The sequence below is a fragment of the Rhopalosiphum maidis genome, chromosome 3, assembly GCF_003676215.2.
Source record: "Rhopalosiphum maidis isolate BTI-1 chromosome 3, ASM367621v3, whole genome shotgun sequence".
Taxonomy (NCBI): Eukaryota; Metazoa; Arthropoda; class Insecta; order Hemiptera; family Aphididae; genus Rhopalosiphum; species Rhopalosiphum maidis.
The window spans coordinates 50,640,249-50,712,337 of record NC_040879.1 but is presented as its reverse complement, the minus strand read 5'-3'; the positions used below and the strand labels follow the sequence as shown (position 1 = coordinate 50,712,337).

The window sequence follows — 72,089 nt, the reverse complement described above, 5'->3', positions numbered from 1 at the left end:
TTGCATCTGCAATATTTATACACAGTGATTGGAGTTACTGGTGTGTATATAAATAAATCTAATTCATATCAGTGTTGCCATAATCTATTTTAAGATAATGAGGGAATTGCAAAATGTTTGTATATTTTGAATATTTTATTAAAATAATTAGAGACATATTTTTTCAAACAAGATACTCATCCATAGAATGTGGTCATTTTATTTACTAGTAGTACTGCCATTGATTATATTATGTATAATATACTTTAAAAATGTACTCAATTTAAGATAATACAAAATATGCAATCAATGAAACATTAAATTCATTTATACGTTATAAATATTATCAACTAATTATCATCTTTAAATAATTTATAAATTGTACAAGTTATGTTTTTTTGTTAGAAAGAGGTCTAAGGTCATTTAATATCTGTATTTTGTATACAATAAAAGTAAGATAAGATGTGTTTGTTTAGACATTTAACTAGTTATCAACTAATTATTATAAAATAGTAATAATAATTAATTTTGGAAGCCTTAGTTAGTATGTTTCTTTACTAATAAGATAAGACTTGTCAGTCGTGTTCTACACTCTTTATTTAAAACACTTATTTGATGGTTTTTAAAAAAAATATATTGTATCAATATGGGAATATTTTGCAGTTCTTCTAGTAAACATCAAGTACACGACAATAATTTAGTATGTAATAGCAACAGTGGTTTTAAATATTCTGCTTAAATTTAATGAATAATGTGATTTATAACTAATAATTATTATTCTTATTTTTAATCAGCGAGCATTTTGTACATTGTGTCTGGGACTAGGACGACAAAGATTTAGATGTGCTCAATGCAAATTGCTTACTCGCAGAAATTTTCAAAGACTTAGTAAAAATGCTTGCACTAATGATTCTTTAGTTAGTGATGATACCGATGATGGAGATCCTCTGACATCTCAAAGTAATTAATATAAACATATATTTTATTAAAATTATTATGTATATTTAATGATTGTGGGGTTAATATTTAGGTACACTTTGCTCTGATATTGATTCACCGGATTTAAAAGATTGCTTTGATCAAAACTATGTTATTGATCAACCAACTGATTCTGCACCTATTGAAAGTCCACAAGTTATAAGTATTATTTTAAAATAATATTATTATTATGTCATTTAATGTTTCATTATATTTATAGCAGATGATAAAGAAGTTAAAGTTCCATGCCAATATTCTATTGCTGACTTTGAATTAATTAGGATTATTGGTCGTGGTAGTTATGCCAAAGTGGTTATGGTTGAGCTTAAAAAAAACCAACAAATTTATGCTATGAAAATTATAAAAAAAGAACTACTTACAAGTGATGAAGTAATTAATATATTTTCATCAATAATAGTTATATGATTTATAGTATAGTATGTTGCAAATTTATGTTAAATATATAATCACACACTTTATTTGTTTTCAATTAAATATTGATTCATATTATAATTCTTAATGATAATAGTACTTTTTTTTTGGGTATTTATATAAAAACAGCAATAATCTTTTAAATTGAATCAATCTATATGTTATCATATAGGTTTGATTGTTAAATAACTGCGATTGATTCAAAATGGTTTGGTGAATAATCTAATAAATTTATGTACAACCTTATTTTTTCGTTTTTCTATTTACTATTATAAATTTATAACTCATAAGTCATAATACATTTTTCTTTACTTAATTTTGTTTATAAATTTTAAATAACAATAACATTTCAATTTCAAATTCATTTTATTTTTGTGTTAACCAATCTTTCTATTCATAAAATCAGAGAAAACATACATTTATCTGTGTATCTTAAAAATAAAAAACTATATTGTATAGTCAATTTTTTCCTTTGAATAGTGTGAAAATTGGATTGTTATCAAAACTATTCCAAAATAACATTTTTTTGTTTGTTATTAGTTTAGTATATAATATATATATATATATATATATACAAAATGCAAGATTGTTATATCATGTATAAATAACTTGATAGTTAAATAATACATTTAAAATATTTAATATATATATTTTAAATTTTAGGATATTGTTTGGATACAAACAGAAAAACATGTTTTTAAAACTGTCTCTAACTATCCATTTTTGGTTGGTCTCCATTCTTGCTTCCAAACAGCCAGCCGATTATTCTTTGTGATGGAATTTGTTCGTGGAGGTGACTTAATGTATCTTATGCAAAGACTAAAACGACTGTCTGAAGAACATGCTAAATTTTATGGAGCAGAAATTAGTTTAGCTTTGAACTTTTTGCATGCTAAAGGTATAATCAATTGTTTCCTGATTAATATTTTAATTCATTTCAATTTTATAAATAAATAATTTTTTAACAAATCTATAGAATTATAATATGTTGGTTCACATAACATAATCTTTAACAAAAACAATTTTGTTTTTATACTGGTATATTTCAGGTATAATATATCGAGATTTAAAATTGGAAAATATATTACTTGATCATGAGGGTCATATAAAATTGACAGATTATGGAATGTGTAAACAGGGAATAATGCCTGGAGATACAACTTCTACATTTTGTGGTACTCCAAATTACATGGCTCCAGAAATTTTAAAACAAGAAGATTATGGATTTAGGTATACATTTTTTTTTAACAAAATTTAAAATAAATGTGGTTATAAATATTTATTGATTTATTATTATTAAATGAAAACCATATTGTACACTTGTGAATTGTTCTTTATATTTATTAAATTAAGTTTTTAATGTTAGCTCAATTTGATTTGTTTTTAGTGTGGATTGGTGGGCCTTGGGAGTTGTTTTGTATGAAATGTTGGTTGGTAAAAGTCCATTTGGTGAAGTATCAGAAATTACTGAGGAACATTTATTTGATGGTAATATAATACAAATAATGGTTATTTTTAAACAGTTTTATCATAAATTAAATTTTTTTTTTTTAGCCATTTTAGAAAATCCTCTTTGTATTCCAAGATCACTTTCTGTTCAAGCAGCTTCGGTTTTGAGAGGATTTTTAAATAAAAATCCTGGTGATCGTTTGGGTTGCAATGAATACACTGGCTTCTATGATGTTAAGACTCACCCATTCTTCAAATCTATTGATTGGGATATGGTAAATAATTATAATACATAACTTCATTTTTGTTGCTATTTTAAATCATAAATATTACTATAGCACTTAATAAATTTAAATAATTTATATGATTTTAGTTAGAACAAAAGAAAGTTAGTTCTCTTTATAAACCACAACTAGATTCTGATCACGATCTTGCCAATTTTCCATCAGAATTTACAGATGAACCTACATATTTAACACCTGATGATCTGTAAGTAGATTTAAGATTTATATTTATTGAAAAATGCAATCATTAAGGGTAAATTTGTTTTATTTGATGAGTCTCTAACAAAAAAATAATATTATATTAAAACTAATAATAATAATAATAATAATATGGTTAGGTACTTGAAAATTTAAATGTAACACATTTATACAACTCCAAATATCTATATAGGCCGTATAGGCTATAGGCCACAACTAACACTAGACATTACCAAATTATAAATTAAAATTAAGTTAAGTACCTTGTTACTATTTTGAAACAAACTCTAAAATTTAATATGTTACTTTTATAACATGTATTATGTGTTAACTTAAAATAAAAAATTAATATTTTATGCAGCATATTATAATTGTATTAAATTATTAGATTTTGTTGAAAAATATATTTTTGTTTATTTACTTTTTTTTGTTTGTGGAACTGTTAGATACGAGAGGTGCTGCTTTCACATTTCTGACTTCCTAGAATCATTTGATATAATCATAGAAATATCCAAGACTACACAGGAAATTCCTAAAACAGCTATATGTATAATCATTACCTGTTTGAGTTTGGCATAAATATGTCGGTAATTTTCAGTCTCTTTATAGATAGTTAATACTAAATTAAATATAATACTTGATGTGTAACAGTAGCTTAAAATACATGTTATTTTGAAAACTTGTCTTTAAGACCACAATATACCAATGCTTTTATTAATGTATTTAGTAGGTATCTCTAAATTACAACAAAATAAGTATCTCTTTGCTTATTTTTATTTTATTTAATCGATGATATCGACGATCAAGAAATTTCCCACAAAGTATTGCTGCATAATAAAATAATAAATAAAATAGGTACATTTTTTTTGTAGTTTATAAAAAAAGAATTTGAATGATAGGAAATTATTATCATTAATGGATTTGATTAAATTTTGTATGACTAAAGAAACTTGTTCTTTAACAAATTCTGTCAATAAATGTATTTAATATTATGTACACTCAAACATGTATGTCATAATATATTATATTTATTTAATATCCATATGTCTATGATTCTATGAATAAATAGATAAAAAGTATCTCGAGTATCAATTATATTTTTACATAACTTATATACTTAAAAAATTACTTAATTTTTCAATTTTAAATGTCACTTCTTTAATGTGAGAAATAAAATTAAAGTTCTATACAATGTTAACATTATAAACCAATCTATAGTCAAAACTATATACTTATACATACATTTTTTTCCTAAAGTATACTTACCTATTTATTATTAACACATACTTAATTCGAGGTTAAAATTATATTTTTTGTTATTTTTATTTATTGTATTTCCGATTATTTCATTTGTTTTTAATAAATCACCAAATTTAGTTTAAAACAAAACAAGGCGAAAGAATTTTATCAACATCTAAAACGCTGATAGTTTTAAATAGTAATATTGATGTTCTTTAATAAAAGTATTCCCATATATTTTGCGAATGTATTGTGATAAGAGAATGGATTATCGTAGTAATATTGAAATTGTATAGTCCCCTTCTATTGTATTACGTATAGATTGTACTTATGGCCCATTATATATTTTATTATAATAGTTATACTTATATTCTAAATCACACATTTTACATTCACATTATACTTTTTTTAATGTATATTTTTGAAATTTGTACTTAAAAGATGGGACAAAGTCCCCTGTGTCTGTACGTACAATAAATACCCACTTAAGTTGCCACTGATAGTTTAAAAGTAAATATTAACACATACCATAATATAATGTACCTACCTTTGTACTGTACGTTATTAAAATAATATAGGTATATCATGATATATTAGTGTTTCTCAATCACAGGATGCTAACATAATATAGTTTAAATGAAAAAAAAATAATTAATCTTAATAACTAAATATATATAAATATCTAAATTCAACAACTACGAGTAATACGATAATTAGTTTAAAAATTATATTAAGCTAAGGATAGACAAAATAATTTCGAGTTATCAACAAAAAACATTAAAAACGATTATATTAATGTTTGAAGATTTGTTGTACTTACGCATTTATTTCTGGTAAGACAAATAAACGATTTTTAAAATATGAAAACTGCAATGGATACATTAATGGTACATACTACATGTTAATAGTATTTGTTATTAATGATAATTTATACTTGTAGATTGTAGGTAGGTATATAAAATATATATTATATGTTTAGAGGTCGGTAAAAAATTGAATATTTATTTGGGGGCTTACCACATAAGCAAGGTTGAGAAACTGTGGTATGCATTGTATATATATATATAATATTATGGTTTTATCTGCTAGTGCAAATTTTTCATTGTGTACAACATAATTACATTTTACTTTGAATTGTTTCAGGCAGATCATCGATCAGCTCAAATTCGAAGGATTTGAATATGTGAACCCGTTTTTGATGTCGTAAATGAGTAACATGAGAATTCCCGTAATATGGAGAATTTCCATGTTCGACAGTCATAACTCGCCACTGTCTATAGGGGATGGTCTGCTTACCTCCCCAGCCCCGCTATAACAAATTTTATTATTATAATATTACGAATTTGCCTAATTTTTTATGAATTTTTTATTATTTTAGATATATAAGATATATATTATTATACACATACTTATACACTTTTTATTATACTTATTGTTTATATAATAATCAACAATTTGAACAAGTTACAAATTTATCGAATTTAACTATTATAATAACATTTGGAATATAATATCAAAATGTTTTCTGATAAACCAAAAAAATTACTTTTTTTAGAAAAAAAATATTTTTTACAAGTTAGTGCAACAATTGAAAAATTATGGTAGTCTTTATATATGTATTATAACTTCTAATTAAAATAAATATATAGTAAATGGACTTATTTTGTTTTTATTTTTATTTTTCGTTTTTCAAAAATGATCTCTAACAATGACCATTTAAATATTAAATATAATGTATTATTAAAAATCTTAATTAGATTTTAATAACATAGCCATTTTGCAGAATTGATTTTTCTGAAATATTTGACCTTTCGACATTTTATTTTCATTAACATCGTGATTTTTAATATTTTTTTCTAGTTTCAAGAAAAATTGTGAATTATTTAATACCATATAAGTGCCTGCGAGTGTTTAGAAAAAAAACATAATTATAATATCTCCATTATTTCAGGAGATATTGCAATGGATAAATCTTTACGTGATACCCTGTATGACTGTATAATACAACTGGTATTATCTATAACGAACGGTCATGAGACCGATAATAAATACGTCGTTTTGTCCAATTTTATTATTTTTTTTTTTTTTTGAACAAAATCGATTAATTAATTTGAATATACATATTGTATTATAATTAAATATTACCCAAAAAATCTTTATTATTAATACAAATTATTTTAACTATAACTGTAACAATAAGGTACACATCATCTATAAAAGCTCAGTGATATTTTCATGGTACTAATTACACATTAAAGTCCTAATGATTAGACGATAACATTATGAAGTTGAAGTAATAGGTTTAAATATGTATATTGTATGACTACAAGTATAATGACAGAATGTTTAAGTCTTATTAATACGTTGATATTATCGCTGTCTGGCGTCATTATAATCAGTCATTTTAAACATCAAAATAATGAAAATTTCACCAGAGACTTAAATTAATATCGTTTTACCTATTATGTCGACGATACCGGCAGTTTAGTATGATAATAAAATAAAACTGATGATGATTGATTGCGTCTAATTTAATCTGATTGAATCTCATCAATGTCACTGTTGTAAATTATATACACAACATAATTTTGAACAGAGACCGTCCATTAATTATAAATAAAAACATAAATCATATCACAACATCCTATTAACATTAATCGCTCTGCCCAGAATCTAAAATAAATATATTTGTAAAATTGATTGTAATTAGGCATTTAATCTCAAATTACACAAATTGTTATCTCTATGTTGGGTTTAAATAATTTAATTTAATACAAGATATCTTTTACAAGTCGGTAGTTTTTAATATTTTTTTTTTTTTTTTATTCATTTGATAATATGTTAAATATGTCAACGTGTTACATACACAAGTCAAAAATATAAATAACAATAAATATAAAAATAAATTTTAATATTCGATTAGGTATCAAATATTTTATCATAAGTTGTCATGCGAGACGCGAGTTATGTTATCATTATCACAGTCCGTTATGCAGTAAGTCAGTTAATTCCCGAGACCTACTTTATGTATTAGTTGATTCCCGGGTCATTAAAAAGTATGTGTGATTTGATTCCCTAGTATTGTACATCAATAGACTGATCTGTTAGAAGTGCAGTCGGAAACACATATTAAATGCAGGGGCAACGGGATTATAAAATCCATGAAAAACCGAGAAAAACAAATTTTTTTGAATGAAGTGATGTCACGGTAATCTCATTACCAGATACCAGTTTTTAAAAACAATGTGTCTTACATTTTTACCTAACTACCTACTAATTTTCTTACTAATAATCTTTTTAATATAATAGAATAGAATACAATAAAAATTAATAAATAAAAATAAATGATTTTCAAAGTTCGAAAAAACTAAAAAGGACAACATTTTTGAGAAACTTGTCAGCCAGCTTCCTTATGGCGTCTCTTGGATGACGCTAATAGGCTAAATATTTGACTAGATGATATTGAAAAAAATATACAATTAGCCGGAAATCAACTCAACGGTATCGCGGTGTCAGTAAACAGGCAACCCGGGAATCGACCTGTACGCAGCCCCAGCGTATACCACTCGAATGATCTTATTGCGATTAAATTTTTTGTCACTTTCTGTTCCGTGCGACGCACTACCTACTCCGGAGTACCAGGGGCGCACGGGCGCAGTCGCTACTCGTCCGTCGGTTCCTGGATCGTCGGCGGCGGCAGCGGCGAGAGCGTCAGTGCTCATTACTCGTTCGCCGGGCATCACGGTCACGGCATGAGTCCCTGGTTGCATATGATCCCATTATTCGAAAATAATATTTTCAAACCTAACCCGACGAACACGTCTTAATTTTATTTTATTTATTTATTTATTTTATTTATATTTTGAATTTTTGAAGAACGGAGTAGAGAAGATAACTGATAAAAGACGATATAAATATAAAATAATATGTATATAACGTTCGCCTTGCTCGAAAATAAGCGCTTAATTTGACGGCCGTCTTTTGGTATAAACACTTTCCACCAAGAGCGCCACAGTGTCCGAAGCCCATGTTGTGGTATTGTAATATTGGATAACATTATATTATATAAGAAGTAAAGAAATTCGATATATTATACCTTATCGTGTGTACATATCTTTTTTAAATTTCTAATCGTTGAATTTTAAATTTATACAATTTTATATTATACCGCGTGGACGAGTTACAAAATATTCTGTATTCTATAGAATCTGACCTGTGATATTTATCCAGGTGTTTTCGTTTTTCAATGATCATTACCTGTGATATTTATCCAGGTGTTTTCGATTTCAATGATCATTACCTGTGATATTTATCCAGGTGTTTTCGATTTCAATGATTATAATACGATTAAAGTATAAATGGCAATATTCACGTATTTTTTCATGTTCGTAATTGCGTATAACGTATTGTGCGTTAAGCTTACGGCTTGCACGGCTTTAGGTATACCTAAGTATCAATTAAGTTTAATCAGTATTATTTTTTAAAATTTAAATTTTTATGAAAAATAGGCATTTTACATTATTGATGTTGTATCTGCAGAAAGTCAGTGACCCTAAGATTTTTTTGCGGTGGTATGAAACCAAGACATTAACGTAAAGAAGGAGCTAAGAAGGATACTAAAGTCTACCAAACTACTCTAAAAATATATCTAAATTTATTATAATAACTTTTCTTTCTTTTTAATATACTTATCACAACTCTGGCGTACACCTTTCTACTTTCTATCTAATTTATTAGTGCTAACTTTTTTTCGAACATCAGTATTTATTAAATAACTAACTGTAATTTTCTTAATGTTTTTTATTGAATTCTTCAATAACTTTCTCTAGAGTAATTTTAATATCCCTATGAATATTAAGGAACATAATCCCATTTAATCTACCTTATCCTATTGTTGATCTTAAATATGTTTTTGTTCGTTAAAGCGAGGAAAATGTTTTTTTTTTTTGTGGTGCAAGTGCAGTATACCATAGTCCATGGTATACTGCATATCATTTTTAGCAAATCATTTATATTCGGATAAAATTCAGAATGCACGGGTTAACGCTTCTATAGCAGTTTTCAGTTTATCTTATAATTGGGATTTACGATATTGTTTTCACAAAGTAACTTCGAATCTAACCGCTTCAATTGAAGCAATTAGATCATCGATATAACATTCGGCCGATTCAATAATTTTGTCGATATCTGCACCTTCGCGTAAAAAGAAAACGGTATAAAATATAGTAAATACATAATCATTTTATGACCGTGACCTACGAATCTATTTTTAAGGGGATCGGTGGTGGTATATATTTAAGGAGTTAGGTATAGGCAATATTTAAAGTGCGTGCTTGACTTGTGACTGTATGCGTAGTAAATGATTATTAGTATGTGTACGTGTCCCGCACTACACGTCTACACAATTATATACTACCCGCTTTACTTCTTATCTGCGAAGTGCTAATTGTCAATGTTGACAAATAACTACATCAATGTAATATAGTAATACACAATAATAATCATTACCTACGTATAAAATAACAATACGCGCATAATGTTCTTCCACTTTTTATATTATCATTGTTCACCGTCTATTCTACACAATTCTTTACTCATCAACATTTTGTTATTTTTTAATTTCACTGTTTTAATCTTTAATAATTTGAAAATTTATTTATTGTTAAAGTTTTCTAAGGTATACCGGATTAAATATTATAATAATACACACTGTAGGTATTCATTTTATTAAAAAAAATATATTTATTTATATTATTGTTCCGGTAAGTTTATTCACTTACTTATTGTATTTTTTATGCGATATGTCTGCCACGTTACAATTACACTTTATATAAACACAATCTAAGTACGGAAATTTGTCTTACTATTTTACATTGGGGAAACAACTTATGTAGTGGAGTGTTGGTGAGAGGCGAAGCCCAAATGAACAAATTTAGAACAATATTTTATTTTATATTTCTTTATTTTGAATTCATACCAAATTATTAATATATTAATATGTAATATATAGGATATTTATAATTGTATCGTACCTAGAATTAATAGTATATTAATATTTCTAACTTTCTAAGTAATCCGTCGCAAACAGTGACATGCGATATTTGTGTTGGAACGGCAGTGGTTGAGGAACGCTTCCGCACGCGGCACCTACGACGTACCCATACATGTCACCGCCGTCATCGTGTGTTTTATTTGACTAAAACTATGTACTTTTTGATCATCCTACCGATCAACCCAATTATGCGAAAATATATCTGATAACTGATTTGATTTTCTTATTATGTCTACTTGAGATCGGTCAGTCTACATTTTAAAAATTCTGATTTAAGTTTCGAATAATTAACGTTTTCAAAATTTAGTAACTTATCAAATTATAGTTGTTGGGTGGGGGGGGGGGTGAAATTGGGAACGAATTCAAATTAGTCTATAGGTAGAATGGTGAAAAGATGGGTATGTTTTAACTAAAATAACGGTCCGTCATCAATCCCCTTAATATCCGACATTAAATTATCCAAAAACTTAAATCGATTCAATCGATTCAGAGTCAATTTTGGAACCCGACATTGTAAAATAAATTTTATAATTGTATTTCACTTTGTATATTTTTAGAAATTAAACACGTAGAAAAACCGAGAGTAATAAAAAAAAGGAACCTTGTTATACTATCTATCATACATTAATATAACATAATATTTGTCCGGAAATCACAACTAATATAATAGGTAGTAGGTACCCTATTCCATTTATCACCTTCTAACCTTTTTCATTAATTTTGAATTAAATATAGAACCAACCATAATTCACATAGGTATACAAAGATAATTACGTCTAGGTGATATCGTTGATATCAGTTTATACTAGTGATCACCAACTTTTTATAATAAGTGAGCTATATTTGAAATATTAAGTCCCTGGTAATCGAGCCCGGATAATTTATGGAAAAAAAGGTCCAAAATTCAAAGAATAATTATTTGAGAATAATCCTCATTATTCGATTTTTTATTACGCGATCGAATGTAAAAATTAATTTTTTTAATCATCGACCTATATTTCTAGAAAGATTGATCAGTCGATTTATCACACACATTTTTACTAATATAAAAAAATTTAGTTTTCTCATCACATGTATATTCATTTTATTATACACGAGTAATATTTATATAATTTATATTATATTGTAACAATTACCATAAGTACATTATCACAAAAAAAAAAAAAAAGAAAAAATGTTAAGCTTGTAAAAATGGGAAGGAAGATGTTTTTTTAAGTTTGACGGGACGCGGTCAGTATGTACCTTAAACAACCCGGATTAGGTTCGGTACTCAGTTCATCCTAAAAGGTTGTAACCCAATTCGTATGCAGCCACTAGAAGTACACCTTTTATTTCTACCAAACGTGTACCTTGTTATTTTCAACCAATAAATGTTTTCGCCAAAATAATTTTTACGTTGCTCCATTCACTGTACCATTACGCACCACTGACTATCTATTATGATTACCTGAATAATGATCCTCTCACTCGATGTATGAGACAGGCCAATCAAGACATCTCCTTCGCTTACTCAATTTGAATATGTTGTTTCATCAAATTTGTTTTTTTATTCTTATCCCGTATTCATGTATATTATGTATATTCTTGTATATTATTGCTAATTGTAAATACTAATATAACTGTACTATAAATGGGCTTCCGCCTGTCAATAGCGTCAATATTAAAAAAAATAAAAAATAAAAATACTAATTTAAAAAAAAATGTATTTATTAACGTGTGTAAATTATTAATACTGTTAGGGACCACGACTAGTATGGTAAGCTTCAAAACGGACCTAAGTCCTAATAGTCTAGGCCCTAGACCATATACCGCTCCCATGGTTCTGAAATTTGATACAATCCTATACCCGGGGATGTGTCCCTTGTAGGTAATTTTTAAAATGTTGCATTTTAAGAGAACTTTATACAAAGATTTGTTGGCTTACAAAAAACGAATATTTTTATTTGTTTGCATAATGTTACCATTGGTTAAAAAACATATACCAAAATGATTATTAAAACCACCCAAGGTGTGCCCCAGTGGCGTATTTAAAAATGTCTGACAGGGGGCACGGGCCCCACGGGCCAGTCCCTTAAATACGCCCTTGGTGTGCCCTCCCACTTGGTATTTATATAATATTTGTAACTTTGTAAGGCCTAACATCCAATCCTAAATATCGTAATAATATTATTGTTTACAAAATAAAATAAAATGCATTATGTATTTATTGTTATTATTAATTAATATTTCTTATACAATAAGTGAATAATAAACATTATTTAAATTTATATTATCTGTTAGTTTGTATACATTTTTTAACTTACATTTCAGTTAAATATTTATTTAGAGTATAACTATATGTTATTAAATGTAACCCTATAAAAAAAATACATGCGTTATTTGCGAGTTTTGCTCTTTAAAATTCAAAAAATTAGCTTCGATGTGCACACTCTTGTTTGTATAATTGTATCAAATTTTAGAACTATGATTATAATACTAGACTTGGCTGTGGATTGCTTATACAGTTACACACAAACATTGTAATTTAGATTATATTTATATGAAAAATAATATTGGTCTTTTTCTTGTAATAGCATAGAAGTGGTATTTTATGGGCATAGTTAATGTAATAATTAAGTATCTCAATCTGAAGAAAAACATGTAGTAATTTATAATTATAACTATTGTAGGTATTTTATTTTTACTATTACTGTAGTGATTATATATAAAATAAGTTTAATTAATTCATTTCAATATAACGAGTCATAGTTTTGGCTTCCGTTGTTCTATTCCAGTTGGACTTGAACAAATTTTATATTTTAAACGGCATAAGCGTAACTACGGGCGGGGGGGTTCGGTGGGCTTCAGCTCCTCCAGAATTTTTGGGTAAATGTATGTGCCCATATTAGTATTAACTTTTTTTTTGCTTACAATATAAAAAAGTATAGTGTTTATAAATAATCATTCAAGTCAGTTGTAAACACCATTAAAAATAATAAATAATAGTCTAATTAAAAAATATTTCCTATAAAACATTTTAATCTAGCCTCCCTCTAACGCAAAGGACTAGTTACGCCTATGTAAAACAATCAATAAATATTAAAATGAAAAACCTATGTATGTGTAGAACGTGTGGGTATATACCATGCTGCAATATTTTAAAAGACGGAGTGGGGCTTTTTTTTTACAACAATTTAATCTTAATTCATAGCGAGTTAGTTAATCATTTCTACAAATTTAATGCGAATTAGACATTGAAACAATTGTATTTCATTCGGTGTACGCTGGCACACTCCTATAAATAAATAAATTATTATATAATTGTAATATAATAATAATATATAGTTTGAATAGTTGAAGAACGAATACACGCTTTTATATAATGAATTTCCTATTTATATAATATCATAACATATATTTTACTAGCTGTGTCCTGTGTGTAATTTTTGCTTTCTCATAATGAAAATCTTAAATCAACACACATTATTGTGTTTTAAAGAAGAAAAAAAGTTATTTTACAATTTATATAATTGAGTAAATTCAGTGTTTTTTGCCTGGGAACCTAATTCATATCTATACGCCGATAGAATACATCACAAAAAAAGGTCAGATTACATGTAGCTGGAAACGCTCGGGCCGCCGTGCCGTACCGTATTCCCGTTATCGACCGACTGCTAGTGTTAATTTGTTATTATTATATGAATATAGATATACAAATTACACGTAAAAATTTATTCTCACCGATTTCAACCCTTTAAAATCATAGGTGACACTGAGGAAGTTATTTGAAACAACTGTGAAAAAAATTGGAAAAAAGTTAAATAGTGTCATCACAAAATGGGAACATAAAAAAGGCCTGTTCTTTTATATATCTAAGGATATCTTATATACTATGTATAATATAATATATTTTTAAATATTACTTTTAAATACCACATCCAGCTAAAATAATAATTAAAAAACGTGAGCTTATAAGATAAAAATGTTAAGACAAATATTTTATACAATTTATTTTATAGGTTTTGTTTTTATTTGTATTGATATGCTTTATAATAATTAGTAGTTCAACGTTCAACATATTAATTTATAAATCGCGCATAATAACTATAATAATAATAACAATAATGGCTCATTATTATACGATGATTCAATTACTCGAAAAAAAATAATTCGAAATAAAAACCGAGATAATAGTGTAATTACTCAGGCATTTACTTAACATGTTTTTGTATATTATATATATACATAAAAATAAGGAAAATCATAGAAATTATATCAAAAGTGATTATAATCAGTATATCGACTGCACGAAAATTTTGTTTTTTTAGAAATTATATAGTATTCAAACCCTATAAATATGGTTAACAATATTATTAAACTGGTCACGCAATTATTGTAATTAATAATTATACATAATATACTTATATGTACTTACTTTATACAAGTTCGGTTATATAGTAATTTATTAATAGTATATGGGAGATAGGTAACTATATAGTTTACAATATGAATTTTTATAAGAACCAAAACGATGGTCAATGAGAAGTGATAAATTATAATTTAATAAGTACACCCATTATTTACTTATACAAAGAACTAAAAAGTGAAAAACAGAAAGAACATTACATTATTTTTCTTAATACGAAAATACGTAAACTGTAAACGTTTATTGCATATAATTTAAACTTAAATGTCTTTATATAAACTGTATTGTTTTAGTATCGTCTAGCCAGCAGCTTAAGAGGATGCCAGCGTAATATTAAATGCAAATTTTATTATCTCTCTCTAATCCACACGAAACATAGCAAATTTTACGATCACAAAAATGACTATAACCATATTCATTTCTCAAATTAGAGTGAAATTACCTATTATAAAATTTAAAGTTAAGAACATTATCTAGGGCATCTCATAAGCGTTTTATTATATTTTTATTTTACACTGAGTTATAAGTATTTTAAAATTGTAAATTGTTTATACATCTTAAAAAACTCATAACTTAGTTTGTTCATTATTTTTATACCATTTAGTTATTAGAACTTATTGTTTAGAATGCCTAATTGTATATATACACCTTCGCTTTACAATATGTTTTGAAATAGAAACCAAACGCTTATAATTAAAAGCATAATAATAGCGGGATCGTTATTGACAATAATGACGATTGACGGAATTTTACGATTTACAATACGAAATGTTTTCAATCATATACATATTTAGCAGTAAGTCGTGTATTGACTACGGCCATCAACCATAATATTTCCAAATTCTTAAAATTTCAATATTATAATAAAAAATGTGGCGTTTTCAATAATTTTATTCTGTATTTCTGTAATACATGTACGATATTATTAAACCTATCAATTAAAAAAAAGACCAGGGTGGGATCTATCCCCCATTACCCCCCTTCCCCGTAATTACGCCACTGGTGTATGTGTGTGAATTTAAGCAATCCACAGACTAGACTTTTATTGCATTCATGTTTTTGAAATTTAATACAATCCTATACCTGAGGACGTGCACCTCGAAGCTAATTTTTAAAATTTTGTATTTTAAAGAAAAGTTCATACAAGGATTTGTAGGCTCACGAAAAACAAATATTTTTATTTGTTTGTATAGTGTCGCCATTAGTTACATGTAATTAAATGGTTATTACTTATTATAATTGAATATAATTTTAGATCTGCAGTATTTTGTATTTGGTTAAAACTACCCAAGATGCCACCCCCTCTCTTTGGTAGTTGTATTATACTAGTAAGGCCTAACATCAAATCTTAAATATTGTGATACTATAGTTTAAAAAAATAAAATAAAATATATTCTTTATTTTCCTTCATAATTAAATAATAATATTTCTTACACAATAAATTAATATTTAACATTTTTTAAATTTATATTATCTGTTAATTTGTATACATTTTTATCTTTACATTTCATAAATTATTTATTTGTAGTATAACTATTTTATTACATATTTTAACCCATGATCATTGACCACCTTAAACAAACGAAAAAATATGCCTTTTTTGAGAATCTAATACAATCCCTAAGAGTGGAATACTGGAATTACTCTTTAAAATGCAAAATTCAAAAAATTAGCTTCACCAAGGTGCACATTTTCGGTTATAGGACTACTTATACCCATGTACCAAATTTCAGAACCATGATTGTAATGCTAGACTTGGCTCAATTCGCTGTGGATTTCTTTGACACACAAATATTGCCCTTTAGAATTTTAGATTATTTTTATATGAAAAACATTGGTCTTTTCCTTATAATAGCATAGAAGTGGTATCTTATGCGTGTAGCTAATACAATAATTATCTCAATCTGACGACAAACTTAAAGTAATCTAAGTAATTAATAATTGAGATTATATTATATAAAATAAATATAACTAATTTATTAATATCACGAGTCATAATTTTGGCGTTCTTATTTGCTATTACAGTTGGACTTGAACAACATATTTTGTACTTTTAAATTTTAAACGGTTATTACATCAAAATACAAATCCTATAATAAACCTATGTATGTATAGATACTGTAATGTTTTAAAAGGCAAGTTGTTTTAGTTTCAATTTGGTCTTTGCTAGTTAGTTGATAATTTTTACAAATTTAACGACAATTATTAGACAATGAAACAATCGTATTTCATTCGATGTACGCTGGCACGTTGGTCGTTGCTATAAATAAATAAGCAAAATATATAATAATATTATAATGTTTGGACATTTGAACGGCAACACAGTTATTATATGCGATAGGAATAGCTTCTAATTATTTAATAATTAATATGATAATATATATTTTACATGCTAAATAAATTGATACATTAGTTATAGTATAAATGTATAATAATATAATCTATTAAATGTCGCTCGTAAATTGATATCAATCCCACGTCCGGTTAAAATAAAAATAGGAGAATGTACGTTTATTGGTTAAACATGTAAAGACAAATATTTAATATATTATTTTATCGGTTTTATTTGTTTTTGTATTGGTAAGCCTTATAATAATTAGTAGTCCAACGTTCAAACATAATATTATATTATTTTGTATAGCGCGCATATAATAAAATTAATGACTCATTATTATACGTTGATGGAATTTGGTCGAAGAAAATTAACTAACGATTTTAAATAAAAACCGAGATAATAGTATAATAATTTATTACACGGTCATTTTATTTAATATGTTTTTGTATTAATTTGTTTCTGTACATAAAAATAAGAAATATCATTGATATTATTTCAAAAGTGACTGTAAAGTATACCGACTGCACAGAAATGTTGTTTTTTAAAAATAACAGTATTTAAAATCTTTAAATATGATTATTAGTTAACGATTAGATTGATCATGTAGTTAATGTAATTATACATAATACTTTTAGTTTGGTCATATAGTAATTTATTAAAAGTATAGGAAATAGGCCAAGAAGTGATAAATTATAATTCAATAGGTATACCTTCTTATATATAAGACTAAAAAGTGAAAAACAAGTTTAGCTTGGTGAAAAAAATGATTTTTAACGATTTTAAAATGAAAAACAGTTAGAACATATTTTTCCTAACAAGACGAAAATACGTAAACCATAAACGTTTATTATATATAATTCAAAATTGAACTTTTACGTGAACTGTATTGTTTTAGTTTTGCCTGGTCTTAAGTGTTTTGCTAATGACTTTCTTAACGAACATCTAAAATATTAGAGTAACCATTATTGCAAATTGTATGTTTTTTGAGAGTGGCGATCAGTGGTTGTGAGTGAGTGGTATCTAGCTTTTATATACTGGTACATAAATATCACCCGTGGAAATATTGTGCAATATTTTATTATTTTCCGATTTTCCTATGAACCTATGAATATACTCCGAGACTCTGTAATGAATAATAAATAACTGGACACTCGGACTCAGCTTCTGATTTACACTATTTAACATTAAAAAAAAAACACTACACGTGCATCACCGGGGCACCGTAACCAATCCACGATTTCCCGTGGAGAAGACCTCCCCATCCCTTCCATAATCGAAAAAATATAAATTATGTTTTTCATTTTTTATTAATTATAATAAATATTTTATAATTTTATTTGTTGAAATGTATAACATAATATAATATAATCAATACTATTTTATAGTATTAATAAAAAAACATTTTTAATATACTTACAATATTAAGAATAAATATAAATTTATAGTGCAATTTTGTATTTACAAATTATTATGTACCTATTTCAAACATTTTTTGATTTTTCAACCCCCTCCCACTCATTCTATATGGAATTTTGCGTATGGGCCTGAACTAGACACTCAAACACAAGCTTTTGACTATGCTATACGGCAAATGATAAAAGGCATGCGAAATTCGTCGAACAGGTAGTTACTCAAATCACAATCTGGCGGTAGCTGTGGGCTGTAGTCGAGTCCAGTAGTTCACGAACTGGTTATTATAACGCCATCTATGGTTCCGCATACGTCTTTAAGTCCGACGATCGTTATACTTAGAACGGCGGCTAACTATAATTCTACCATGTAATGTTTGGGACGATATGTCACATATATATATACAACCAGACATTCACTATCGTCTTGAAGATCTGTTGTGTGACAAACGTGTATGACTGGTTTGTATATAATAGCCTACAATTGGGTCTTCAGTCCTGAGTAGCGCTTACCCTGTAAGATAAAAGAGATTACAAAAAAAAAATAAATAACTGAATAAAACAGTTTTTTTCTTAAACTTGTTTTTTGTTGTTTTCCCTGTTATTTTTGGATATTAATGAGAATTTTCTCTTTTGCAAACTATTGTACCAATTTTTGCACACACCGTATCCATAATAAAGATTCTAATGATTCTATGCCTGCTATAAAATAACGTACTAACGTGAGTAGCGACTGGCGAGTGTTACAGTATTTCAATTTATTTTTTAGTTGAACAATAAAAATATTATTTATTAATTATTATAAGAAGTGTATGTAGATAGGAATAGTATGTATATTGTATACCTATACCTATTACTTTCAGTTTATACCGAATTATTCGATAGACTATAAAAAATATTTTCACCAAAATGTTTCTACAATATATTTCGTGCAGTCGTTGTCGTCGTTTGTAATTAAGATAAATATTCGTAAATTGTCGGTGTTGGTTATTATATTGGCGTCTATAATAAAATTATAGATAGGTATGTTGATAATTGTTCATTTGATCCTATATTCAATATTATATTATCGTAATATTACTGCATTCAGACTAATAGCAGGTTAATAGACGATATAGGTATTTTTAGGTGCAATTATAGTTTTAATTGTCGTCTGCGCTATCCGCAGTTTAACCCGATAAGTGCTAAGTATATAGGTATTTATAATACCATTAACCTTATACATTAACGTAATAACGTGTATTGACACAATACATGGAATTTGGATTTTCGACTATTTATTGTAAAACAAAACGTCGGGTCACGCCCTGCTGCGACCAATTCAGACGACGACGGCACCTCTGTAAGGACACAACTGCAGTTCCGACCTCCGAATTTATTCGCATAGCTCCCAAGTATCGAAGCGTACTGATTCATTGATTTCAACGGGACTTAACAGTGAGTACCAAATGGTTATTTACGCAAATAAATAGCGATAAGTGCAGGTATCATATCTGCAGTAGTGCAGTTGTAAACCAAAAATAGTTTACAGGGTCTCGGCAGTTATTGATTTTGTGTAAAACACATCGTCAATATATTTTTGATTTCCTGATTTTTTCCCAGTACCATATAAATTTCATAAACAAGTTGTTTGTTCTCTTTTTTACATATTTTATAATTGACGATTTAAAACTAAATACTTATGAATATTAAATGAAATATAAAATGCATCTGTAGGTATTAGGTTAAGGGTAAAAGTAATGGTAATGATAATTATGGAAAGTAGATGTTTATTGTGATTGTATACCTACTATGTATATTAATTTAGAATCCCGGAAATTTTCCGATTTAATAGTTTCTAAGTGTACATTTAATATTTTCTTCAGAACTTAATGATTTTAAACAATTTTGAGGAAGTTCACTTATTACAGCTGAAAATACTTAAGATAGTTTATTTGTTGTTATTTTCATTCGATTATTCATGTCTTCTTTAGCTTTTTCAACTACCGCTAAATTATTATCACCAGCATATAAATGATCCTTGATTAACTGAGGGTTAGTGAAACCTACAATAAATTTATTTTTTTTATAATTTTAAATTATAAATTATTAATATTTATTGTAATTTACCTTTTGAAGTGATTAAAATACCCGGACATTTTTTAAATTATCTTTGAGAACATTTCCAACGGATGCTTGTTGACAGATTATGATTAACTGTGTAAGCTAAACCATTAAAAATAATTTTTTTCCCAGCTTTAAAAATTACTACTTCTTCCATTTGATGTGAATAATTACGAATGTGGACGACTGGATTTCTTATGCGTTATCGTATAATAATAATTTTATATAATATGATATATATTGGGGAATTCATACTTTATCTTATAATACAGATTAATTGTGCTATCTTCATTATCGTATCTTCTAATACACATGATTTTTCTATCTTTCTTACCTTCTATTTCTGTATAAATTTTATAACTGGACTTTTTTTCCTACTCCCATTAATTTACTATATTAAGCGACATTTTGTTACTGCGGCCATCATATAATTCAAATGCCATGTGGACATTTTCGCTAAAAATTATCGTTGATTGATTTTATCGTGAATTAATATGATTTTTTTTCAGTTAGAATTTATTTAACTTATTATTACTTAATAATATAATGTGTATTTTTCTATAGCTACTATTCTTATTACATTATTACCTATGTTCATTTTAAAGATATATATCTAAAAACATAGACAAAAATATAATTGAGAAATTATACATGTGATTAGTCATAATAAGGATTTCTTTATTTTTTTTCTATTTAGTATTGTAAATAACCATTGCAATTTGACGTTTTTTCCAAACTCCAAATATTATAACAAAATATTTTATTTTTTAAACATGATAAAATTTTTAAAATTTTATTGAGTTATAATAAATTTTTAGTTATTTTTAAAGTCATGTGTATGATATTATAATTTTTTGGTTTATTGACTGTTTAGGTGTCTATAAAATTTTAAATCAATCGATAATAATAATAATAATAAAATAAAAATGTTTATTATATAAATAAATAATGATTGATGGAATTTTATGCCGTAACTTATTTTATGCTAATTGTAAACTAACATGTTAACTATCTGATATAACTTCTAAAAATATTTTTGAATTTGTTATGAAGTTAACTTGCAAAGTAAATTGTAGTTTACTAAGAAACCGACTTAATACTTTACAGGTGTTTATTACTTATGTCTGTGTCTATAGAAATTAGAAATGATTAAAGGCGGTGATCGACGACCATTGAGGCGTAGTGGCACAAATCGTCGTCGACCATATGGAATGGCGTTGCCATTGCCCACTCATCTGATGAGACGGATGGCCAGAAGAATATGCCAGAACTCGTCGGAATGGGTCGATGACATGGATCGAACACTTAATGATTCGGAGATAGAGAGCCTAGAGTTAATGGTGGCCACGGCACCATTGAACTATATACGGGCTAACTCTATGACCTGGTCGTTATTTATGCGGGGCTTCGAAGTCGGGCATTATTTAATGCAGATGGGTAGTGATTTGCCGTCAGGACAGGTAATACCATCATCGTTGACTGAGTCGTTGGAAGTGGAACCATCATCGGTGGAGATGGTATCTCCAGTGACGGAGGAATATATAGCAGAGCCAGTAGAGGTAGAAGTGGAACCATCATCGGCGGAGGTAGTACCGTCAGTGGAGGAGGCTGTGTAATTGGGAAAATATGTGATAGGTTAAATTAAATTATAATATTATTATTTTATGTTTATTTTAATGATATATATATATATATGTATATATTTTTATTAATTATATTATTATATAAATATTATCGTAATAATTTTAATATTTTAACAATATATATTTAAGTATAAAAAAAAAGAAATGCATACTTACATAAATTTAATTAAATTTGGGGTATAAAAAAATCGGTTTTTAAACGAAATTGTTATTGTTTACTAGTATAGTTTTCTGTTGTTGTTTTATCATTATTTTTCTAAATTAAGTATCTAGTCTAAGCAGCTTAGCTATTTTTTATATAGCTAAGCATCTTACATAACAAATGACTTATGTCTGATAGAACATTTTAGCCAAGCAGTAACTTGAAATAATATATTAAAAATGATATGTTTCTTTTAAATTATACTAGAAAAAATACCAACATGTAAAAATAAAAAAAATATAATGACTAATCATTTGTTGTTTAACGATAAAGTTTACTAGAATGTTTTTGTAAGAATATTATAATAACAATTTAATAAGCAGTTTTTCTTTTTGAAGATTAACAAAAATGATATGTTACAATATTATATAATATATAAGAACCTAAAGTTACTTGAAATCATTACACAAATATTCAGTGTTGAAAAATATGGTTTCTTAATCTGTGGTACAGGAAATGGCATAAAAGGAAATAGTTTTTGAAAAATTATTTTCACAAATTGTTTATAGTCTTACCAGTTTTATTGGGCAGTCTTTAAATCTAATAATATAACAATTATCAACACAATTAAATACATTTTCAGCATAAATAACAAAAAAATAAAAATTATAATACTAATTTATTACAATAATTAGTATAAAAAGAATAATATACAATTCTATCTATATTGTAAAGAATAAGCTTTTGATTTATTAAGATGCATTTAATTTTAACAAAAGAAAAAATGTGAGAAATTTGTTGAATTGATAACTAGATAAATTTAATAGGTTTTTACCTATCTACAGTAAAAAAACTTAACGGGTTTTAACATTTTCATTTACTTATTTTAAAACTGTTAAATTAACTTGCTATGTTATGAAATTAAGTTGGTAAATAAGACTTGAGAATTAATAGATCTACTAACTTTTAATTTTAGCATAATATAATATTTGTAATTCAACAGCACATCAACCAATGATATTTCTTTTATTATGAACCACTTATTATTATTAAATCTATTAATGATTACATATAACAAAAGATTATAATACATTGAAATATTCCGAATAAAATTGTGCTTCAAAATATGAAATTAAAAATGTATGTTATTCATAAAAGTAAAAATTAAAAAAATGTTTTATTTTAATTGAAAATAATGAAAAAAAAAATATCTTAGAAACGTTAATAGATTTTTAAACAATGTGTGATTCGTGATAAAATAATCACCTTACATAGTAAATAATTATTAAAATGTCTTCTTATAATTTATTTACCAGTTCAATGGTCCAATCAGGACCTGCGCTGCCCCTTGTAAGCCATTTCGTTTTTCTTTGTCCAGGGTTATCTAATTTTGCACTCTAATCTGCCAGTCTTATATCCTTTTTTACTGTGTCTTTATATCTTGTAGTTGGCCTTCTAAGTGGGAATTTTTTATTTACTTTTTCTATTAAGACTCTCTTTAATACATCTACATCAGTTCTCTACAAATATACCAGCCACTCTAGATAATTACATCTTATATAATATGTAAGTATATTAGGTTTTTTCATATAGGCCATATAGTTCTTTATTGTATTATTTTTTAATATATTTCTAGGTTGTCATTATACACCGATCTACTTAACATAAGATTTTATTGTTTAGATAAATATGTAGTCGGTAATGGATTTCCACTTGATAAAGCCACAATTGTGGCATTCCTATGATGTCTCTAGCATATGATGTTATTCTTTCCAAAAGGAGTGTCAACAGTATCTTGTAACAAGTATCCAATAAGGAAATACCTTTGTAATTGTTTAGGTCTAGCGTATTCCCTTTTATAAATATTAGGGATAATATTGCCATGTTTCATTCTCTAGGTACAACTTTGTTTTCTCAAATTACCTTTATCATCTTTCAAATCTCACTTTTAATCAACTTTCCTTCCTAAAAAAAAAAAATACAATTAATATACGAAAGTTTAAAAGTATAAAACAGTTTCTAGAGTTATGTTTGTTTTTTTTTAAATGTTTTAGATGGTCTAATGTTAAACATTCAAAATTCTATCGTAGCATTAAGAGGCACTAGGCAGATGCGTGTAATTACTAGTCGCTGAATGTATGGCATATGCGGTATAATATATATATAATAATATCAATAGTTTTTATTTGGATTTTTTCTTTAAAAAAAAATAGATAGTTATTGTTGATATTGACTTGGTTTAAAAAAATTATATTAAATAAAATCTAGAATTCTAAAATTAATCTATAAAGTAGGTAAACTAACCTTGGCAAGAAATTAGTCTACCGAGTTTTAGAATTTCTAACGTTTGATTATAGCTACAGCTACTGTACGGTTTAAATAATTCAAATCAATTATATCTTCTACTAATGTTTGTACTAATTTATCACAAAAATAAAAAAATATACAACCAAACACTCAAAACCAATCCATATTTTGAGCGGCTCACTGAGTTTTACTCAGTTGTTCGCCAGACCAATCCAACCCTGGTATAGACACTTATATTTGTTTATTAATACGTCATAATTGTGATCAGCTATTCTAATCAGCATTTCTAACTATATATATTCTTGATTTTTTTTTTAACGAAAGAGTATATTACGGAGAAGGTTTCTATAGCATTTGTCTAAGTTATTAAACAATTGAAGTATCTATTAATTAAGAAAACGTGTATTGTATTGTATGCATTTTGTATGGACAACAAAGTGCACAGATACGGTTAGTAAATATATATTATATATTTATTAATTTTAAGACAAACAACTTAAATAAATATAATAAATGCTTAAACTATTGACTTGCAAAAATTTTGCTGCCTGTTATTATTCATTACTTATAAAGTATAATTTTTGTAGAAATGCATGTATCAAATTCACTTAAGAGGACTTTATACCCGCATATATTGTACAATGTGTTGTCTCTGTCTTACATACATACAATATGGAAAATTTGCATTCAGCAGAACAAATTTTGTGATTTTAGCTTTAGTATTAGAGTAAATTTACCTATTATCAAATTTAAAGGTAAAAGTATTATCCAGGAAATGTTATATGCTTTTATTGGTATTATCATTTTAAAAAAGTGAGTTATGAACATTTTAAAGTTGTAATATTTTACATAGCTATAACTCACTTTAAAATGATGATTTCAATAAAAGCATATGACATTTCCTGGATAATATTCTTACCTTTAAATTTGATGATAGGTAAATTTACTCTAATACTAAAGCTATCATCACAAAATTTGTTCTGCTGAACACAAATTCGTTATGATGTAGGTTAGTAAGACAAGAGACAACACATGCAGATATAACGTCCTCTTAAGCGTACAAATTTTTACTAATTTTGTTAACGACACAAATAAGACAATTTTTCTTAATGATTATCAGATTAAAATATAAATATTATTAAATTATCTTCATTATTTTATAGGCTGCTTGGATAAGATTTTTTTCTATACTTAAAGGTATTAAAAAAAGATTGGGAAGTACATTAAGTGATTTATATTTGGAAAATTTCATGCTCATGGCAGTAGAAAAAACTATTTTAAACAATACAGACATAGAAATCATTGAAAAATTAAAAAATAAAAGTACATTATTAAACAAATAAGCAATAATGTAAAATACATCAAATTGTAATATCATTGAATAAGATTTTTTAAATTTGCATTTTCTGAAACTAGATAATTTATGGTAATCCGAAATATTTTCAATTACACAGTTATTTGAAGATCCTACTGTATTATCGGGCAATGGTATACATTTTTGTACATAAAAAAAAAATATAATATCATACTTAAATAAAAGATTGCATTTTAAATGTTTTTATCTCAAATTGATCACAATATTTAAATTGCCATTGCATTGTATGTCTTATATACTATAAAATTAAAAAATAAGTAATCAAGTTATTTTTTTCAAATTAAAAATATTAAACATAATATTATATAAAAACAATAATTGAAAATCTAAAAAAAAATTAATTTTAAATCAAAATCACATAATTTATATAGAATATTAATATAATTGCATTCAATTAAATAGTATTAAAAAAAATTATAGATAGATCTACAACTTGTAAACATACAATATATGTTGAGGGTAGTATGATATATACAGTATATATATATTCAATCATCAAAAGTAACAGCAAAACTAGCTGTCTCTCTAATACACATGCAAATAAAAATACAAACCAAAATAATTCATTGTCAGTAAACCTTCAACTGGATCTTTTCGTCAAATATTTTTTCCACATGTTGACCGTAATCAAATAGATATTATTTTCAACATATCCAACACTTTCAACATACAGTTTATCTAAAAAAAAAATTACTGTATACAATCATAAGATAGTAATAGAATAGATATATCTACATAAGTAAATTGAATATAATTAGAACAAAACTAATTAACTGGGAAACTCTATTTTTAAAATTATTTTTTTCCAAAAAAAATATATTTTTGTATAATTAATACAATGATACAGTTTTAGGTTTTAATGTTATAGCTATTTTGAGGTTTTCATTTTTACCTAACTTGACTTAAAGGTGTATATAGATTCAGCAGGGTTCTAACTATTTAAATTGAAAACATATCTTGATGGAAAACCACGTTGTGTAGGTAGGTCTGTAAAACATTATAAAAGATAAACTTCAAATGGCTGTAACGCCTGTAACATAAAAAGTTAGTTATTGCAAAATTCTGATTTAACCATCGTTTTTAGAATACAAAAATACATTTGGTTGCAGAAAAAAAAATAATGAATAAAAGGAATTTTCAGAAAAAATAGTTTTATACTACATACACACACATTCATTAACACTCGTTTGAGTTTAATTAATACATTTCTAACGGGATCAACAATAAGTACATACCGATGAAATTATCTTTGAACATATTCTGAAACCTTGACTAATACAGCATTCGTCATTAAATAAGTTTGACAGGTATTTGCTTCACTGAGTTTCATTCCATCACAGGCAGTTTTTAACGTGTTAAATTGTTACTGAAAGTTTTCTAACTCAGTAGACATAATATAAAATATGATAAAGAATAATGATACCGTTATACCGATGTCCGGTAAATGACGTAATCCGTTTCACGACACGAAATTCGTACGCTAGCTAACGATAAGGCCTAAAATTAAAATTTATATTCAACTTTTCATTCGTAAACCCTACCACAACATTATATGTATAATAATATTTTTCTTTTAGTCGCGACTAAATAAAAACGACAATAATATTATAATACACATTGATTCCTACGAGGCTACAAAATATTCAAATTCAATGGTGATAAATGATGATTTTGAGTGGTTTGATTTTTGATTTCAATTTCAATTTGTTTTTCAGCTTCTGGGATTCTGACTTTCTGAGTTCTGACGATTTATTCTATCGTATATTTTCAGAATTTTAAGATTGTAATTGTCCGTGGTTTCGATTTTGAATATCGTTTTAACTTTAAGGTATTTATCGAAACGACGAGGCTCGCCATGATTACTACTATACCGTAGTAGAACGTGGCATAATATGAGTTCCCCGTAATTATTGGACGAGTTAACATTTTGTCGACGTTTTTTTGTTAACCATAAATTCGTGCTGATAACCACAACGTATGTAGAAAATCTACATAATTTTTATTTTTTCTACATCAGCTAACTAACCGTGTCATAGCATAGATTAAATATTTAATCTATGACGAAGGTCAATGCATCGTGTAAATAATAAAAAGTCATCTGGTTCTCATAGATGGCAGCACAAAATCTATATTGGGTACTTCACCACGGTTCAATCGAACGGATAAAATACAAGATATTCACAGGTTTACACCTATTGAAGGGAAAGTCGTATATTATGCCTTGTTTACGAGATGGGAATTGTTATGACTCGTTAAAGTGATCCGATTCGTTGGGATCGGCTGGCCAACGAGAAGAAAACATCGTTTTAAAAGGTAAACCACTTATATTTTTGAAAAAACGTAGTATAAATCGGCTAAAAAATATTAAACGAGCGAAGAGAAAATAATTATCATCATTATTATTGTGACTAAAAAAACTTGGAATGTGTAGGTTACTAATTATTACCATTTACCAAAGCGTGTAAGCGTATCGAAACTAGTAACTACGATGTTGCAAGTTTTTCCTGTACGACCTCGCGTTTATAAACAAAAATGTATATATTTAAATATTTTATTTTCCAAAAAATCATATTAGAAAATAAAGTCACTCGTCCGATTCAAAAACTCGTTCGTGAGTCGATGGATCATGTCGAGCCCACTAAATTCGAATTTTAGAACGGGACATTCCTACATTCGTCATCACCGTTCAATATAGTTATTGGTTGTGGTTGCCAAACGCGATCCACGAAGCACAAACCATTTGTACATATGATTTGTGTTCATCGCTCGGGTCGTGATTCCAATGTGATCCATAACGAATAAAACAGGAAATCGCGATCCAGATCTATTTCGTTAAGCGATCCCAATCATATCGTTTATTATTTAAAATGCTGACTCGTTAAATGTACAAATGGCTAGTTCGCGAACGATCCATTAATGGCGCCACCGTCACTATGCAAACGTCTTGAACGCTTTTTTTTGGACAGATGATAGGAAAAAGTATAAAAACCACAGATTCTAGTCGTTTGTCTAACGAAATATAAAATATTATAATATTATTCATTTCACCCTGACAAATATCGTACGAAATAACTTGCGCCACGCTTACGATGGTGTATAATTTTATACTCGTAAACCATATAATGCCTATTATAATATGAATAATAGTGATTAATAGCAATTTATAGTAAAATCACTAATCAATATCTTGTATTAGTTTATATAGGTATCGTGTACCTACATAGCACAATCTACGAATCTACTTATAACTTATAGATAAGACTAGGTGTAATAGTATAAAACGTAGTATGTACACGATAAATTATACACATATACCTAACGTATAATACATTACCTATAAACATTAAACAATAACGAAGCAAATATATAATCCACAGCGTTTAGTGATTACTGATTAATGTATAAAATCAAATATTTGTCATACCTTACTTTTTACCAATGTTTATTTTAATTTTACAAATTGATTTATACGTTATACCCTATAGACACACATTATTATAAAACATTTGAGTATGATAAATTCTATACACCTTACAACGCAAATAACTTCCTTATTAAATTATTGAAGCGTGTGAAATACGAAAAAAAATTATAAGTTATAGTCTATAGATATTAGATAACTAGTACCTAGTGGTTCTACTGTATATCCATAGCTGCAGCTTGGAAGGACATAATACCTACCTATATAATAGATATTATACTTCGCTAGTTAGCTGTTAGCTAGTGTACGTTTTAGGGGTCAGAGCGGAACCATATTTTCTTTCAAAAAACAGTCTTAAAGCACTAAACAGTATCGTTTTACACATTCATTTTCTTCTTCTTCAAAAAAAAAAAAATAAAATAAAATAAAATACTAGTAAATTTAATGAAAAATTTAAATATGTTTTCAGGAACGTTATTAGATAAATAATAGTTTAGTTAACGTAATTTAAATGTTTTTGATAATATAAATAATTAATATTCGTGTAATATGTGTTATTATATTTTATTGCCAAGTATACGTGTACTATAGTCTTATACTCATCTACAGTTTCAAACTGACACACTATAGAGAAGTAGAGATCATTTATTAGTTATTACGTATAGATTTACACAACCGATGTATTTACCAAAAAAAACTCCTATAGGTTATTTAAAAATGTGTCTTCATAGGAAATTAACTATCATGAAAATATTATTTTAAAATTTATAATAAATTTAAAATCCGGTTAAAAACGATTAAACGAGTAAAAACATAAAAATATTTTTATAATGGTTACAAAAACGTGGAATGCAAATTACGCTAATTACTAACACGTATCGTAATTACGGTGTAGCAAGTTTTTCCAGTCCGCATGATTATAATTTATGTGCTATAGTAGAATATTACATATATATATAAGTAATCTCGCGTTTACCAATAAAAATACACAATTAGGTTTCTAAAAATTATATTATTTTTAGTCGCGCATAAAAAAATACAGAATGATATTATTTATTGAACTATAAACTATAATTTATGTGCTAAAACCCTTTGTAATACCAAAAATAGTAAAATCTCACATACGCTCATTAACAAAAACGCAGCATCATCAGTAAATTATAATATATATATATATTATTATTATATTATACCTATTAAAAATTAACCGGTAAGAATTAGGAACGAGGCTTATACGAAAACATAAATTATGTAGTTATGCCAGATAGCTTACCGGTTCACGAAAGGGTCAACGGGAGTTTCCGCGTATATAATGAAGCTAAACAGTGGAATTTTAGATTGGTTTTTAGATTTATATTCTGGATTCAGTACGACTAGTACGAGATGCTATACCTTTAGATCAATGAACTTTTTGAAACTTATACTGTAAAATATTTAAGTTAGGTTGTAAATTAAATGAATCTATTAAAAAAAAAAAAAAAAAACAAATATCAATCGATACCGATATTAATATTTCTTGATGGTCATTGGAATGCAACAAATAACTATAATATAATAAATTATACCAATTCAGCTCACCTTAATAAAATATATTTTATGTATAAAAAATTTTAATCACGTATACCATGTTCCTTTATTTATTTATTTTTCTTCTTCCCTATTCACATAATATACTTATTGTGCTAAATAGTATATAGATTGTAAATTTATTTTAAAAATAAAAAAATAAATAAAATATATAAAAATCTAATTTCGAACAAGTAGTAACTCGATTGAGTTATAACTATTTAAAGTATGGGTTAGCGTAGTGGAGTGATACAGGGATCCCACAAAAAATGATAGTCTACTACTTCCTTTAACTAAAATTTAAATAATTTTTTGAATTTGTATTTTTATGTATTAAAATACTCCAAAAATTATTTTGATTCAAAATGTAAAAATGTATATACTTAAAAAATTATTACGATAAAAAATATTAAATATATATATATATATATTTTTAAAAATGTTGTTTTATTTTGACTGGAAATTTTATAAATTAAATATTTTCAAAAACTCTAATATATTTTAAAATAACAAAATATGTTATTCGATAAAATAATCACTACATAGTATATATAATATAACAATAATCAATATTATATTATATATCAATGATACTGTCGTTGGTGTTTAAGACGCAGTACGCTTGCCATTTATGTGTTTACAGATGTCACCGACATCAGTATAATACTATAATAGCATACAACATGTACGTAGTGAACATGCATGTGACCACTTATTGTTGTGTTTACAATAAAATTCATTTATTGGAATTTCTCGCGGCTGTGATCCGGAGTTCATATAATAATATGGTATAATTATATGGTAACATTGTGTTGCATATTTTTGGAGAAACTATTCGATATCCAATTGAATGGAGTTTGTATCTGTATGGTTTTTCATTCAATGTACACGAATTTAACAAAACACAGGGAAAACTGCTTTATCTGCATCTGTAAATATGGATAGGTAGAGAATGGTGCAAATAAATAATCTAGAATGTAAAAACTATTCCAGGCTCGTGCATAAAAATATGTGTTGAAATAAAATAATAAACCAATAATAATTGTAGTTTTTATTTGACACCAACTCTTGTAGTATCGGTATGTTACCTTTACTGTATAATGTCATCAACTAAAAACGGTGTATTTTACTTACATACTAAATACTAATCTATTACAATTTATTAAACTACAATTTACTTAATGTATTCCTGATGACCAGTGATCACCATTGTTAAGTTTATTAAAATTTTATGTATTATTATATACGTTATAAATTATAATACATATTGTTTTTACTTCATATCAGAAAACAAACTTCAAATTATTTATCTTTGTGTAGTGTATTAATTGACCGCTATTTCTCTTCTAGTTAGTGATCAAATCAATCTGTTAGTCCATATTTGTGTTTCACGTTTGTCTCATTTTTATAGAAATTTTGTTTTTAATGATAAATATTATACATAATATATGATATATTTATGTTGCTATTAAAGTTATTTATTTTACGGTAGGCTCAATTAATTTTTCTGAAAATATCATTGTGACCAGTGTGAATGAAATTTAGGTACCTACGTAAAAGTTTCAAGTTCCCACAAAGCTCAGAATAATATTAATGAATTAGGTATTCACGTCAAAATAAATAAGTCGTTAATCTTGATTTAATAATATCTATACATCCGAATTTGAACTAAAAACATTTTTAATATCTTTAAATAGATTCAATAAAAACTTACAAAAAACTTTCTATGAATTTTTAAGCTTTTTAATAGAATCAATCTATTAGATTTTAACAACATATAAAAAAAAGTCCGAAATCCTTAAATAATAATTTTTAATAACTCAAAATTTTTTTAAAAAAATTATACCGAGACGTATGGAAAATTGTTAATATAAACATTTAGTAAAAATTTCAAGTATCTACTTTTCAATAATAAATTACACAAGAAAAAAATCTATTTTATCAAAAACTGGTTTTAAGTAAAAATTCTGGATGATAAATTTGATAAATATTAAGATGATAATGCATCATACACATATTTTTAAATATTGCTGTATTCTCAATTAGGGTTAAACTGTGATGTTTACAATATTTGCCATATTTATCAGAATTTATCTATTTTTATTACTTTTAATTTAAATAAAAATTTAGTTTTAGTGTTTTGAGCTCCTATTTATATTAAGTAATGTTACTCAATTATGAATGTAAATTATAATACAGCTGAGCTGTGGTATTTCACAGATATTACACACTACAGTGTGACAGAGGGCGGCGGAAAAACAGGAAAACGGTGGTGAACTTTGGTGGTGAAAGTTGGTGCCATTTATCCTTTATAGATACCAGGGCTTCATGGGTAAGTGTCACTGTGGCTGACGAACCACCCGATACACGGTGTCAAATTGAAATAAGAAAAAAACAGTTAAAAAGTTCCACCCATACAATGATTGAGAATCTATAGCGAAAATTCTCTATCGCGCGTAACTACCAAATTATTATACACTTTTATTATTACGATTATTGTTTTTTTAAGAATAGATATCAAAACTTATAAATATATTAGATCTATGTCTTTAAGATATGATTTGTTATAATATATACGCCGTTTTCTTAATTAAATGTAATCGATATATTTAAAAAAAAGTTAATAATTTATTATTTAATTCGTGTATTATAAATTATAATAAGTATGATCTCTGCATGCTAAATATTTTGAAAAAAATCCTCGGGGCTCTCATTATAATAATAATTAGGGATTGAAAATAGTAAGAGCTGCAACGTTAAAATATGCACAAAAATTGTAAAATATGCGTGAACAATTTCAAATATTCTACAAAAATATATTTAAGTAAAGAATATTATGTACAAGGAAAAACAATATTTATTGCTTTTATAAAAATATCTAAAAAATATGAAATTTTATTATAAATATTTAGATTGGACTTGTACGCAATATACCTAATATTAATACAATATAATAATGTTATAATTCACGTATAGTAAATTTAACTACCGACAGAAATCACCACCACGGATATAATATGACTAGCTAGGACACGATTTCACGGCTATTCTCTGTTTTAAACGTGACTTTGACAGCTCTTCGAACTGGCGGTGCTCGGAAAAAGTGCATTACAGGCTATAATTCTCAGCACTAATTGCTTTTGAATACGAATAGATTTTTACCACTAAAATATTATTATTATTTTACTATTATAATTTTTGCGGGTCGTCGTCGCATAGAAAACGATAGAGAAGCGCAATAGTCTTATATATCGTTCCGATATAAACGGCTAGGAATAGCAAAACGCGAACTCGTTTCATATGTATCATACTGTTATGTGGCAGTATGGCACTCAAACATGAGGTATTATTGATTAATCCGGGAGTATGATTTGTACTTAAATAAAGTAATGTAATTAAAGACCATCATAGGTAGTCAAAAATAGTGTTTGCAATTGCCACCAATATTAGTATCTATGTATTCGATTACCGAGTACTTTCGACTTTATTATTGGTGTCTATCCTTGTTGATGTGCTTACGGTAAAATGTGAATGACAATAACAATAGTATACAATTTTTAAAAACCAATTAACCTCTTTAGTAATATAAATTATTATAATTTATTTTATTGTAGAGTTTTAACTGTGTCATCATTGTCGACTATTATAAGTTAATATTTGTATTATCTTCTTAAGCTGGAAACGTCTTATTGTCCATTGGTCGAGTAAATATGAAATTTTAGCGATACAAAAATTACAATATATATATATTTCGCTTGCAATTGTGCAAATTACAATATTTTGTCAAAAAATTAAATAAACGCGCGTTTCAAAAATATTGGTGCATAATATTATTACACAACTTGGTTATATTTTAATTCAATTTTGGCGGAAATTGTTTACCTTTATTATACTTATTAATTCATCTGCTCATTTACCACAAATAAATTGTTAAAAATATTATTATTATTATTTATACTTTATATTCCTGTGTTGCTATATGTACTGTATATACTAGAAAGTCAATGTAACTCCGCCACTCCGGTGACTGGTAACAGTAGCGGACTGGCCCGGTGTGCCACTATTCTATAACACAGTGGGCCGGTGCCAGCTTTTACGTTTTGGACCAATAGCAAAGATATTATCTATAATTTAAAGTGATATTAATTTAAATTATTATATTGGACATTTTAAGCAGCGGCGGCCTTTTGAAGAAATTGAAAAAACCTAACATAGTCGAAAAATATACGTTTTTCAATATATTGACGGCCGTTATACAATATATTAATATATTATTACACGGTTAGTTGTTACGCGCTACACACAATGCCAATGATGTACACCAAAACACCGTGTTGAGTTGGTTGTCTATTGCTACTTGAACGATTTACACGTGCTCGTCGGCATGGGACCCTGGTGATTAAGACCCACGAATGGGTCATAAATTGGGGGTTATTTTGAGTTTTCCTTGTTTATTTGTTTGCGTGTCAATGTATGTAGGGGTGCCATAGCCCGTAGGTCATAAACGATTAATAATAAATCGATAATATGATAATTTAATAATAATTTCGGGTATAAGGTGGTACAGTACAGACCATATCTAAGATTATGCACGGTGAAGTAGACACTGAGGCCTAATATGAAATAGATGTATAAAATATACATTAAAAAAAAAAAATAATAATTAAATTTTTAAATAAAAATTAACAAAAAACGGAGGAAATGGTATTATTCATACATTTTTGACAAAATAATTTTTGCTAATTGTTGTTAGAAATAGGTAGGTTTAATAATAATTTTAAAACGAATAAAATATTTCTGATAGAGACTAAGAAACTAAAGAGATTTGACATTTTTCACCATTACGTCTACACTTAACGTGTTTTAGATTAATTTTAAGTTAATTTATACCTTTCACGAACCTATTCACACCATTTTGCGGTTACTCGGTATTGCAGTTTTTAAGAGCTCATAATAGCTTTAAATATTAGAGGTCTCGGATCAGAATCGTTTTTCGTATGTGATGCGAATTATTTGAATTCAAATTAAACTTATTAAACGCGTACCTATATTACAGTGACCTATTCAACTGAGAGGTAGGTACCTACACGAACATTTGCACATCAGAGTGACTTCTCTGGCTTTTCTGACACATGTTAATGACATTTATTAAATAAATATTTATTTTCTTCACAGCTTCAACACATCAAATCTTAGTTATATTTATACGAAGGATTTTTGTAATTCATATTTATATAATATACATAGGTACGTACATATACATATTAAAGTGATATAATATAACAGTACAGAGTATATACTTATATGATATAGTGTGCATATACTGCATATGATTGTGATATACTGATATATAGTAATAGTATTATATATAATATTATTAATTCTATTAGTTTTTTATTCGACCGCGAGTCGTCGGAATATTATGCGTGGAATGCGGCAACAGTGAATTGCGTCGTTGCGGCATATGGAATCCTGGTTGTGTGGGACGGAAAAAACAATCGACTGGGTGAAAAAACATGGGTGAACTGCGTAAAAAAACGTTTGAACGTTCCGTAACCACACATTTTTTATAATACGATTGCGGACGATCTTTGGACACTCGTTCAAAGCATTCTTTTTTAGACGAAAAACGGATTGCAATAACTTTTTTGGGCGACGTTGCTAAATTCAGATTTATTGTATATTTTTGACTATTAATTGAGTGGCTCGAAACTATACCAACTATACGCTTAGTAGACCTAACGTTTTTGAGTACAATAATATGATAGTAACAATAATAAGCGTGAGAAATGTTATGGTTACAATACTTGAAAAATGAAAATATTAGTAATAATATTATGTTTTATTTTATTCGACGAAGAAACATTAATTAAATTTAAATTAAAAAAAACATTAACGAAGTAATTAAATTATTTGATTAATCTAATTTTTTTCCCGTTATAAATTTCTTATTTTCATTAAAAAAATATATAAAATAAGATCCTCGTTTATTATATTTTTTTTGTGATATTTGATTGTTGATTCAATTCTAAAATTATCTCAGTTCATCATAGATTTATATATTTATTTATAATACATTCAATTTACTATTGAAAAGTTTGTGCTTGTATTAAAACTGAAATCACTGCATGTATTAGAGTACTTATGCTTGTTGTAAAATTGACCGTAATACGTCCAATGAAAGATTTATAATTCTCCATTGGTAGATCTAAAAAATAATTTTAAATGTAGGAATAAACCCGTAATAGAGTAGATTATACATACGTACACTATTACGGCTTTATTGCGGACATTGCACGAACAAGACAGGTAAAATGATCGTAATTGTGCTATGGAAAAAAGTATACCATTAACTGCATAATATAATTTTTTTTAAATATTTTATCTCAATTTTATAACAAAAATTGAGGCCTGTTCGTGATTATTTAATTTGGAGTTGCATTTAGGCAATTTGAATATTCATTTTCGTCGCTTGGTACCGTTATAGTAAATGATTATAATAAGTATGACTTTGAGTATATAACTAATATAAGTAGTGTTGCGTGGAATGCAGAACAATCTACGCACGTGCACTCTCATGTCAACAGTACTGCTAGACAAACAAATTAAAAGCGTGATTTTATGCTCAAGACACGCGTTAAGAAAACACCTGCTTGACACTTAATAAAGTGGTCTGAATTCAATTTTTTTTTTTATGTTAAAAAGAGTTTTTATTTTAATGGAAATTTAAAATATTTAAAAACTTGAGAAAATTAAAATGTCAAACGTGTTATTATACATCGTGAATATATTGGAATCTTGAACAGTAATTACAATTTACAACTTAACACCCACATAAACATTTTTTAAACCAAATCTTTAAAATCTAATTGGTGGCTAATATTGTTTTCTATGAATAGATACTTAACGATTAACGACAATTATAAATAAACGTATTTCTTAGTAACATCAATTTATTCGAATAATGTTTTATTTTTTAAATTTTTATAAACTATTGATTTTGACGGATCTTTGTACTATTCGTGTTTACATTTTGATTTAAAATATCTCTACAAGACTGAATATTATGACTGGCCAAAATCGTTCGGCAAATTTCATGTACGTAAATAATTAGTTAAAATAATACGTTTTTATCGGACAATGATTTTTAGGTATGAGCTTGTTAGAATGATATTTATCTCTATAATTGAATACCTGTATTATGTCTCCATTAAAACATAAATTACTGTATTCAAAGTTGGATTTTTCTCTGTTTCAGATAAATAAACATATCAACGATTTTTTAATTTAAGTTCAGTTGTTAATATGGTGGGCTTAGTTCACAACTTAAAAAGTTCACTTTTACTGCCTGAATAAGTAACAAACTCCAAAAACAAACTTGCAAATTAAAAGCTTTTGTTAGGTAGGTATCAAATGTTGATAAAAATTGTTTTAGTTCATGAACAAGTTTGATAATTTAATTTAAGATTCCTCATAAGTAGTTTATACTAAATAAGAAAACATCTTAAAAAATATGCGAGTAAAATATTTTTATAAACATTTGAAGTTTAAATTCTTACGAAAGTAGATATTTTAACGAAGAATTACTATTTTAGTTATTTTACCGTAATTCAAAAATATTATTCTTGAGGACTTGAAAATGTTATGTATACTGCTATATTATGATTATTATTTTTATACACTTATAATTACGTTTTCAAATCTAATGTTTTCGACAAAAATTAGTTTAACTTATGTCAAATAACAAATAGTAAAATAAATAAAATTACTTGATTATAGTAGTTTGTTTTATATTTTGTGGTCAGGGCTGAGTTAAACTCTTTCAGCGAACAGTGCAAGAATTATTTTGACACCCTTCCCTTGAATTAAATTTTAATTTTGACTTACCTACAACAATAAGTATTATATTATTACGAAAATAGTATATTTTGTTATCAATACTTGATAGTTGATAACAGTGTGTACCTGTTGTGCATGGCAAATAATTGCCTACCTGCTCTTTGTTATATTCGTAGACTTAATTTGTAAGAGTTTAATCAGTGGCGGCTACAGTAAGTTCATAGGTGCAACTAACTACTAAGGTACGTTAGGCTAGCACCACGACCTAAAATATTTTCTTTTAAATTAGTTCCATACTTTAGTAACCAATTCGTAACCATTCGTAACCTTTAGACCTCTAAAATGTGAGGTAAACTGTTGACAGTTTACTAATTAATGGTATATAACCAAAATAATAATAGTTAGGTATATATGAAAAAACAAGAGTTGCTAAGTTTGAACTTAAAACATTTTTACACCCCTCTAGTTGCGCCACTGAATAAATTTACCATGTATCTATAGGTATATCAAAATTACCAAAATCTATGGAAATTTACATTTATAACTTATTAGTAAGACTAGGGACTTCATGTTCTAAAAAATTTTAAAATATGCTTGCATTTATGCTCGAAAGAATCTCTAAATATGCTAATAAAATATGCATTTAAAAAAAGTATATTTGTAATGAATAATAATAATATTTGTAGATATGATCCATAAATAGATAAATTTAATATATTATATAAATTTTATATATTATCTGAGATAATTATTTTCCTTTTTTCAGATTTATTTTCATTTTACATCGAGTTTTAGTCTAAAATAAAAAATTTAAATTTGTTTAAAAAACAACTTAAATTGAAAAATTTATTTGTTTATTTTTGATATAGTACTAGTTACCTTGAGAATTTAATTGAAGATTGAAGTATTAGATGTTTTCTTAAGTTTGGAATTAAAAACTTACTCATTCATATAATAAATATTAGTCAAATATGCACCACTTATATATGAAAAATGGTCAAATATGCAACTATAAATTTTAAGTTTAAGCTCGTATTGCTATGAAACAAATTTCTATATTACTTAGCTATGTTTTTAATGATTATTTAACAACATGCAAATTCCTAGGAGTCCTAAGCCCTACTTATAAGTAATTATCAAAATCATGTGTATCCGTTGATACACTTGAGGTATAGAATAGCCGCCACTGAGTATAAATGCGTATAATGCATGTCTTTTCATACATTTTATACATATGCATACGCCAAAAATGTCCATACTGTATTACCTCAGAATAGTGATTGATTTTTATTCCGCTTTAGAAAACCGATATGGTGAAAGAGGATAACGAACTTGAAACGGAATCAAACGTTCGTCACCGACGGAATGCTATTGGCGTCCTCGTTCCTGGCTCTAGCTCTGTCCACGTTGTACTTCAACCACAGATGCAATACAGGTATAACATTAAAAACGCTCAATGTTTAATTAATTAAACCTTGCAAATGCTGCAATTGCATAACAAGCGCAATCGGTATCAATTATATAATAATATTATAAGACTCATAGCTTGTAAATAGACATATGCATACGTGGGCATAAAGTAATGCGAATAATTAAATCGAGTTATGTAAAGCTAAGTAAACACAATATCATCAAGTTAGAAATTAATAATTAACAACAATAATGATCTATTTAACATATTGATTTTAAAGTTAATATCGAAAAAAATATTGACTTGACTCAGTTTAAAAAAATGTATTCTATTTTTTTAATTAGTACATGGATCATATTATAAAAAGCATAATATGTTGTGACTGTAGTGTCTATTTATGTATAATATTATTTAGGAAATATATGATTGTAATAACATTGATTATTTTTATGTAAAACTGTGTAGGTGTACGGCGTAATTTATGTACAAAACCATGAAAACCAAAAATGTTAAAATCATTTTTAATATCAACTTAATGAATTATTTTTAAATTATCTAATAAAAGCTAAATATTATTTCATCTAGTTAAACTAATTAGGTTTTTAAGTTGAAAAAAGTTTTAATTTAAAAACTTAACTACATAATATATATATATATATATGATACATTTAAAATAAATGTAATTTTAGTGTACTTAATACTTATATGTACTTTTTAAATCATTCAGACACACATAAGTACATTTATATTGCAATGATAGAATACACAAAATGGACTATAGAGTCGGTACTGAAATAATGTGCATAGATTAATATTATGATATTTCATTATCATCTTATTATGACTCTTAAATATTATACGTTGAAAATAAGCCTACTCGAGTTTTTACCTATATACGAATTGCAGCCCGTGTTTTTTTAAATGCATATTAATTAAAAATATAAAAATAAATATTTTATATTATAGAACTTATTATTTAATTTTACAAAGATCTTCTGTAGAATTATAGCTACAGATATATTAAATGTGTTGTTTTGTATTTTTGATACTGGTCATATATTTTTTTTTCTTTTAATTAATAATTAATATAATGGTGCTGGCTTGTTAAAACTTATTTAAATTTTTTTAATTTCTAAATTCTCATTTGTTAACTTGTAACTATCATTAATAAACAATCAATGATAGTGTTATACATGCCTTAAAAGTTAAAATTATAAACAATAATACATTAATATAATAATTTGTTAAAAATCTATAGGTTTTATGATCGGTGTGCAAAACGTATACACTATACAATATACATATCCGGGCCGAAATTCGGATTAAAAATTTTTTTTAGTTATCTTTGGAATGCGACTAATATACTGACCGATCGACTAATTATATTATTTTCACGTCAACATAACAATTTTAAATTAATTTGATGTAATATTTTTTTTGGCACCCTGTTTTGAATCATTGTTTAAAACATATGTTTTCATTGTTTTAAATATTTATAAATATTAATAGTGCAATTGAGTTAACGTTCCTTCTTAATTTATCTAAAACGACTGTCGACTGATTTTAAACCTATATACATTGATTAAGTATATTATATATTCTATAGTATAATTAATCAATAATCAATTCTATAATATATATATAGTTAAAACTTATAAATTAATAATAATAATTTTCATAGGCGTATTAAATTGTTATTAAATAAATACAAACATTGTTTTTCTTAGTAATTTTCTAAACTTCTTACGATAAATACATTTGAGTTTCAAACATACAAACAAAATGTGTATTTATTTAATCATATTTATATAGTTCTGAAATATTTGCCCCACTTAAAATCGAGCTTATGGCTCTCTCACCCTGCTCTAAATGTGGCCCTGGCTGTAGTTATTACTTATTAACTATAACCAGTGGCGTCATTTCAGTTTTTGTTTGACTAGGGCAATTACTCACTGATTTTCTGACTAAAAATTTTTTCCATGCAGATTAACATTGGATAGTGCCATAGTAGGTGGGGGGAGAGGTGATGGTAAATTTTCAGATATATGAACTTCACACACAGGATTTTGAAGTATTAATTATAAACAATTTTGTCAAATATTTATTAGAATTAGAAAGTCAAATAGAATAATTGAGTAATGTGTAAATAAATAATAAATAGGTAATATTAGGTACCTTTTAATATTGTTTTACAAGAAGTTAGCAATATTTACAGTCACATAATACAGAATATAGATACCAAACATCTGGATTATTAATGTAATATAATTCTTAAAAAAATACAATGAAAGAATCAACAATACATTTTTATTTATAAAATATCAATATTATGATTGATAACAATGGCCTTAGTAGTTAAAAATAAGACTTTTTATAATTTTTGAATGTGCCAAATTGAGGTTGATGTAAATGTTGCTCCTCCTCCAAATTACGCCACTGTCCGTAAATTGGTAATACAGACATATATGATGTGATTTGATATGATGTATTAATCTTACAAAAAAAATTAAAATTTAAAAAAACACCTACATTATTCAGATGACAAGTGGAAAAATTAGTGAAAAAGGATTGACAGGAAATTTATGATTTTTTGATCTACACGGTGAATAGTATTATAATTTATCTCATTTTCAAGATGATTATAAATCACGTACTTATAGATATAATAAATAATAATATAATTTACTGATTATATCCGTGAAACCCCGAAATCCCAAGAGATTTTCGCGTTTGTCTTTGTCACGTGCACGCGTTTTATCATTGTTTTAAGAGTACAATAATTTTTTTCAGAATATAATATTACAATAATTTTTTTATATTACATATACGAGTAATAATTTCATAGTTAATTATTTTTGAAAATAAGTAATTTTATGCTGTGATTTCATTATTATTTTGTAATATTCTATAAAATATAATCAGTATTTGGTACATAAATTATTTACAACGTTAAATCAACTATCCAATATAATTATATAATAATATTTAATATTATTATTTGCGTTGTATATTATTCATTGTTCATGGTACCTATAATGATCAATATTACACTAAAATAATACTTATTATAAATTTGACATTGGATATAGGTTATGATAAATGATAACTAAATTCAATTATACCTACTGTTATATATAATTTTTAACCAGATTTGTATGTTCACAGAGAGCCTTCCATCGTTATCATCTATAAATAATGGTTTGATTGGCAAATTAAGAAGTAGACGGCTGTACCAGAATAAAGAATACGAAGAAGAGAACATATTCTGTTTCACTTCCGGCTGTATAAAAGCTGGTAAGCATAATTTATTTGATACGTATACGTATATACGACTCGATGATGGTTTACATTACATTTAATACAATAAAGTTTATTTTATTGATTAATATAATTTTTTTTTGTATTTATCAATACATCATCTCTGTATAACATGATTTATATGAAACTATAAATAGTATGATACGGAAACTGTTTTACTTTATTATAGCGGCTTCCGTAATCAACAATATGGATCTATCAGTGGACCCTTGTGATGATTTCTATCAGTTCGCATGTGGTAATTTTATAAAATACACTATTATCGATGACGATAAACCGTCGCATACGACATTCAGCATTGCAAGCGATACACTTTTGAACAAGCTGCGAATGATCGTCACTGAACCCATTCAATCGAATGAACAGAAACCTATCAAAATGGCGAAATTACTGTTTAAATCGTGTATGGACAAAGGTGTAATGATCGAATATTTATAATACATCATACAGTCATCTAAGTCTTTTAACAACTACCCATATATGTGTCACGGTAAATGATGTTAAATGGAAATTAACGTTATTCGCCGGTTATTAATGTTATTTACCAAATACACATGTAATTACCGTTATAAACCGGATAATCACATTAATGAGTAATGACAAAATACACAGGTAATTGTTGTTATAGATCAGATATGTAAGTGAATTTCAAATACTATGATTTGAATAGGTATTTTTAAAAATAGAAAATTGCATTATTATTTTCTATTTATTTTTGCAAGTTTTACTGCCATGACATTTACTATTACATAATTTTCTAGCCCCACGGCAGGCATAATGCTTATTATTACAACCAGTCTTGCAATGGTAACGCTAGTTCTCTTCAGAATCCGCAACCGAACTATTACTAGCTGCTTCATAATTAACATAACATCATTTACCTACCGTAACATATATATATATATATTGTTGTATAATCACCATATGAACTTTATGTTAACAGAAAAAATCGAAAAGGATGGCTTGGCACCGATGAAGAAATTATTGAAAAGCCTCGGTGGATGGCCGGTGCTGGAAGCCGATAAATGGGACGGCGCGGAGTTCACGTGGAAGGACAGCGTGTACAAGATTAAAGTAGTAACAGGCCACAGCGTTGACTACTTCATCCGATTCTCCATTATCACCGATTTAAAAAATTCTACGCTGAGAGCAATTGAAGTGAGCTGATCCACATAATAAAATAATATTATTCAACATCAAAAAAATAATATTTTTATTATTATTTTCATGAAGCGGGTTTAACTGGTAAAAATTCAAAGGGGCTAAGACAAATTTGGGGGTTAATTGACGCGCAGCGTATATTACGGAACAACCGATAGTTATAAAGAACTCGATTTCACAAACAATATATTTAGTGTTCTTAAGAGAATGCCAGCGTAGTATTTGTTATCTCTCTCTAACCCACGCGCAACATGGCAAATTTTATGTTCACAAAAATGATTATAACCATATTAATTTCTCAAATTAGAGTGAAATGACCTATTATAAAATTTAAAGTTAAGAACATTATCTAGGGCATCTCATAGGCGTTTTATTGTATTTTTATTTTAAAGCGAGTTATGAGTTTTTTAAGATGTATAAAAAGTTTACAATTTTAAAATACTCATAACTCGCTTTAAAATAAAAATATAATAAAACGCCTATGAGATGCCCTAGATAATGTTCTTGACTTTAAATTCTGTAATAGGTCACTTCACTCTAATTTGAGAAATGAATATGGTTATAGTTATTTTTGTGAACGTAAAATTTGCTATGTTGCGTGTGGGTTAGAGAGAGACAACAAATACTACGCTGGCATCCTCTTAATGACCATTTGGTAATTATAATAAATTAAATTTTTATTTTTCGGTACAAACAAAATTTAAAAACAAAAATGTTATTTATTCAAATGGGCGAACCCAGTTACAATTATTATAGACATACGTCTATGATTTTCATAATATTTTGTTATTACATTACAGATTAATCTTAAATATAATACAACAGTACACATAATAATATAATTTACAGGTTTAAGTATATATAAATGCGATGTTGTGACGATTATGACTGAAATAATTCACTAAAAAACATTAAAAATACAAAAAAAATAAAAATATATATAACAATGAAAAATTAACTTAAATGTGATATTGACATAATAATAAATAATATAATAATAATAATATAGTACATAATATTTATACAGCCAAAAGATTATTTAGGTAATAATTAAAATCATTTAGTGAAATACAGGAAAACAGATCAACATTTAAATCATTTACAAATATACTAATCACTATTCATTACTCATCAGTGTTATTGTAGTTTTATAGTTTACACATTTCGCCTAATTAAAATGTTGTTTCTACGTTCATGAAAAGTAGTAAAACTTTCGCTTAGCCCCTTTTGCCTTTTACTAGTCGAACTGCGTAAAATGATATGACGACATTGTTTGTACCCGACTGAAATTTTAGCTGGATCAAGCGTCTTTAGGACTTATGGGTACTGACGACAAAACCGTGTTTGGGTACCTTAAGTACATGGTGGACATCGCGGTGCTGTTCGGCGCTGATCGGCGAAGAGCTATCAAGGAGCTGAAAGAGTCGTTAAACTTTGAGATAAAATTGGCGAAAATATTGCTACTAGCAGAAGAGCGCCGGGACATCGCCCAGCTGTACAATCCGATGAAAATCGCTGATCTACAAAAAAATTTCCCGAGCATACCGTGGAAAGAGTACCTGGACAAATTGTTGGACCCGTTGACTATTCGGCACGACGACGTTATAATTGTAAGCTCACCGAAGTATTTATCGGATCTCGAAGTCCTACTCTGCAGTACGCCCAAAAGGTAAATATTATACAAATGAATATAATATATATAAATTATAAATAATGTACGACTTCAGGTTGTTTACTCGTGTTATATATTGTTTTTATTGTCGAACAGTATAGTTAAGAGGACTTAATAGTATTATTTTCAAATTTTCAGTGTAAAAACACTCGAATAAAAACGATTACTTATTTTATTGCATATTTACATTGGTTTAAGAGGAAAGACTCTAGCCCAAGTCTGGACATTCCCATGATGTTCTCGTTTAAGAGGATTGTACAGCTATGTAAAATATTGCAACTTTAAAATGTCCATAACTCACTTTAAAATAATAATGTCAATAAAATCATATGTCATTGTTTAGGTAATATTGTTACCTTTAAATTTTATAATAGGTAAATCAACTCTAATATTAAAGCTAACATCACAAAATGTATTCTACTAAACGAAATTTTGTTATGATGTACATTTGTAAGACAGAAACAACACATGTGGGTATGACGTCCTCTTAACAATAATAATAATAATAATAATTATGTAATATTATTTATTAATTATTATGCTCTATATATTATATTATACATATCGTTTATTTAATATAATATCTATGGAAACTTTTGTAAATAATTAATACTGTCAATTACAAAAAAAACTGCATTTAATCAATAAGTTAGAAGACTGTAAAGAAAACTTTATAATAAAAAGAGGAAAGATACAATTATTTAAGTGGTTATTTAATTTTTTGACGAAGGCAGCACAGGTGCTCGTTTGATAAAAATCAATATTTTTAACCATAAAGTTTAATATAACGGAATGCTTAGTTTTTTCAGAATATTATCCTCGTTTTATTTCTGTATAAAGCAGTACCTAATAGCTGATGATTTGTGTCAATATGTTTTGAATCGATAATCTGTAAATAATTCTCGTAATTATACTTATTGAATAATAGGTTAACATTTTCTCTAAATACTATTAAAATTGTCTGTATACATTTGATAAAAACGTCTTAAAAGGTACAATATTTAATATGATTTTTTTGAAAGGGTCCAAGCAAATTATGTGATTTGGAGATTTACCGCCGAGTCTGTCAGTTATCTGACTGAAGATTTGAGAAAAAGACAGTTGGAGTTCATCACCGAGCTAACCGGTAAGACTGAGAGAGAACCCAGATGGAAGGAATGCGTTGGTATTAGTTCTGAAAGATTTTCATTGGCCATTGGGTCGTTGTACGTCAGACGGTTTTTCGACGAAAACATTAAAAAGAACGCTTTAGAAATGGTGAACGGCATTAGGGAGGAAATGTACAAAATATTATCATCGAATGATTGGATGGATGACGAAACACGGTAAAGTTCGACGTTCGATTCATTTATTACATTTACTCAAAACGCTGTTGACGATAAAAGTATTTATGTAAATTGTATTGTTTTTGTTTTATATATTACAGGAAAAATGCGTTAGACAAAGCAAATTCGATGACCAGTCACATTGCATACCCAGATGAATTATTGGACGACTGCAAATTGAATGCATTTTATAAAAATGTAATTCATTAAATTAGACATTTATACCTAACTAGAGCGAATAGGAAATTAAAACCTTTTAAAAATCGTTTCTGTTATGAATATTATGAGTAATCGGTTATAATAAATTATGTATTGTGATTTGTTCTTAGCTTGAAATCAACGAAAAAGACTTTTATACGTCAATATTAAATTTGACTAGATTTGCCACTGACTACAACTTTTCGAGATTGAGACAACCTGTTAATAAATCGGATTGGGTTACTCACAGTAAAACGGCGATCATAAATGCGTTTTATAGTTATGACGAAAACAGTATTCGTAAGTAATAGGTATTACAGTACATATATATACTATACGCGTATATATTAGTATATCTACTTAATATTATTCAGTGTCAAATCTCGTGTTGTCTTTTAATTGGTGAAAAATAAAATAAAACTTTAAAAGGTCATCCATCTGAAATATTTTGGTGGTACCTTTTAGCACGATATCGCTGTATAATATACATATAGAAGCTCACATTTTTATATTCGTATATCGTATAAATATTGTCCATGTTAGTGTTTACAGTTAATGAATAATGTGCCACAAAATAACTACAGAACAAAAACACCTGTAATATTATAGATAAATAAAAGCATTAAAAGTATATGAAAATAGAAACAAAAATATAATAGACTACAGTCAATAATATAAAACGATGAAGACCTCCCCGCGCAATCCACAAAAAATAAATTATACAAAAATATAATTGAAAATCTCATCACAAACAATCATTATTTAGACACCTAATTTATCTCAGATAACCATTCTATTTGAACAGAAGATAAATAAATAGATACTTTTTATCTAAATGATTTGATAAAAAAAAAAAAATCAATATTTCTATTTATAGTTGCACGTTGTCTACTTAAATAATTTTAAAATGGGTTTTCGCCATAAATTTTAATTGCAAATTGCCACGACTATACATAATATAAGTACATAAATGTAGTGATTATTATTACAACCGTAATTATAGTTCTAATTAGTAATTACTGTGATATACTTAAACGGTTTAAATTTTCAGAGTTGCCCGCTGGTATATTACAAGGCGCGTTCTTCTCCAGCGATCGTCCTCGGTACATGAATTACGGTGCCATTGGGTTTGTAATTGGTCACGAAATCACCCACGGTTTTGATGACCAAGGCAGAAAGTACGACAAGCAGGGTAACCTACGGGACTGGTGGGCGGAGGAGACGAAAAAACGCTTCTTGGAGAAGGTCACGTGCATCATCAGACAGTATGGAAATTACACGTCTCAAGAAGTCGGTCTTAAGGTGTGTGCGTACTAAAACAATAGTTTCTCGAGACAACGTTTTTACGTATTTCGAGGTTGAATATTTCATTCGTTTAAAAATTTTAATACTTTTCGTCGCGGGTTTCTATAGGAGGTACCCTACCTATATTATTTAGCTATATAGACCTTCAAAATTCGAATGACTGCGTTGGCCTAAAAAAGCGTTTCTTGTAATTTACTGTCTATGTAGACATTTTTGCAGCTGAATTCGAATCTTTTTTTCCAGAATTAAAATCGGCAACGTAAGCTTACCATTAGATTTCGTCAAAACTTTATTAGGTCTTTTGAACTATATAAAATTGACGGAAGTACCGCGCGGCCGCTTATTAAACCGTCCCACTCGCGGACCTTAACCGCAATCGGCCTCGACCTTTGTGAACCTATATATAGCTACGACCTGACGATTTGCTTTCCGCAGTTAAACGGCGTCAACACGCAGGGCGAGAACATCGCGGACAACGGTGGCCTGAAGCAGGCGTACAACGCGTACAAAGTGTGGAGCAAACGACACGGCGTCGAACCGCGGCTGCCCGGGCTCCGAGATTATACGCCCGAACAGATGTTCTGGGTGAGCGCCGCCAACGTGTGGTGTTCCAAATATCGGCCGGAAGCACTCAAGACCGAAATCACCTCCAACTCCCACTCGCCCGACCGTTTCCGGGTCATTGGCCCGTTCTCCAACCTGGAAGACTTCAGCAACGACTTCCGATGTCCGCTGGGTTCCAACATGAACCCGGTCAAGAAATGTCAGGTGTGGTGAGACCACCGTCCACCCGCTGACCGTAATGATATTTTATTATTATTATTAATACTATTACTATTATTGTTATTATTAAAAGTGGTACATGTGCGAAATTAAAATAGCATTTTAATAAATAAATATATATATGTGTGTGTGTGTGTGTGTGTGTATTAAAAAAATATCGTCACGCGCGTGTGCCTTACATACTATTATCATTAGTACAATAATTGTAATATCATAATACATAGACCTAAGATATTATTATTATATTCCTATTCGAATATACGATAAAACCTCTCATCTCATCTCGTTTCACCACGTTTCACCACGTTTCACCCACAAAATATTCCCATCGAATACTTATTGATTTTTCTCTCTCTCACGAATCGCCCTCCCCAAACTTTTGTCTATTATAGACCTCTCGCGAGTTTTGTCTGCGATAATTAATTAATTTACACAATTTATCATTTCTATTCTTTTTTATCGTCTAAAAGTTTTATTATATTTACCTATATTGTTATTATTGTTTTTTTAACGTACGACATGGCGAGTAATAGTACAAAATTATAGTTTACAATATGAATATTATTATGAAACAAATGGAGCTTGTATAAATATTTGATTTTTCAATGTAGTGAAAAGAATAGTAATTATAACAAAAGAATTAAAAAATAAAATATTTTATTTCTGTAATAATTGGTTACTTGTATAAAATTATAATTTATACGTTAACAAAAAAATTGTACATAAGCTGTGTATGATTTGGCAAACTTGAAATTACTTACAATACAAATATTTTAAACACATTTGAATAAATGTCTACTATATATACCTAACTAGTTATATACTATATAATACTTCGACTATACTCTATTTAGCTTTTCTATAAGACTGTATATAACCACCAGCTGCAGTTAGACTTGTTTCTCTGGATGTAAATTACGTCGCCTACAACAAGCATAATATTACAACGTACGAGTACCCGCTAATTTTCACACTGACAGATCACATGGTGAACATTTTAATTTTCAACTTGCCTGATTCAAATTTTAATTCGTCGTTTAGTATCTATTGCTACAGAATAGGTACAAGTAGAGAACTTCAAGGGCGCCCGCAGAAATATAAACCAGTGGGGTCGAGGAAGTAAGTCTACATACTTAAGCTATGCAAGTAGTAGGTAATAAAGTAATTAATATTTAATATTAACTAAAAGAGTGGGGAAGGGGAGGGGTATTCCCCACGGTCGCCCTTGGAGATATTTACAACAACGCGTACCTATGTATTTTAGAAATCTTTAAAGTATTCCACTACTATAGTACTATCCCCAGTACAATATATTTTATGCTCCATAGTACCCTCACAAAAATTAAAAAAACAACTCTTAAAAAGGTCCCATAATAATATATTACGTAGATAAAATATTAAATTATAAATAAAATTTACAATTTAATTGATCATCAGTTTATAGAAATATGTATATCTTTATTTTTTTGTGTAGAAAAACAATTTTATAATATCATTTAAACTTCACTTTAGTCTATAGGGTACCTAATGTTAGATATGGTCTATAGTGCGTAGATAATATCTATAAAGTAAATTTGATCAAGTAGGTAAAGTAGGCACTTAGAAAACCTTTTGCCATCACATTATAATATATTATTATTTATTATTTTCTATACACAATATTTTTAAAATATATTTGCATAAATATTAAACTGCAAACCTTGTGTTATAAAATATATATGTAAATGGATCTGTAAGTGTAAATAACAATAGTATGTATTATGATATAATAATAATTAATGTTTTAACTATTACTATATTATTAAAATGGAGCATTTTTTTATTAAAATCAGTATTATACTTGTAGGTATCACAAACAAATATTTTAAGCTTTGATGGTTATTCTATTTACAATAGTAAAGTTTTAAGGTCCTACGATTTATAATGTTGGTATCTACATGTAGTTCAATCAAAAATGATGTAAATACTAGATACTCAGAGAAATTATACTAACTCTAGCGATAAATTCAATAGTGAATCCCCATTCAAATTCATCTGTGATATTTTACCAAAATATATGTCATATACCAACTGTAAAAAATAAATACTTAATTATCAGATAAACCTTCTAAAAACATATTTGAATTTGTCTTGAAAACAATTTATTCACTTTTTTAAAATTAAATTCATTAGATTTTTAAATTTTGAATATAAATTTAAAAAAAAAATGTATATTATTAAGTGGGTTTTATTGAATAAGTATGTTAGTTAAAATGAACGGCAATAGATTCATACTTTTGACAAAAAAAATTATTATTACTTTTTAATTAATATTTGTGCAATGCACCATTGTGTACAGGAGAACTTCTGTTGTTTTACACAATCACATAGATACATGAAAATTACATATTTATTGAATTCCTTGAAAACAGTTGGTATTAAATTCTCTTAGGCCTTTAATGAGAGGAATATTTTTTAGGTATGAAAATAATAATATATTTGATTATGACTATGTAATAAGCTTATTTTTCATCATAGGAAAGTAAAGGTCCCGTTTAGCAACAAAATTAGTAAAAAAAACACATTTTATTTTAAACGATATAAATATAAAGTTAAAACTAGCCACATTAAGTCCATCTGTAGCTAATGTTCATAAATTGTATAATAATATTATACAATTATAATATTTAGCTATACATTCCATAAAATGAATGTCATCATAGCACATTTGGACAGACTCCATATTGACCACAAAGAGAATTATACTTATAATAACTAAAACTTTTTAACACAATAAAAATGCATTTTAAAGTGAATAAGCGTATATATTTTAATAATTTTATTTTAAGGGAGGGGAATCATTAAATTATAAAAATAAAACCATGATAAACATAATATATACTGATGCGAAAACAAGTGAATAGTATTCATATTTCCGGTACAATAACTTAAAAATAATAGTTTTATATAATATATATAATAATATTTATGTAAAAATTACAAAAACAAAATAATGTAATGCGCGCTCAAACCATAGCATGTTTAAATTCGATACCATTAAATCAAATAAAAATCACACTACAAACAAATTATAGCTTGTTATACAATAATGATAAAAAAAAAATAAATACATAATAAGACTACTCAACCCAGATTGACAATAATATTGAATCATAATATAACCACTGTAATTAACATACTACGTTAAATGTATCAATATTTTTAGTAATTACAAAATACATTAAAATATTGGTACATAACCAAATTATTGGGTACTAAAATAAGTACAAAAAAAAAAAATAATAATAAATAAATAAATAAAATATACACGAGAATTCAACTAGTTTACAACGACCAAATTTTAAATTGAAATAACAGAAAATATTTTAGAATATTAGTACCACATAATAATTTTGAATTCTGAAAAAGGGTTGAATTATCTAACAAATAGCTTAAAGATATAACAAAGTACAATAATCTTACATTATTAAAAATAAACTAAATGTAATTCTTACTCACTATTTTTTTTTTTTAACAGCATCATACATAATTATTATCATTATACACATAATATAATATTCACATCTACTGTGACTACCCACAAAGACAAAACACAATCAATATGAAATAGCAGCATAAGAATTAAAGGACAATCAAAACTTTGGTAAATTGCTTAAAGCTATTGATTATTTATGGATGCGTAAAATTAGTAAAATAGTTATAATTCAAAGAAAAATAATAATTATAATATGTTTGACAATAATAAGCTGTAAGGGATAAAAACAAAAAAAAAATTTTTTAAAAGAGAATTGATGTGCTTGATAATATTTAAGAATAAAATAAACTAAAGACGCCTTAATGTAATAATGATATAAGTTATGTTACATTGAAATTAATAATGAAATACTTAAGTACTGATATAAGTCCGCTAATGACGATCAATAAATAGAATATCATTAAAGTACACTTGTGCGCAACTAGGTAGTTACACCGAGAAAAAAAATTAGTTTAATACTTAGTTAACTATAAATTTTAAGCAACAATCAATTGTTGTTTAATTAGTTGGTTAGATTCTCAAGTGACAACAGCTTAGTAAAGGTGCTATCAAATTACAATAATATTATACTTACATAATAGTTATTTAAGTGGAATTATACAAAGAACCATAAGGTTTCTATTTTTTTCACTTAACACTTAAGTACTAAGCCCTTAAAAATTCTAAATTACATTAATTCGATATTCTTAAATGTGCTTTAGGAAAATGTTGTTTTTATAAAAAATATTAAAAACAGCAAATAATCCATTGCAATCATTATGAATATTTGGACGAAATTCTGATACATTTTGTTTCAAATTTATACTCTGTCGATTTTAACGACAGAATAATAAATTATCTTAAACTAACAAATTGATAAATCAACAAAACGATAACTAAAAAATCTACCTATACACAAATATTTTTAAAATTAAAAATGTTCTTTTCAACATTTAAAATCACTTATCATTAGGTAAAGGAAATTCAAACAGCAATTATGGCTTAGAGTTCGCATTAACTATAATTCAATAATTATATTATAACCATATACATTATTTGAATGTATAAAAATTGTAACTTAATGAGAGTACATTATACACTGGTGCATAACGAACATAAAAATATAAATTTGAATAAAACTAGACACCATAATTGCCTATTATGTTTGTGTATGTACAAACATGTATACATACACATACAATAAATACATATACATAGTTACAACTAATGTATATAATATTTACTAAATCTAAACAGGAAGTGGCGGTGGGCCTAACAGAGAGTTTGGTGTAGGAGAAAGCAGTTCCTGGCGGTCACGATCACGTTCTCGGCCTGGGCGGAATGCCTCCAACAAAGCTTCAACTCTATCTTCGCTTGGGCTCCATCGCTGACACCCAGCATTGTTTTGAAGCCATACAACTAAAGTGCTTGTGGGAGAACGAATATTTACATCTGTCCTAAAAAACCAAAAAAATTTATGAAATAAATAATTTTGAATGATTCTTGTGTGATGCAAAATGTTAAATATATACTTTGGTACACTGTACTGGAAACCATGTCTGTAATAATGTTCATATGCTGGTATAACCACTTGACGTCGCTTGAATTGACTAGAGTCTAATTTTTGAACAAATGTTGTTTCACCATCAGCCAAAAATATGATGAAAGACAAAGGTTCGCTTGATTCAGATAACAATCGATCAATATGATTTAAAGCCGCTTCAATTAGATCATCACAGTGTATAGGAGGATTTACTACAAATGAACCGCTTACAGCGTTTAAATCCAAAATTGATCTGAATATAAAAAAGTTATTAATTATTATATAAATTATTTTTTTATCATCCACTGGAACAGAACATTCTTTTGATAAACATCCAAAAATTATAGTAAAAATAATAATTTTTATAGAATAAAAGCTATTTCAAAAAAAAATAACTACTACTAAGAAAAGCACACAAACCCTCGGGATCCAAAATAGGCATCGGTGTCTGGAAACGCTGAGCAATACTGCCGGAAATAGCAATTCAGAGGTGACGCAAAACATTCAAATGTCACACCAAAATTCCTGTGCAGAGATTCTAGAATAGGCACTGGGACTGATACTTGTGTATCAGGACTATTGGAGCAGAAAACACTGTACCTTTTCAACAAACACCAAACTCTAGCCATGAAGTTTTCCATTTTTTTGTCTTCATAGCAACTGTAGCGATACAGTTGTTCCTGTAAGTTATCAAACATTTTTAATATTTGATTACTATAGTAGTTCTGTTGTAAATAATCACAGTCACAAAATAACTTACCAACTTTTGTAGGTACACAGTATTGATGAGTAATCTTTCTCCATTAAACCGGACATAAGTCTGTTCTTTGTCAGCCATGTATTCAACAGGAGGAAGACGCGGAGCAGGTGTGACAAATTGTACAGGATAACACCAGACCTTATGTAGAGTTAATACTGCAGGAGCTGGCGCTATTTCTAAACACATTTAATAATAACAATATTTTATTAGAAAGTTGTTATTTTCTACTAATGAATATTAAATAAATACTGAATTAAATTGATTAATTCATGTTTAGTTAAATACATAATGCTTAGGATGTTCATAAATATTGTATACGTGACTAAAATTAAAAAAAAAAAATAGTATTAACTAACCTGTAATTCCTTGAGCAATCAAAAGCTCACTATTTTTTTCTTTGACCTTGCGAGCATATTCCACGGATAAATGGTACACCTTTGAGCAGATGCCTTCCACAGAATCTTTAACAGTTTGAGCTATATGCGGTTGACATTGCATCTGTAAAATATATTAAACGTTTTACTTATTTTTTTTTTAAGCATTTATATGTGAATGTGATCATTACTTTAAGATGGTTTAATCGTTCTTGGAAATCAACATATGTAGCACCTACTGTTTTCCTCAACCATTGCAATGTATCTTCAGTGTTCCATTTTACAACTTTTCTACTTTCTTGTAGTGTGTTTCTATATAAACCACAAATTAATTAATTTATAACAAATAAATAGTAGTCAAATTTAACCATACATTTATTTTAGTTTAAATAACTTTCTATTTAAATATTTATTGAAAATAAAATATATTAAAAGTATTCAAAAATATGCTTTTTTTTATAAAAAAACAGTAAGACAAATATAAAATATTCCTGATTACTAATGCTATTCAAGTCGTCTAGATCATTAAGTATAGTTACTGACATAATACTTTCCTCAAGAAAATTCTAGTTCAGCAACTGATAACTATTTTAATTTTTATGAAAAAGTTTTTAACATTTTAAAACTGAAGAATGTGGCTGCAAAAATAATTTTCCTTGTTCATGAATACTCTAATTGCTCTTCTACTTGCCAGACTTTTCTGACCTTATATAAAGTAATTTTTAAATATTCGTAATATTGTAGAATTCTTTTTGGATAGTCTAATATAACAATTTGGGAATCAATGAATGTTTTAATAGGCAAAACAAAAAGTATTTTACAAAAAGTTTAATTTTATAGAAACAACTTATTTCTAAAATTATATTCTAAGCTCTATGGTCATAGCATGAGCTAAGTGAAAATACATAGTGGGAGAGATGCAAGAGCAAACATTGTTAATTGAGTTAAGGAGCTGTGGCAGTTATTTGTGAATTAAAGATAAAGTAACTAAAAGTGATAGAATTCAATTAATTAAATGCAAATTGATCTGTTGTACCATTGTACATAATAATCATATGTATTACACATGAATATACGCACAATGTATATTTGGAAAAAAAGAAAATTGCCTTGTTTCTATGCCTGAAAAATATTCATACCTAGTGAACAATTATTTTAGTATTGATTATCAATATTTTTGGTTTACTTAGATCCAATACAATATTGATATCACAACTTCATTGTGCTAAACATTCATCTTTCATATAGGACAATGTTAAGAAAATTAAATCAAATAATATACCTAGACTCAATAAGATTTTTGGCTGCTTCAGCGTATATGGACAATTGTTTCCGAGCATCTGCAGTATACTTAGGCTTTGCCAATCTCAATGGTATATCATTCATTATTTCATTATACATTCTTAAAGATACTTCTGGATAGCACTGAGAGGGCAACAATGGATCAGTACCAGTATCAACCACTTTTCTCTCAATAAGCCAACGATTGAAAGATTCTTTTGGTGCATTGATGTCTAGTTATGAAAAAATATTTATGAATGCAACATAATTCTAAATCACAAGATTAAACCACAGTACTTACTTTCTCGGGACTGACAAAGTTCCTGGTAACATTGTCTTAATTTTGCTACTAAATGTCCACGATAAAACTCGATATCTGGATGTGGCTGAGACATCATGGATGGCGATCGCTCAAATATAACAACATTTGTAGGTATTTCAAGTTCCCACGGACCACTATAAACAAATAAATTTAATTGGTAATTTACTTAAGTTAAAAAAGCAAAGCAAATTTTGTTTTACAATGTACATGTTATGGAGAACACAATTATTTTTATACATAGGAATATAATTTTATTCATCAGTCATTAATATTTTTTTTGATTAAAAATATGGGAAATTTTTGGATACAAAATATTTATAAATTATGACTATATAAATAGCATTGGATTGAGTTTTTTGAACATCACATAATGCATAATATATAACAATAAGATATATTTGTTAATAACTCGATAGTGTATATTTGTTTAAAAATTACCACAGTCGGCACAACTTCATGAACATACATCTTATTACGAGTAAGAAATTATGGAAATGGAATGTATGAGAGTGAAAAACAAAAATTATTTTTAAAATTAATGAACTTAAGAGGACTTCATGTAAAAACTCAGTTAAATGTATTTTTTTAAATTATTCTTAAATAATGTATTCTTAGAAAGTTTTAATGAACCAAATCATAAAAAGTATAAATGAAAACAAGTCAGGTTAAGTAAAACCAGTTAAGGTAAATGTTTAATGAGCAATTATAAGGTGACGGCTAAACTTAATTTTAAAAATGTATAAGTACAAGACAAGTCCATTTGAATTAAGTTCCAAAAAAAAAAAATCTTGAAATTTTCTGAGACAAGTCCCAAGTTTTATAATTGTTTATTTAGATATCCTGACTTTTATAATGATATTATATACTAATTGAGTCCCGAGTTTTATAATAATTTATACTTATTGAGTCCTGCTGATTTTTATAAACAAAATATGTTAGTTGAGTCCTACAAACTATTATAATGAAATATACTAATTGAGTCCCTCCAACTTTTAAAATAATATATAGTCGAGCCTCAATAACTCAAAAAACTTGAAAATTCAATTTTTTTTTTATTCCCTAAAAATATAAATTTGAGTTAGATATCTCAAATAATACAAATCTCAAAAAAAAATTTTTTCTCCCTTCAACTTCAAGTTAATGCAACTGACTGTAAAATAGAAAATATTCTATTTGAGTCCCGACTAATAATATATACTAGTTGAGTCCCGTTGACTTTTATAAAAAAATATGATAGTTGAGTCCCGTTAAAAATTATAATGAAATATACTAATTGAGTCCGATTTCATAATATACTAGTTGAATTCCTCCAACTTTTATAATGATATATATTAGTTGAGCTCTACTTTTTATCAGATATACATTCATATATTCACACACAATGAATATGGGTATATATTTTGTTTTTATTTACCATTTAATACATAGATAAATATGTGTGGAAAATATAAGTATGATACACTGGCCATACAATTATATTAATTTTTAAAGAAAAAACTTACGTTAGTATCATTTTTTTTGTTGCAGGGCCTAAGACAATTTCTTCTGCAGGTCTTTTTTTCAATAACATTGGATTAGTTCCATTATGTTGACCATCACTTGTTATCCCCAAAGGATCTGATTGAACGTCAAACTAAAATGGTTAATTGAATATTATAATACAATACTATGATTTATGGCTGAGTTTATACACACTTGTCTCAAAGGTGGAAATTCCCAAAGAGATTCACCAGTCAACTTATTCCAAAAATAAGGCCGATTCTCACGTTTACTCCAAAACTTTTTCCATCCTTGCTGCAACAGCTCTAATGGTAATTCAGGTTCAATAAACGTATTTATTGGCAAGCCCTAAAAATTATTACATTATGTTTAAATAGATAAAACTTTTTAGTATAGGTTATGGTAAGTAAGTTACTGACATGTGGTGTTTGCGGGCTTGTGTGTATGACACTTGGATGTGGACTAGAATTATTTATTGGGATGTTATTTTGGTCCAAAATACCAAGTGAAGGTTGAATTTTTATTGGAACTGGTATCATAATATCATGTGATGGCATTGAGTTCCATCCTTGTACATTGTTCATCATTTCTTGTTGGTCATTCATTTCATTCATTTTGTAATCTATAATACACAATGTAAAGTAATACATTAGTCAAAATTATTTGTCCTAAAGTGCATAAAAATAGCTCTATGGACTTAGATACTAAATTAAGAGAAAATATTAGCACTATAATTTTAACATTTACCTAATTAAAATGAATTTAATTTACAACAAAATTAAATGTGAAATTTCAAAATTGAATTTGTTTTAAAAAAAATTACAAATAATTACTAGATCAAATTGTTTTGAATCATTTATAAAACTAAAAAAATATTTTAATCTATCAGATTACTTATAACTTAAAAAGATATAAATAAAGCTGCACTAGTGTCTATATTAGTTTTAGTTTGCTATGCTAAACTGAATACCTATCTGTTAACATTAATTGTAATTCTAAATATTAAAAAATTTAAAAAAAAACTTTTTTTAAAACATTTTATCATACAAAATTAAAAAAACCTATAGTTATTACAATAATTATTACTTATTACAATTTTGAAAATGTTTCTTTTTTAGGTAGATACCATAACATTTACAATCTAATTACTTTAATACTATAGTATTTACTAATTTTACCTTAGTTATAAAATTAAATATTTTTAACAAATATGATGTTAACCATATAATTACATTTATAAGAAATTTCTAGTTTCATATAGTACCAATATAATACTGTCAATCTAATGGTAACAATTATAGTGTTGAAAATATTTAGCAAACAAACATACACATATAATATTTATAGAATTACATTATCTTTTGATTTCATAATTGAAGTACCCAAGTTACTTAAATTATATTGGTAATACCTAATATAGAATATAAAATCTATAGACATACCGTTTTTCATAGAAGGTAAACAGTTTTGGAGCTCCATGATTTGTTTAGTTATCTCACAGGTTCACAAAAAACATAACTACGGTGTTCAATGTTGTGTTGGCACAAATAACCTGTAAAAAAAAAAATATAAAAGTAGTTAATAAAATTTAACCAATTACCCAGGTAGGTAGTGTACATAAACACAATACCTAATATTTATAACTGAAAAATATAAAATAAATTGAAAAGAGCTTAGGTAAAGTAATATATTCTTTTCAAAGTATATTTATGTTTAATATGTATTGTATTATAATAATACAATTACCGTAAAATTTAAATATCGAGAAAATCTGTAACACATTGAAGCTGCCAAGCGATCGACTAACTCGTAAAAATTAACAAAGCATTGGAAATACATTAGAGTACCGACTGCAGGGCAAAAACACCAATCGGCTGGTAACAGACGCGCAAACACTGTAGTCTCGGACCGCAGGGGAATGCCGAAGAGGAGCAGGGATCAAACGAGAACACGACACAACAGATGACGGTGTACGAATGCTTAGGGTTCCCAAGTCAAGGACCAAGGATTAAGGGGACAAAGAACGGACATAAAAAAAAAAAAAAAATTAAGGACAGGACGTCCCGTGATGGTGGACAGCATACGTGCGGCGGCTGTTGGGTCGTCGTGCTCGTGCGTCCGTCGTCCAACAACTGACGACGGTTAAAAGGCGAACAAAGGCGACTACCAACGCGCTCAAAACGGAGGACGGACCGAAACGCGGGAGCGATGCGTACGCGCCGCGAAAGCGAACGGGACGCGCGCTGCGGCGACGGGGGCGCGCGGCGGATGATTTTCGATGACTACGTCTACACTCACCTCTGGTTGAGATCCATGGGAAAAAGCCACGAAGCGTCAGAGTCGCGGTCCCGCCATAACTGGTCCGACGACGACGACGACGCAAGTGAAATAAGGAACGCGACAGCCGCAGAGACGACCAGCCGAACGACAACGAAAAGTAAACTAAATTTGATAATGATAAAAAGTCCTTTCCATTGCGTTGCGTCGTCACCGCCAGCCCGCCGCCACCGTCGCCACGACCACCACCACGGTCACCGCGCGCGCCACTTCACCACCGCGCCACCCACAGGTAGTGCGAGTGCGCGCCACCGAGACAATAGCGGTCCGTGGTTATAGTTGTAGCAGCCGCCGCCTCCGTTACCGCGGCGCGCGTAAACGGCCGCCTCCATGCGCGCGCGCTCTCTGGTGGCCGACTGGCGACTCGCCGCACAGTTTGGTGGAATATAATATTGTGACGGTGGTGGTAGCGGCGGCGGAGGCGACGACGACGGTGAGCGTACTTTCGGAACTGCGCAATTAAATTTCGAAAACCGATTTTCCCGGAAAAAAACAGTTTTTGAATATCATTATTGCAAAGCATACGCGGGCGGCGCAGTCTGAGGAGGGTGGCTTTTAGGACATGTCGTGGGAGCACATATTATTATATAATTGTGACGACGGTCCAGACTACACGCGTAGGTAACGTTTTTCGCGCTAAACAAACCTACCTTATACGTATTATATAATTATTATATATATATATATACTGGTACAATACACACACGCACGCACACGTATTATTCATTTAATATTATATTTCGGCGACATTTTATGATAGTTTTGATTATTAATCTCATTTTACAGGCGTTAGGTACGACTAAGTTGGGTCGAAAGGTTGTTCGCGAAATAATAAAAAATACTATCTATGTATACAAAAACCATTTTATAAATTACATTAAGATAAAATTATTTGCTATTTTACTTGAAAATTTTATTTTTCATTTATGTACATTGTACCGTCGTCTGTCTGTACTGATAATAATATATATACGTATGCTATTTACTATAATATACACCGTCGCGTCATAATATATTCGACCGAAACTTAATTAATACTTAAATTGTAATATATTATTACACTTTTACGAGTAACGCGATTACCTATAAATAGGATTTGCATTTCCTAGGCGTCCATGTTCCACGATTACTGTGCTCGTTTGCAGTAACGCGGCGGTCTTTATAAGTTTTTCAGAATCTACTCGGTTTTATAATATTCCATCAGCCCTCCCAATCACCCAAAACCCTAATAAATGCATTTACTGTCATATTTTTGACAACCTATCGTGTTAAATTATAAAATACTAGTTAATAATAAATTATTATCCATTACCCACGACCCACCCATCCTTGTAAAAAGAAACTCAGAAGCGACCGCCTGTCGAATATTCCTTCACCTACCTTAACTTTTGACGCTTCATTTGGCATATGCATATCATAGTATTGGGTACTCGAGTATCTATACTGAAGTGGTGTTGAGTGTTACGGTAAGAAACGTATATACAAGATGTAACAGGCAACAGCCAACAGGACTATTTAACAAATATAGTAACATTTGAAATGAAGTTTGTTAAATAGTCTTGTTACACCTTATATAGTACAGTACTTACCTACTATAAGTTTATTGGTTCGATTTTAATTGCAGTCGGTCAAATCTTATATACGTCATCGACGCTTTCAAGACTCACAAAATACGAATAAACATATTTTTTTTCCCGATTTTTCGTCTGAATAATATCTATTTAGTAACTATGGTTACAAGAGTAATTAATTACGTCTTACGCCATACCTGTAGGCTGTAATAGGCGTGCACAGACCTGAATTTCGGGGGTTCCTATATTTTTTTGGAGCCCTTTTCTTAATTAAGGTCCTCTCTTAACGAGACATGTACATACTTTAATAAATTATAATAAGCGAATAAACATTATATCACAATCACATATTAATCAGTGGTATTACTAGTATCAAGTAATATAATATTTCATTAGATAGTTGGATCTAAAATCTATTTTCAAGATAATTGCAATTTTTATTTATTATTTTTACTTTTGTAGTCAATAACATCTAGCTGTTGTAATCATAATAAGTTTTATCACGCAAATTTAAAATATTTTACGTTGTATTATTTTTTTATCCCAAAACATAATTTTTTTTTACGACATATTTTAGAAAAAATACCATTTTTATTCTAGTAACATCAGTTAAAAAAAGGACCCATATATTATGTTATAAGACTTAAATTTTAATGCCCCAATTACATGTCGGGGGGTGCCCAGGCATTCCCGGATGATAACGCCTATGATGGCGCCGCCAAAAACGAATGTTATGACTTTTATTTAGATAATTACCTGTCGTTATATTATGATAATATATAATTTATTTACTCGATAATTCTTTTTTACATTTCCGCAACCATTTAAGAGGTTTAACAACCTTATGTTATAATATTATAATGTTATAAACGTTTAAGGTCGTTTAGACGCGCTGCTACAGTTACCCACCTCGGCGTCACTACTTAACACTACATAGCAAACGCACGTCATGATGTACAAAATGGGTATATACTGCAAAGGCACCACGTTCGGATGTCTGCGCATAAAAATGCCTAATAAAATACAATAAAAAGGACGCATTGCGTACGCGAGATCGCAAAACTCCTATGCGTATGGCTGGGTTATGCGTATTTACCTATTATACATATTTTATACCTTATGGGGACGTGGACTATCGGACTGGTTTTATAATAATAATAATAATAATTATATAAATTTTATAAAATGTCGCAATAATATATCATCTATTCTGTAGCATATATAGCTTTACCGGCCGTCGACCACCTGTATATTATATCCATAGATTACAGTGGTGTAAATTGGATTTAATTCATAGCGATGGAGAGGAATATACTTACATAACTTTCTTTTCTTAAAAGAATGCCAGCGTTGGCGTTTTATTAATTCAAACAATTCGCTATTATTCATACTGAAACCATTTTATACATGGTATTAAGTTAAAATTATTTGCTATTTTAGGTAGGTACTTTAAAATTGTATTTTTTATTTGTGTATACTGTCGTCTGTTTATACTGATAAATGTTATAAATAGGTACTCACAAAAAAATTTTTTTCGTTTATGTAAAATGTGTATACTACGCACTCAATCTCATCAGTAAATTGGTCCAGTTGGTACAATATATTTAATGTATTATAGTTATTTGCTATTTTGAAAAGTTGTAATATTATTAAACTAACTTGGTTATGTTTAAAATGTTTCTTATATATTAATAATAGCACCTAAGTAAATTATATCATATTAATTATAAACATGACTATAGACCGTCTTAATTTCATGAGTTTAGGATATACATTTATTTTTTATTTTCAGCACGTGGTGGTGCATATGTGCGACATTTGAACAAACAGATTGACGACACTGACCACTGTATATAGGACATTGTACATATGTATATGTGCCTAAGTATGTTGGTATACTAGCGTCTAGCCTATAGTGCTTATACCAATATGTATATTATTATAGTTATAAGTATTACTAGATATTTTTTAAAAAACTCATATATAACATTCATGATTATATAATTATAATAAATATAATATACCTATCTACACACTGAAGGCGAAAATGCCACACAATATTATATTTGTTTATATATTTATGTGCTATATAATATACAATATATAATCGAACGTCTTCTGACTGAGTGACTAACAAATCAACGTATAGTCAAAACTACCGATTCATTTGAAATTTTGAATTAATGCACTTATTATTATCACGTGTTGTGTATTCTGTATAGATGAACTAAAAAAGGATTTTGTAAAATTCGTATTTAAAGAGGGACTCACACACGGGGATTTATTGCAGGCTTACGAAAAACGATCATATTTATTTGTTTACCTATACATTTCACAAGTCGTGTCAATGTATACAGAGTGATTCTTTTATCTAACAACACTCATTATTTCAAAAAGTATTAATGTTTTTGAAAATATTTTTTACATAGTTTCAAATTGTTAAAAACAACGTTTTTATTAAAAAATTATATTTTTAAATATTTTTTATCCTTATAATTTTTTAAGTTTTTTACTTTTTTGAATGACAACATAGATTTTTAATGTCATATTCTAAGGCAGAATAACTTTTTGAGTATTTTGATACATAAAAATCGAATTTATGGTTAGTAGCTTATGAGTTATACGTATTTAAAGTTTAGTTGCGCGGAGTGGAGTGGTACGGGGTTACCCCGCAAAATGTTTTTCCACTACTCTGCTTGTCTAAACTTTAAATAAGTATAACTCATAAACTACTCACCCTAAATTCGAATTTTATGTATCAAAATACTCAGAAATATATTCTTCTTTGGAATATGAAATTAAAACTCTATGTTGTCATTTAAAAAAGTAAAAAAATAAAAAAATTATAAGGATAAAAAATATTTAAAAATATAAATTTATAATAAAAACGTTGTTTTTTGACAACTTGAAACTGTAAAAAAATATTTTCTAAAACATTAATAATTTTTGAAATAATGAATGTTGTTTGATAAAAGAATTATCTTGTATATTATATAGGTACTTAATATAAATTTAAATATACATCAGAATTCAAAATAGTTGAAGGTACAGACGTACAGTTGACCTAGTACCAATAGTTAGTACCTAATTATGATTAATTAATTATATTTGCACAATCGTATTTTAAAATTTCACAATTTGCATTTATTTCCTCGTCCTATTTATTATAATAAAACGATATATTAATACATATTAATTTCTCACAACAAAAAAATATTATTAAGTTGTTTTATTCGTTTTCAACTATACAGGTTTTTTGTTTAATTTTTGTATATTTATATTTTTCTAATAACCATTATCATTACCACCCTACCTGATTTATTGTACCTCATAATCTAAATAAAAAATTAATCCACAACTTACACATTAATTAATTTTTGGTTATTAGTATATTTTAATATTTTATTCATTTATTACCATTAAAATATCTCAATTAGTAGACATAGTATGCACCTATAGGTACTTATTTGTGAAAACTTTAAAAATATTTATTAATAACAAAAACATAATTGTCGTCATCTAAACAGCAAAGTGTTTCATTCTCAATACATTAGAAATTATTTCAATTTATTTGTAGTTCGTAACTATTTTATTATATTATTTAGTTATTTTCTATTTTTTATTTTATTGTTCTCACTAATCAGTAATCGGGATATATTTTCATATTATTATAATAATAGTCTACTATCGACTGGAATACTAAAATCATGTAGGTATCAAAATGATAATCAGTATATTTGTGGATGGAACTTTTAAAAGTTGCACAAAATTGATTACACAATTTTTTACAATTTATGGCTTGAAAAATAATAATTACATATCACCGGTACTTTTTTTCACTTTCTAGTAAAAATATAGATACTTATACTAAAACATTTACACATCTCAATTCTGAATTTCTAAAAAGTAATATCAATTTTTCACTTAAAATAATATTTTCCGATTTTGAAAAAGCAATTCACTCATCATCGTGTGGCCATTACTTCAAATGAAAGGATGCAGGTCTCATTTAGGTTAATGTTGGTGGAGAAAAATTCAAATGACTGGTTTGAGTCAAGAATACAAAAAAAAAAAAATATAAGGTTTTTCATTCAAGTTTTATCAGTTTTTTAATTTTTAATTTTATATTTATAACTTTTTTATTATTTTTAATTTCAATTATTATATTGAACACTCCTGTAATTTAAAACTACACATTTTCATTTTATTTATTTTTAATTGCAATTGACAAAAATCAATATTTTTAATCAATCGATAATCATAATTTGCTATTGACAATCCTAAATCAGTGTAAAATGGAAAGAAAATAATATTTTTACGTTGTGACGCAATTCGTGTAGTCATTAAATATGGCTGGGAATGCTGGGACGCAATCCGTGTTGTCGTTAAATATCGCCGGGACGCGATTCATGTGGAAAAGGGATTTCGGGACAGAATTTGTGTGCAGTGGGTTCATAGTTTTGTCTAGGTACCATAGGAAGGTGTTTAATAAAATAACTTTTCATCAAGAACAAAACTTATATTCTGCATTCTGCAAGGTCCAGCAAATTTATCTGCTGAAATAAATAATCGTCTTGTATAAATGTTCAAAATTGTTTTCATTAATTGTATAAATAATTTACAAAGAACTTATACAAAAATGTATTTAAAATACAAGACATTCAATTTATAATTTATAATTGATTAAAATGTATGTACTCGTATATATATATATATATACATAATATGTATATATTATAGCTTATACTGTATAATTTAAATTGAAATGTTAGTCAATTATACTAGTCATATATTTATACTTAATGATTTAATGATGGTAGTATTCAGAGTCAATTGGCAAGTCGATTTCTATACTTTCATAGTTATATTATATGATTAAAAAATACTAATTCACAACTAACACATTATAATTTATACAAAAAAATGTAAGCATATATAATTCATAACAAAAGTAAAGAAAATTAAAAACTAATCAATTAGGTAGGTATCTCAAAAAAATAAATCAACTCAATTTTTTATTATAAAAGAATAAAAGATTGATCTTACTATAATTTGTAATGCTTGTAGCAAACACTAATCTCGTCACTAGAATAAAAATCTTATTATACAAGTGTATCATGGAGATATGACAATTTTAAATTAAAATTACATTTGAGTGTGTGTCTGATCATGGTGATACACCATTATGTATAGTAACTGGTATGTGTAAATATGATGTGAACAAATAAATACATAATATACACAATGTTGAAATAATATTAAAGACAAAAATCTCACGATAATTAAAAATAATTCGTCTATTCATGTCCAAATATTTAATGAGTGTATATAAATAAAGATAAAATAGCTGGTTTATTTAGCATAGTAAACACTAAAAGTTTGTCAATATGATAATAAATAAAAATTATTAAAAATTATTGTTATCAGTAGGTATAAATTTAGAGTTTAACCTCATATTCACACACTATATTTTGTACTTTTACATATTTTATCATAGCTATATATTTAACAATTTTTCATTGTTTTCCTGAAATTAATAATTTAAACATTGATAACGCTTCACAAATAAAACCAATAACTATAAACTATAACTATTTACTTAAATTATTTAAAATTACATTATAAACAACAGTTATTTTACTCGTGATCGAAATTAAGTGCCAATAATAAATAGATATTTCAGTATAATATTTTATTGTTTTATTTTTCAAACATTTTTTATACAATCTATTACTTATTACTTATAAGTATGGGTTTTTACAAAAAGTATAAACAATATAAGGCTAGCAGGTGCAAATCTAGAAATTAAATAAGGGGGGGAGGCTAAATAAAAAAAATTACTTCAAGCACATAAAAGCATAGGCATTAAGTTTAAGTTCTGAAATATTTTAAGTAGGTACCTTAGGCCTAAAGGTGCGGTTTCAGCCCCCATTGCCTCCCTTGTATCCACGCCTAATAATAATATTAGGCTAGTAATTGGTCGAAAGTCTTGAAGGAAAAATACATTTAGTGAAAAAAAAATATAATAATTTAAAATCTAGATTTTACTCAAATTGTTATACCTAATAATTAATATGACGTATAAATATACATGCTATAGAATATAGAGTATAGAAATATATATGGAAATAACAATTAATAAAAATAATAAGTAGTAACTATTTTTATGTCCTATTTTACACGTTTCATTTTTCGTCATCATCATGATAAACAAAGCATCAAAATTACTATGAGTAGGTATATAATTATAAATTACATTCAAATTTCCACGAATGTAAGAAAACTGTAGATGTTTTGATATTTAGTTTGACAAAACAATTCTCCTGCAGATAATTAAATGAATGATTTTTTTTTTTTTTTGGCCAGCGGATAATGAATATTTACCTTTTTATCAAAATTAGGTAGATATTGTATAACTAATATTATTATGTTTATACACAATACATTTACACTAATTTGTTATATTCAAAAATATAGATGTACCATATTCTCTAATTCCCTACTTTATTGATTAAAAGTAAATGTGAATATCAATATATTTTCGAATTGTTCATCTATGAAAAAGTTAAAGCATCGACAAACGAAAAAGTTTAATACATATCCATCAAAATAACCACACCATAGCTCAATGCCTCAATAATTATTAATTATTACATATTATATGAATGTATCTACTTTATATCAAATACCCGATCATTATATTATTATAACTTACAGATAATCTTTTTTTTAAAATGTATGTCTCTATTTAATACATATTGGAAAAACATCAATGTTTATGTGTTTCGTGTATTAATATTTTTAATACTGTATTGAAAAATTGTTAAAAGGACAACGCTACATATATTTCACGAGGCGAAATCGTGTTGTGTTTTTTGCAAGTAAAAAAAGTAAAACGAACACAATCGTGTTACAGTAGTCTTGTAGAACATAGTTTCTTCAACAAAAATATTGAATTAGGTACCTACTAACGAATTAAATTTTAGATTCTGGCCGTAGAAATAAATGTATTGATTTTACAATGATATGTGTTTTTATTTTTATTTTTTGTGTCTTCGATTTTCAACTTTGAAGGCGGTTTATGGTAGTAAATTGAATTAAGTTGTTACTTTGAGAGGTCAAAGGTAAAACTTCACAGTACTTTTTAAAATAAAAAGGGAGAAAAAAATAAGGAAAGACAGAGAGTTTTACGCAAAGCCAAACAACAATTTTTTTTTTTTTATTATTATTGTAACTTATAAACAAAAAAATATAGATACTTCAAATTTTCAATAAAATATAAATTAATAAATTTATATTAGCATTTTATATTCCTGATAAAATATTCAAAATATTTTGTCAACTTTGTTATTACAATACTACTCATAAGTTTTTTATTAATCAAGTGCGAGAAATATCGAAAGAAACATTATATATTATAAGTCACAATATATTTTTATAAAGTTTAAAGTTAAAGTTTTATCGAAATCATGAATGCTTGCAAAACACCTTGTAGTTAGAAACTCATAAAAATGTTCAATTCGTGAAGATAAGAATTTAAAATGTATTAAAAGGTTTCTTGTATAAGGCGTAATCCATATATTATTGTAATTATGAAATCTTAAAAATATAATATATAAATTCAGTTTTTTTATATATATTTTAATTTAAAATGTGTACAGAATTGGATATTTAAATGAAAAATAACAAATTTTACTTATTTTGTTATAATTTAAAAATATTATTCGTTGCTACTTGAAACTTTTAACGTATATTATTATACTTTATACACGTCATGACATGTAATGTTTTTGCGAAAATTGATTTCACCTACTATATTGCTAAATAGTGAAATTAATTACATTTGGTTAAAAGATAAATATATGATAAAATATAACTACTTAGAGTTATATTTTGTAGACATTATTCTATATTCCTATACCTTAGAATCATTTTTGTATGCAACTATATGCAAGGATTTATTATTGAATTTAAATTTAACATATACCTACATTATTACATCACGGTGACTAATTATTATTCAATGACGAGATACTCTCGATATATATATATATATTATATACTATACTATACAGTAGAATAATTACCAACTTTCCCCTTATTCAACTATTGTTTTGCATTTATATTTGAGGTACACACTTTTTTAAGTTATTTTTTATTATTTTGTTCAATATTTTTAATAATATTTATCAATTAAAACTTATTAAAACACATTTTATTATCTTTATCTTATATAAATATTTTACACGTTCTCTGTATATAAGTCATACTTTATTAATAGTATCTTTGTTTTCACTTGAATGATTTTTATACTTTTTAAATTTTGATTATTTAGTTTATTTATAGTGCGGTTTCTGAGATTTCAATGTTTTTATATTATATTTTTTTTTTTGTGAGACTAACTGCAGAACACGTTGAAATGACATAATCGCGTGGACATCATTTGGAAATCCACCCAATTACCGACTGCAGATTAATACTATACACCTATATATATTAACTATAATATTGTTTGTACATAGAAGTTTGTATGTTGTTAAAATATAGGTATATATATA

The 72,089-nt window shown here is 27.3% G+C and overlaps 3 protein-coding genes across 3 annotated transcripts in view; 2 read left to right on the top strand and 1 right to left on the bottom strand.

The window, feature by feature from the left end:
• LOC113556355 (atypical protein kinase C-like) overlaps window positions 1-5,838 on the top strand; it is a 12,413-nt gene extending 6,575 nt beyond the window's left edge. The window contains exons 3-11 of the mRNA XM_026961237.1: window positions 774-939; window positions 1,010-1,120; window positions 1,178-1,347; window positions 2,053-2,287; window positions 2,439-2,619; window positions 2,777-2,877; window positions 2,944-3,113; window positions 3,212-3,327; window positions 5,703-5,838. Of these exons, the coding sequence (XP_026817038.1) occupies window positions 774-939; window positions 1,010-1,120; window positions 1,178-1,347; window positions 2,053-2,287; window positions 2,439-2,619; window positions 2,777-2,877; window positions 2,944-3,113; window positions 3,212-3,327; window positions 5,703-5,766 (1,314 nt within the window). The 3' untranslated portion in view covers window positions 5,767-5,838. The remainder of the gene's footprint in view (window positions 1-773; window positions 940-1,009; window positions 1,121-1,177; window positions 1,348-2,052; window positions 2,288-2,438; window positions 2,620-2,776; window positions 2,878-2,943; window positions 3,114-3,211; window positions 3,328-5,702) is intronic.
• Window positions 5,839-40,506: 34,668 nt separating this feature from the next.
• LOC113557067 (neprilysin-2-like) lies at window positions 40,507-50,323 on the top strand. The gene is made up of 10 exons (XM_026962358.1): window positions 40,507-40,591; window positions 43,733-43,861; window positions 44,055-44,300; window positions 44,829-45,043; window positions 46,342-46,715; window positions 47,741-48,043; window positions 48,145-48,241; window positions 48,373-48,541; window positions 49,293-49,543; window positions 49,982-50,323. Exons 1-10 carry the CDS (start codon window positions 40,522-40,524, stop codon window positions 50,321-50,323), a joined length of 2,196 nt encoding a protein of 731 aa, XP_026818159.1. The 5' UTR covers window positions 40,507-40,521.
• A 2,919-nt stretch (window positions 50,324-53,242) lies between these two features.
• On the bottom strand, window positions 53,243-62,087 carry LOC113556012 (phosphorylated CTD-interacting factor 1). Its single transcript, XM_026960703.2, has 13 exons — window positions 61,922-62,087; window positions 61,066-61,175; window positions 60,043-60,245; window positions 59,819-59,971; window positions 59,626-59,756; window positions 58,103-58,257; window positions 57,803-58,034; window positions 56,712-56,832; window positions 56,503-56,644; window positions 56,147-56,322; window positions 55,807-56,066; window positions 55,376-55,639; window positions 53,243-55,300 (listed from the first exon to the last, which is right to left on the bottom strand). The coding sequence occupies exons 2-13, from the start codon at window positions 61,100-61,102 to the stop codon at window positions 55,093-55,095; spliced, it is 2,082 nt and encodes a 693-aa protein (XP_026816504.1). The 5' UTR covers window positions 61,103-61,175; window positions 61,922-62,087; the 3' UTR covers window positions 53,243-55,092.
• Window positions 62,088-72,089: the final 10,002 nt, after the last annotated feature.

Excerpts from the sequence above, each read along its gene's own strand:
- LOC113557067 (XM_026962358.1), top strand. The coding sequence starts at position 40,522 with ATGCTATTGGCGTCCTCGTTCCTGGCTCTAGCTCTGTCCACGTTGTAC. Across the intron at positions 43,862-44,054 it reads TTCCGGCTGTATAAAAGCTG|CGGCTTCCGTAATCAACAAT; the intron begins GTAAGCATAATT and ends ACTTTATTATAG. Across the intron at positions 48,242-48,372 it reads TGAATGCATTTTATAAAAAT|CTTGAAATCAACGAAAAAGA; the intron begins GTAATTCATTAA and ends ATTTGTTCTTAG.
- LOC113556012 (XM_026960703.2), bottom strand. The coding sequence starts at position 61,102 with ATGGAGCTCCAAAACTGTTTACCTTCTATGAAAAACG. Across the intron at positions 60,246-61,065 it reads TTTACCTTCTATGAAAAACG|ATTACAAAATGAATGAAATG; the intron begins GTATGTCTATAG and ends TGTGTATTATAG. Across the intron at positions 56,067-56,146 it reads CTGTGTACCTACAAAAGTTG|GAACAACTGTATCGCTACAG; the intron begins GTAAGTTATTTT and ends GATAACTTACAG.